This window comes from Suncus etruscus, chromosome 14 (assembly GCF_024139225.1).
Source record: "Suncus etruscus isolate mSunEtr1 chromosome 14, mSunEtr1.pri.cur, whole genome shotgun sequence".
NCBI classification, from domain to species: domain Eukaryota; kingdom Metazoa; phylum Chordata; class Mammalia; order Eulipotyphla; family Soricidae; genus Suncus; species Suncus etruscus.
This window is the reverse complement of record NC_064861.1, coordinates 90,143,981-90,204,928: the sequence shown is the minus strand read 5'-3', so window position 1 is coordinate 90,204,928 and position 60,948 is coordinate 90,143,981. Positions and strand designations below refer to the sequence as shown.

General features: G+C 52.2%; 3 protein-coding genes across 3 annotated transcripts; 2 read left to right on the top strand and 1 right to left on the bottom strand.

Annotated features, from left to right (window-relative positions):
• Positions 1-6,930: 6,930 nt before the first annotated feature.
• GNG8 (G protein subunit gamma 8) lies at positions 6,931-8,001 on the top strand. Its single transcript, XM_049787322.1, has 2 exons — positions 6,931-7,036; positions 7,861-8,001. The coding sequence occupies exons 1-2, from the start codon at positions 6,953-6,955 to the stop codon at positions 7,987-7,989; spliced, it is 213 nt and encodes a 70-aa protein (XP_049643279.1). The 5' UTR covers positions 6,931-6,952; the 3' UTR covers positions 7,990-8,001.
• Positions 8,002-16,409: 8,408 nt separating this feature from the next.
• On the top strand, positions 16,410-18,494 carry PTGIR (prostaglandin I2 receptor). The gene is given in 2 exon segments (XM_049787283.1): positions 16,410-17,168; positions 17,817-18,494. Coding segments are annotated over 2 exon segments (1,344 nt in total). The 3' UTR covers positions 18,402-18,494.
• Positions 18,495-25,338: 6,844 nt separating this feature from the next.
• Positions 25,339-31,582, bottom strand: CALM3 (calmodulin 3). The gene is made up of 6 exons (XM_049787312.1): positions 31,399-31,582; positions 28,076-28,106; positions 27,198-27,341; positions 27,005-27,111; positions 26,781-26,916; positions 25,339-26,681 (listed from the first exon to the last, which is right to left on the bottom strand). The coding sequence occupies exons 1-6, from the start codon at positions 31,399-31,401 to the stop codon at positions 26,653-26,655; spliced, it is 450 nt and encodes a 149-aa protein (XP_049643269.1). The 5' UTR covers positions 31,402-31,582; the 3' UTR covers positions 25,339-26,652.
• Between the last annotated feature and the right edge of the window lie 29,366 nt (positions 31,583-60,948).

Here is a 60,948-nt window from a genome sequence, read left to right as displayed (position 1 = left end):
TTTGTGTTATCTTTCCGGCCCTTCCTTCCTTCCTTCCTTCCTTCCTTCCTTCCTTCCTTCCTTCCTTCCTTCCTTCCTTCCTTCCTTCCTTCCTCTTTCTTTCTCTTTCTTTCATCTTTCTCTTTCTTCTTTACTTCCTTTTCTTTTTCTTTCTTTTCTACCTTTTTCTTTTTCCTCCCTCCCTCCTTCCTCTCTCCCTCCCTCCCTTCCTTCCTTTCTTTCATCTTTACTTCCTTTTCTTTTTCTTTCTCTTTCTTTCATCTTTCTCTTTCTTCTTTACTTCCTTTTCTTTTTCTTTCTTTTCTACCTTTTTCTTTTTCCTCCCTTCCTCCCTCCCCCTTCCTCCCTCCCTCTCTCCTCCCTCCTTCCTTCCTTCCTTCCTTCCTTCCTTCCTTCCTTCCTTCCTTCCTTCCTTCCTTCCTTCCTTCCTTCCTTCCTTCCTCAGATGTTACTCCTGGTTTTGTGCTCAGAATTCACTTTTGGCAGGCTCTGGAGACCATATGGAATACCAGATCAAACCTTAGTCAGCCGCATGCAAAGCAAAGGCCCTACCAGCTGTGCTATTGCTCAGCCCTCTGCCCCTCAGGAGTCATTTTTGAGTGAAGAGCCAGGAAACTCCTGAGTGCTGCTGGGTGTGACCCAAAAAACCCCCAAAATAACAAAAAAAGAAAGAAAAAAGAAAAGAGAAGAAAGGAAAGGGGATCAAGAAGAACTTCAAATAATGTGATATGCTTTCTACCCTCAAGTAACAGTGTCTAAAAGAAAAAACGGGGGGGAGCGGAGAGATAGCATGGAGGTGAGGCGTTTGCCTTTCATGCAGGAGGTCATCGGTTCGAATCCCAGCATCCCATATGGTCCCCTGTGCCTGCCAGGAGCAATTTCTGAGCCTAGAGCCAGGAATAACCCCTGAGCACTGCCAGGTGTGACCCAAAAACCACCAAAAAAAAAAAAAGGGGGGGGGAGGGAAGAAAAAAGAGAAATAGAAGAAAAGTGTTGTCTGCCATAGAGGCGGGGTGAGGTGTTGACAGGACAGGAGTGAAACTGGAAAATTGGTGGCAGAAAATGTGCACTTATGAAGGATGGGTGTTGGACATTGTATGTCTGAATCTTGATCATCAACAAAATTTTAACTATCTCACAGCTATTCAATTAAAAAAAAAAGCCTCAAAGATTTACTGTAAATAGAGATGGGTAAGAAAGTAATGGTAGGGTCGGGGCCGGGAAGGTGGCGCTAGAGATAAGGTGTCTGCCTTGTAAGCGCTACCAAGGAACGGACCGCGGTTCGATCCCCGGCATCCCATATGGTCCCCCCAAGCCAGGGGCGATTTCTGAGCACATAGCCAGGAGTAACCCCTGAGCTGTCAAACGGGTGTGGCCCAAAAACCAAAAAAAAGAAAGTAATGGTAGGGGCCGGAGAGATAGCACGGAGGTAAAGCATTTGCCTTCCATGCAGAAGGTCGATGGTTCGAATCCCGGCATCCCATATGGTCCCCCGAGCCTGCAAGGAGGATTTCTGAGCATGGAGCCAGGAGTAACTCCTGAGCGCTGCTGGGTGTGACCCAAAAAACAAAACAAAACAAACAAAAAACAACAACAACAACAAGGAAAGTGATGGTAGAGTTTTGGAGGGGTGTTTGCAGATGGACTCAGGAGTTCAGACTTGGAGGGATCCGCTTTGAGTCTTCTCCAGATATCCTGGTGACAATGTTTGGTTGGGGGCTGGAGTGACAGTCCAGAGGATATTTGCTTTGCTCACAGCACATCCAGTTTGATCTTCGGCATCCCATATGGTCCCCTGGGCACCATCAGAAGTGATAACTGAGTGCGGAGCCAGGAGTAAGCCCTGAGCACAACCTGGTGTAGGCCCAAAAGCAAGCAAAACAAGGAAACAAAACATTTGGTCAGTACTCCAATTCCTAGAATTTCTCTTGGCGTTCTTTTCACTTTTCTTGAATAACTGAGGCCTGGACTGAATCCGAATCCAGGATCTGTTTTTCTGTCCCAAAACTGGCAATGTTTTTTATCAAGGACAAGGCTGTCAATGAGACTGGAAGCTTCTGAGCCACCCTGAACCCTGGAAGCGAAGGGTGTGCGGGGTCCTGGAGGGCCAGCTGCAGGGTCACCAGGGTCAGTCATTCTACTGGCCTCCCCAACGAGGGTGAGGTGTCAGGCAGGCCAGATTCGGGCGGCCCTATCTCCGCTGGACTGAGCCGGGCTTCCTCCCTCCTCCTTCTCCTCCTCTTCTTCCTCCTCCTCCTCCTCCTCCTCCGATGGCCGCCCCGGCCAGGACGCTGATGGAAACCATCTGCTGGACGCGTCCAGGCCCCTCCCCGGCGCCGGCAGACCCCGCTAAGGGGGGAACAGGGGCGCCCTAGCGTTCCCCTTCCCCCTTCTGCAACCAGGCCCAGAGCCCTGGCACGTCCGGCGCGCCTGATGCTTTCCAGATGTGAGCCTGGCTCTCCCCCCACCTGGCCCCAGTGCTCCCCAGGGGTGCGGGGGGAAGGGGAGCCCAGGGGCCAGCCAAAGTACCATCAAACCACTACCAGGGACCTGGGCCAGTGTCCCCTCCCCTCCCGTCTTGTTTCCAGCAAAATAACCCCCCCCAAACCCAAACAGAACAAAAAAAGAAAAACCCCACTGAACCAGGATGGGCGCCTGCCCCCATCTCCACTTCTTCCCAGGGCCCTGTCGAAGCCAGCCTCAAGCCCCGCCCCGGCTACAGCCAACCACGCCCAAGACCAAGGCACGCCCATCGTAAACCACGCCCACCAATAAATTGCCACGATCCGACAGCGGCTGACCACGCCCTGAGGTAAAGTCACGCCCACATAAAGCCACGCCCATCTCGCAAAAGGCCACGCCCCTGGCACATCTGTCCAGGGCCAGGCTCCAACCCTTGTGCAAAGCGGCCTGTCCACCGGCCTGTCACTCATTTAATTTTTCTTCTTTGTTTTATTTCTTTCTTTCTTTCTTTTTTTTTTTTTTGGTTTTTAGGCCACACCCGGCGGGGCTCAGGGGTTACTCCTGGCTGTCTGCTCAGAAATAGCTCCTGGCAGGCATGGGGGACCATATGGGACACCGGGATTCGAACCAACCACCTTAGGTCCTGGATCGGCTGCTTGCAAGGCAAACACCGCTGTGCTATCTCTCCGGGCCGTTTTATTTCTTTTTGGTAGCCACATCTGGCTGTGCTTAGGGATCACGACTGGCGGGGTTCGGGGCTACAGATAGTGCTAGAAATCTTAACCCAGGTGGGGGGCATGTATGAACCTCAATTATCAACAAATTTTTAACTCACAGCTACTCAACTTAAAAAGTTAACCTCAAAGATTTACTGTAAAAAAAGATTTACTGTAAAAAAAAAGATTTACTGTAAAACAAAAGATTTACTGTAGGGACTGGAGAGATAGCATGGAGGTAAGGCGTTTGCCTTTCATGCAGGTCCGTGGTTCGAATCTCGGCATCCCATATGGTCCCCCGAGCCTGCCAGGAGCGATTTCTGAGCGTAGAGCCAGGAAGAACCCCTGAGTATCACCGGGTGTGGCCCCCAAAACAAACAAACAAAAAGATCTACTGTAAACAAAGATGGGTAAGAAAGTGATGGTAGGGATTTGGATGGGGTGTTTGCAGATGGACTCATGAGTTCAGACTTAGAGGGATCCGGTTTGAGACTCCCCCAGATATCCTGGTGACAATGCTTGGTTGGGGGCTCAGCCTGTCTCTGTCCCAGTCCCTGTGTTTCAGTCCCTTCAAAGGTGTCTGCATCTCTGCTCGTCTGTCTCTCGGGGGTCTCCCTCGCCCCATTTCTAGGCATCTCTGGGTGCCAGGTTCTTTTTATTTTATTTTATCTTATCTTATTTGGTTTTTGGGGCCACACCCGGCAGCACCCAGGGGTTACTCCTGGCTCTGTGCTCAGACATCACTCCTGGCAGGCACTCCTGGGGGACCATATGGGATGCTGGGATTCGAACCACGTTGGTCCTGGGTGGGCCGCTTGGAAGGCAAACGCCCTACCATTGTGCTATCTCTCCGACCCCGCCAGGTCATTTTTAGTTCGTTCCCTCTATTCTCCGGTGCCCTCTACCGTTCTCTGACCAGCGGGACCTCGCAAGGGTGCTGGCGAAGGGGGCGCCCGGCCCACCCCAAATTCCTCCAAGCCTGACTGCGGCTCTGCGGGTCGCGCGCGCCCTCGTGTGGCCATGAGGGCCGCACTCTGGTGCAGGCAGAAGCTGGTGGTGGCCAAAGCGGGTTTGTGCGAGATGCCAAAGGTTGGTCGTGTGTGTGGTTGCATGCCTTGAGAAACCTTGCATGCCTGTAAAATGGAATGTCATACACGAAGACCTTGTCCCCTGTGCTTGTAAAATGACAGAGATGACATTCCAGGGTCTATTTGTGTGACTCTCAAAGACGCCCCATCGAGGGGGAGATTTATTATGACTTGGTAAAACTTTTTGTTTGTTTTGTTTTTGTTTTTGGGTCACACCCGGCAGCGCTCAGGGGTTCCTCCTGGCTCTACGCTCAGAAATCGCTCCTGGCAGGCTCAGGGGACCATATGGGATGCCGGGATTTGAACCACTGTCCTTCTGCATGCAAGGCAAACACCCTATTGCCATGCTATCTCTCCAGCCCCTGACTTGGTAAGACTTGGCATAAGTTGGTGACGGGGCGCCAGCTGGTGAGGACACTGTCATCCAGGTGGCTGGGGTGTAAGGCCTGGGGGGCAGGCATGGTCTACAGTGCGAAGGCCGCAGTATAGTATAGTGACAGACAGATGTCACAGATGCATATGTTGGTCGGATGAGCCAAGACAGAATTATTGACGTCGCGGGTGAATGTGACCGTGACCTCGCACATGGGGGGCGGACATGGCGTGAGGTCCAGCTGTGTGTGAGCCAGAATACATGAGGCTTGGCCTGAGAACCATCTTGTGACATAACAGAAAGGAGACAACATGGGGACAGCACTCTGATGGGGACCTGGGAGAGGTCACCCAGGTGACCGAGGAGATGGTGGGGAATGCTTGTTGACTATCCAGCATTCACTGGACATGGTGTTCTGTGATCCTGAGAGCTTGGGAGTCTAGGGGAGGTAGCCTGAGGCAGGACATGTGACTAGGGGCATGCGTGCCTGTTCATGACAAGGTAGGAAGTTGTGTGTGTGTGTGTGTGTGTGTATGAGAGACAGAGACAGAGAAAGAGCTTGAGGTCACATGGTACTTGTTGACATTCAGAGAGGTTTTGAGGGATGGTGGTGGCAGTTTTAGAGTTCCTGACCCCCACGAGATGACTGGCCCCAGAGAGATCTGTGTACAGGTGGAGAACCCAAGGTAAAAAGTAGGGGGAGAGAGAGAGAGAGAGAGAGAGAGAGAGAGAGAGAGAGAGAGAGAGAGAGAGAGAGAGAGAGAGAGAGAGAGAGAGAGAGAGCATCGCCCAGTTAGGGTCTGCAAGTGTGCGTCCAGGGGTGGGTTTGAACTCTGGTGACACTGAGGTGATAGACGGACCAGGAAGAGGGGGCCTCGGGGTGCTGCGGTGAGGGTACATGCGTACCCGCGGAATACCTTGAGAAATGTCTTTTCCTCTAGGTGTGCATGAGAGAAAGATCCAGAGGCCCTGAGAATTGGGGCTCGGGGACAAAGCAAGACAAATGGAGCAGAGGTAGGGAGGCCCCAGGTGGTGGGGACAGGGCAGGCAGTAGCAGTGTGAGGAGGCGGGGCCTGGGCCCCTGGGGAGAGGCTGGGGCGGGGCTGGGGGGCCCCCAGATGCTGCCTGGAAGACTCAGCCACCCGCAGTCCCATCATCCTGGCCCTCAGCAGCAACAGGTAGGAGGCTCCATCTCGGCCCACCAGTGAGTCCCTCTGCCCATCCCATGCTACTTGTCTGTTACCTGTCTGTCCCTCTGTCCATCTGCTTCCTCTCTGTTCCTCTCCCTGCTACCCGTCTGTTCCTCTGTCCATCCCTGCTTTTTGTCTTTCTGTCCATCCCTGCTACCTGCCTGTCCCTCTGTCCATTCTCTACTTCCTGTCTGACTCTCTGCCCATCCCCTGCTACCTGTTTGTCCCTCGGTCTTTTCTGGCTGTCTGTCCTTCCTGCCTGACTAGCCCTCTGTCCATCCAGGCCTGCTTGTCCATCCCTCCAGGATCGAATGAATGAGTGTGTGAGGGAATGAATGACAGTGCTTCAGTTTCCCTTAATCTTGTCTCCGTCTGAGTCTCCCGCGCCCAGATGTGGGCCCCCCACCTAGCCAACTCCTCCCCAGTCTTGCTCTGTCCCTTCAGTGTCCCGGTGTCCCTCTGCACAGCTCTTTCCCTCTTTCCTGTCCCTTCTCCTCCTCCTGCTCTTCTCTCTCCCAGTCCCGGCCTTTCTTCATCCCACCCGGTCGCCTGTCTGCCTGCCTCAGTCTCTCCCTCGGTCCCTGTCTCCCCCACCGCCTCGACTCTGTCTCCTCTCCCGGCCCAGGCTGGGTGTCCCCCCACTCCCCAGCTCTCCCTCTCCCTCTCTGGCTGCTAATGAGCAGAAGAGCCTTTGAGCTGGCCAGGGCTGGGGTGGGGGCTCCCCAAGGGGGGCGGAGGGGGCAGCTGCTACCCAGGCCCTAATGAGGCCCCCTCTGCGCCCCCCGCCGCGATCTTAATTCCTCGTTCTCCCTGGAGCTGCCGCTAATTGGCCTGGGGAGGCCCCCTCCTGCTCCTGCTCTTTCCCGGGGCGGGGTGGGGTGAGGACACCTGGATCCCGAGCCAGCAGCACCTGTGGCCCTGGCCTCTGCCTCCTCCTGCAGCCTCTGGGGGGACCCCATCCGTGCACCCCTCCGCTGTGGATCCCTTCATCCCTCCGCTTCTCGCTTGTTTCCCCGGCCCTCCCGACACCTGCTTCTTCTTCCCGGCACCCGCTGCCCAGGGACCCGCTCCTGCCTGCTCCCACTGCCGCCGGCCTGCAGCCAAGCCTTCCCCGCCGCAGCCATGTCCAACAACATGGCCAAGATCGCGGAGGCGCGCAAGACGGTGGAACAGTTGAAGCTGGAGGTGAACATCGACCGCATGAAGGTGCCGGGTCCGGGAGAGGGAGGAAGCGGGGGCCGCCCCTGGGGGCCGCTTCGGGGACGAGAGTGGTTTTGGACAAGTCCCCGGGGAAGAGGACGGGACCCAGGGCTGGGCGGGGCAGAGGGAGGGACTCAGGCCAGGGGCGGAGCCAAGAAAGTGGGAGTGGCCTAATCACGGGCGGGGCCTACCATGTAAGGGGCGTGGCGAGGAGGGGCGTCCCTGTAGGCGTGGTTCTGTATTGAGGGCTGTCCTGGGGCGGGGCTTAGAGCATGGGCGTGGTTTAGGTGTGGGCATGTATGGGGCGGGACTAGAAACAGAGGATGGTTCTGAGGCGGAGCTTATATGTGGGCGTGGTTTGGGTTGACTTGGGGGCGGGGCTAGAAGCAGAGGGCGGTCCTGGAGGCGGGGTTTAGAATGCAGGCGTGGTCTAGAGTGGCTTGGGCGTGGGCATGAAACAGAGGACTGCCCTGGGGGCGTGGCTTAGATTGTGGGCGTGGCTCAGAGTGGCTTGGGTTTGTATTGGGGCGGAGCTCGAAACATAGGGCTGCCCTGGGGCGGGGCTTAGTGTGTAGGCGTGGCTTGGGCGTGTGCATTTATCGGGGCGGGGCTTGAAACAGAGGGCTGTTATGGGCGGGGCTTAGGATGAAGGGCGTGGTTTGGGCAATGCACGGGCGTGGTCTCGAACGGGCGGGGCTTGGGCTAGAATCGGGCGCGGGGCGTGGCCAGGGCGGGGCATGTGTCCGGACTGGGCTTGGGCTGGCTGCGGGGGCGTGGCCTGGTGGGCGTGTCCGGGGCGTGGCCTGGGAGTTTCTACCCGGCGCCCGCAGGTGTCGCAGGCTGCAGCCGAGCTCCTGGCCTTCTGCGAGTCGCACGCCAAGGATGACCCGCTGGTGACGCCGGTTCCGGCCGCTGAGAATCCTTTCCGTGACAAGCGTCTCTTCTGTGTCCTGCTCTGAGCCCTCCCGACAGTTGACCCACCCCACCCCGCCCCAAAGTCTGAGCCCAATAAACGTGGTCACTGCAGCGGCGTCTGTGCTTCGGGATGCCTGGGGATTGAACCCAGGTTGGGTGGCATGCAAAGCAAATGCCCTTTCTGCTGTGCTTCATAGCTCCAGCCATTCAAGTCGCTCTTTCCCCACCTTTCTTTAGCCTGGGGTCCGTAGGGGATCCCTGCCAGCTTCCCTTCATCACCCTCAAATGATTCCATTCTCCCTTTTCACCCCTTAACTACCCTCTTCTGCTGCAGGGACCAGGGGAGCACCCTCCTTAGAGACTGGACTCTGTTCATTTGTTGATTCGTGTTTTCATTCTTCCAACCCTGTGTTTTCAGTCTTCCTGGCCACCTCCTCCTCGAAGCCCCAGACTGAGCTGTGACTTATAATGGCTCAGATCCTGCCCTCCTGGGACTCACAATCCAGAGGGAGAGATAAACCCGAGTCCAGAGAGCAACCAACTAACTAGATAGAGTATGCAGGGCTTTGGGGAAAAGGAGAAGGGAGCCCAGAATGGGTACAGGATTATCTTTGCTTGGCAGGATAGTAGAGAGGACTTCCTGGAAGTGGAGACATCTGAGCGGGGCCATAGTGGCAAGGACACTTGAGGTGTGGGTAGAGAAAAGGGGAAGAAAAAAAACCAATGTTTGCACCCCATGCTTCTGTGACAATTGTCTTTGTTCTGGGAACACGGGAGTGGTAGTCATGCTCAAAGCCAGGTCTTCTGAGCACCCTCAGGACAGACACCATATAAGCTCCAGCTCTTTTTTTTTTTTTTTTTTGGTTTTTGGGTCACATCTGGCAGTGCTCAGGGGTTATTCCTGGCTCCAGGCTCAGAAATTGCTCCTGGCAGGCACAGGGGACCATATGGGGCGCCGGGATTCGAACCGATGACCTCCTGCATGAAAGGCAAACGCCTTACCTCCATGCTATCTCTCCGGCCCCATAAGCTCCAGCTCTTAAAAAAAATTTTTTTTGCCACACCTGGAAGTGCTCAGGTCCTCGCTCTGCACTCAGAAATTATTCCTGGTGGTGCTCGGAGACCATATGGGATGCAAGGATTGAACGCAGGTCAGCCCGTGTACAAAACAAAGGCCCTCATGCTGTGCTATCATTCTGGCCCCCTGTGTCTCTCTGTTTTGTACTACTGAGCCAGGAAGTCTGGTGGTCCCAGCGATGTTGCAGACTTTCTTTTCTTTTGGGGGGGGCCACACCCGGTGACGCTCAGGGGTTACTCCTGTCTATGCACTCAGAAATTGCTCCTGGCTTGGGGGACCATATGGGACGCCAGGGGAACGAACCGAGGTCTGTCCTAGGCTAGAGTGCAAAAGGCAGATACCTTACCACTAGCGCCACTGTTCCAGCCCCTGTTGCAGACTTTCTAACTTGTCTCTGGGTATTGAAGGTGGGTGGCGTTTCTTCAGGGAGCGCGTCAGAATCTTCCAGTGAGAGACGAGTTGCCTCAAAACTCCAATTCTGGTGAAAAAGAATTGTGTGACAATTCGGAAACACATCGGGAAAGGAGTTCGCCTTGCACACAAACTTGACTTGGATTTGGATTCAATCCCCAGCATTCTGTGTGGTCCCCTGAGCAGTGCCAGAGCGCAGAGCCAGGAGTAAGGCCTAAGCACTGCTGGGTCTAGCCTCAAAATAAGCAAAAAAATAAATAAAGAAAAGAAAAGAAAAATAATTGCTTCAGAGGCTTGAGAGATCTTAGCAGGAGGATTGCAAGCTTTGTTTGAGGTTCAGCCTGAGTTTGAGATTCAGCACCATTTAGTCCCCAAAGTACAATGGGTAGGATCCCTGAGCACAAGGCTGGGAGCAGTGCGGGTGTAACCCCCAAACAAAACAAAAATGAAAGAGTGTAGTGGAGGCTGGCATATCAAATAGTATATCAGGGAAGGTGTGGACACTCAGAGTTTGATCCCTGGCATCCTAGAGAGTCCCCTGAACCCCATTATGAGTAATCCCTGAGCACAGAGCCAGGAGTCATCCCTGAGCACTGCAGAGTGGTGCCCCTACCCAAGAAAAAGAACTTCTAAAAGGCTGCAGGTTTTCTTATTCAACTATTTAGACTCAAGGTTGGTTCAGAATTGGACATTCTTCCTGCCTTTTCACCCCTGCCTCTTCTTCTTGGCATCCCACCTTTGCCTGAATCCTGGAATATGGAAGAAGACTACTCTCCCGAGAGAGGGGCTGGGACTGCGCTTGGCAAGTGTTCCACTTGTTCATCACGGATTAGGGTCCCCTGGGCCCCAAAGTCTGAGCTTCCTGTGGAATCGAGGCAGAAGAGGTTGTAATTACATCGCCCTCCCGCCGCCCACCTCGGAGCTGGCTCCGGTCTGGTCTGGTTACATCATGTCTGTGGGAACCCCTGGGGAAACAGGGGACAGAGCAAGCCAAGGATAGCTGAGTCGGGGGAATGAATAAAGAAAGATGCTGGGAAGGAAATCTCCAGAAGGATTTGGACCTTTCACTGACCAGTATCCTTGCCTGGCTCTCAGAAAGCAGTTGAGATGCCAAGGAATCCAGAAATGCTGAAGGGTTGGATTTCTGGGCTCTGCTGGGATGGTTCATTGGCTGCAAGGGTTTCTTGTGGGGGGCACTATTGGGATGCCTAGCTCCCAATAGCTTTCTAGCTTCTGGCATCTGGGAGTCAAATTTTTTGTTTTGTTTTGTTTTTGGGTCACACCCAGTAGTGCTCAGGGGTTACTCCTGGCTCTATGCTCAGAAATCCCTCCTGGCAGGTTCAGGGGACCATATGGGATGCCGGGATTCGAACCATCGACCTTCTGCATGCAAGGCAAACACTTTACCTCCATGCTATCTCTCCAGCCCCCCCTTTTTTTTTGAATCAGATTTTTTTTTTGGGCCACACCCGGGGATGCTCAGGGGTTATTCCTGGCTGTCTGCTCAGAAATAGCTCCTGGCAGGCACGGGGGACCATATGGGACACCGGGATTTGAACCAACCACCTTTGGTCCTGGATCGGCTGCTTGCAAGGCAAACACCGCTGTGCTATCTCTCCGGGCCCAGAATCAGATTTTTTTAAGTTTATTTATTTATCTTGGGTTTGCCACACCTAGTGGCACTCAGGGGTTATTCCTGGCTGCACTTAGGAATCATTCCTGGCAGGCTTGGGGGACCCTGTGGGATACTGATATCAAACACGGGTTGGCAGGGGGCAAGGCAAACACCCTAACCACTATGTTATGTGGCCCCCGCAGGAGATAAATTCTTTCTTTTTACCGTGGCTCAGGGCAGAATTGCAGGAGGTTGAGCTGGTTTGGAGAAGGGAAGGAGGTGCTAGCAGAGGTTTGTCTGGGGAAGCTGCAGGGTCCTGGGGGGCAAGTGAGAACCTATATCCAGACTCAGGGCTGCGGGGGAGATGCTAGAGGGGACAGGGCTGGCGATCTTGGCCTTCAAGCAGGTAATCTTGTTAGTGGCACTGAAGGGGCCTTCTGGTTTCACTGACTGATGCTCTCAAGGTTTTATTTCTCTTTCTTACCCCATGACAGCTGAGCTGGGGGTTCCGGGGTCAGGGTCTGGTCAAAGGGCAGAGGTCAGTAATGCCAGGGAAGTGCTTGGTCTCAGCAGATTCCCCCCTTCCTTCTTCCCCCCCAAATGGGCAGGGTGGAGAGTGGAGGAGTGCCACACTGCTCAGCACAGCCTCCTCAGTGCCTCAGTACTGGGTACTCAGCACACTAAGAGGGTCTATTATTTTGTCATATATTTTTTATTGGGGGAATGGGTCGCATCTGGGTTGTTCAGGGGCTACTCCTGGTTCTGTTCTTAGGGATCACGCAGGTGACCTTTGGATGGCCACATGCAGATCTAGGGATCGAATATAGCGCCCTGTGCTGTTTCCTCAGCCCCCTAAATCTACTAGAAATATTTAGGGTTGGTGGGGCTGGAGTGATAATGCAGCAGTAGGGTGTTTGTTTGCCTTGCATGCAGCTGATCCAGGATGGATGGTGGTTTGATCCCCAGCGTCCCATATGCTCCCCCAACCAGGAGCGATTTCTGAGCCCCTAGCCAAGAGTAACCACTGAGCGCCGTTGGGTGTGGCTCAAAAAAAGGGTTATTAGGGCATTTGCCTTGGATGAGGCTGACCCAGCTTCGATCCCTGGCATCCCATATGGTCCCTTGAGCACAGTCAGGAATGATTTCTGAGCACAGAGCTGGCAGCAGTAAGTCCTGAATACCAACCACTGAGTGTAGTCCCCAAACCAAAAACAACGACAACAACAAAAACCATCCTCAGCACCCCACATTGCCATGAGCACTACCCAAAGCAGTCCCTGCACTGAGGCAGGAGTCATCCCTGAGCACCAAGTAGGAGTCATCCCTGAGCATTGCCAGGTATGCCCCCCCCCCCAGGAAGAACAGAAAAGCATTCTCGCCTCTCGTGGCTCTCAATAGTGGGTGGGCCTACAGGTGTGCAAGCTGGTGTTGTGTGTGTGTGTGTGTGTGTGTGTGTGAGAGAGAGAGAGAGTAAGTGTGCTAGTGTATTTTTGTGAGTGTATTTGTGTGTGAGTTTGTATATTTGTGTTTGTTTCTCTGAGTGTAAATTGTTGGAATATTTGTGTGTGATTTTTTCTTTTCTTTCCTTTTCTTTCTTTTTCTTTCTCTTTCTTTCTCTCTTCTTTTTCTTTCTTTCTCTCTTTCTCTCTTTCCTTCCTTCCTTCCTTCCTTCCTTCCTTCCTTCCTTCCTTCCTTCCTTCCTTCCTTCCTTCCTTCCTTCCTTCTTTCTTTCTTTCTTTCTTTCTTTCTTTCTTTCTTTCTTTCTTTCTTTCTTTCTTTCTTTCTTTCTTTCTTTCTTTCTTTCTTTTTTATATTCTGGGCCACACCCAAATAACCCTGGTGAAGCTCAGGGGTTACTCCTGGCTCTGTGCTCAAAGTCTCTCCTGGCAGGCTTGGGGGACTATATGGGATGCTGGGATTCGAACGACAGTCTGTCCTGGATTGGCAGTGTGCAAGGCAAACGCCCTACCGCTGTGCTATCACTCTGGCCCCTGTGTATGAAAATTTCTATTTGTGTTTGTGTATAATTGTGTGTTAGTGTGTGTAAGCATGCCTGCATGTGTTTCTGTCCATGTGTGTTTGTGTATTTGTGTGTGTTTATATCTGCTGTGTGTATGTTGCAGGGTGGAGCCAGGCTCTTCCCACGGCCGGCCTGGAGGCTGAAAGTTGGGGTGTCAGCAGGGAGTAGACAGTGCCTGAGGCTACTGAAGGGCAGTCGCAGAGGGGCGCATGCGTTGCGTGGGAGAGGCCTGCCTGGACCCCGTTTCCTGGCCTGCCGGAAATGGGGATGTGGAATGACTCAGCCCGCTGAGTCCTCCCCCCAGATGAGTTCTCAGGGGTGGGGGTGCCCTGCAGAGCAGCCCCTTGCCCTGGCACAGAGGCAGCACCTCGGGGTCTGTTGAGGGAACCGGAAACCTGCTGTTTTCGGGAAGCAGTGGGGATGTTGCAGGGCCGGGAAGAACCCCACAGTCAGAGGATGGGGCTGGAGTCCTGCTCACCAGCTGGGCCTGCACTGCTGGGGGGGCTGGCGAAGAACCCCCAGACAGGCTCTTTCCTCTTTCCTGCACTGACCCACCAAACATATACACACACATATCACCCCTAGGCATCTCACACCCACAATCCCTCCTGGCCGCGAAGACTTCTTCCTCCTTCTCCTTCAATCCTGGAGTCCCCCAGGCTTGGCCCAACTGGTCCTGGGGCAGCCGACTGAGGCTACACAGCATTGTTACCTCCCAGAACCTCTAGGAGGGCCCCCACACCAGCCCCAGTGACTTCTCACCCCAAGGTACCCTCATAACCGCCACATCTGGACCAGGAGGGGGCACCCCAGAAGGTGGCTGAGGTGTCTAGCCCACCTTTTCCGTGGTCCTGCCCAACTTGGGGAGGTTCAGAGGGGCCTGTCGGAGGTAGGAAAGGCAGAGTGGGCTTCTAGAAGGTTCACAACTCCTGGTGGTGGGCAGGAAGCCAATGGGAGTGACTATGACAATCAGAGCTCCTCTCGCCCCTCCTCTCCCTCCTCCCCATAAAAGTCCCCTGATGCCCCAACAGGAGAAACAGGACCCGAGTCTGCCAGACCAGGCATCTGCTTCATTAATATGAAATAACTTCCTGATCTCAGCTTCGGCTGCCTGGAAGCGGGGTGGCATTGGGGGGCCCGAGATCCACGGACCCCCAGTGCCTGGCGTTCCAGAGAAAGGCTGTGTAGGGTCTTGGGAAGCCCCTGAGCGCGGCTGGAGCTGGAGCATCCTTCCTGCGGAAGGTCACCAGCCGGAGGGGGTGATAAGAAGCTGGCAGGGGGGGCGCGTGGGAGGCACCCATCTTGCCGGAAGCTGAGCTTGCAGGCTGGCTGGGGTGATAGGAGATGTTATGGGGGTGCTGGGAGGTGCCTATTTGCATCAGGACCATCTCCTCTGCCCTGAGGCATGACACAACATCTACCAGCTTCTCTCCCTGCTACATAGAGTTTTGGGGGTGATGGGGGTTGGGGTTGGAGTCTCCCATTGACCAAAGAAAGTGAAATTCAAGGCTGGAGTGATGTTGCAGCGGTAGGGTGTTCACTTAGGATGGACCGTGGTTCGAACCCCTGGCATCCCATATGGTACCCTGAGCCAGGAGAGATTTCTGAGAGCACAGAGCCAGGAGTACACTGAATGTCACCGGGTGTGGCCCAAACACCAAAAAAAAAAAAAAATGTGAAATTCCCTGTCCAGAGCTGGGTACTGCCAGGCAAAGGGGTGAAGGTGCCCAGAGTTTGGGCATCTGTCCACTGACACCTCACTGAAAAACAGGGGGTCTCCCAGAAGGCTGCGTAAGAAGTTGGGGGGGGCTCAGTAGGAAGGGGACCGGGACCCTGATGACTGTGGGTGGCTGGAACCCACGGGCTGCCAGTGAGGGTGCTGGTGTGGGGGAAACGGAGAGAGCTGAGAATCCATCTGGCCCAGTCCCTGCCACTGCCTTGCTGTGACCAGCAGTGATTTGTGCAGGTCAGGCCACTTGGGGTCACCAGTCTTGGGGTGGGGCCTGGGAGTTAGACTAGGAGAAGCCTGGGCAGCCTCCTTCCACCGCACCCCTCCTTCTAGTGTCCCCAAGGGCTCCAGGACGCGACATTTTTTCCTCTGGCTGGGTCACCTCTTCTCTGGCCTTCTGGAAGGAGTGAATGAAGTCCAGGGAACCGAGTCCCCAGGGGCCTTGGAAAACACTAAATGCGGGAGGAATTTCCCAGTCATTTCTCATTTCTCAATCCTGGGCAATGTCTAAGCCTGAGACCTTGAGCCCAGAATAGAACCCAAGTACACCCCCCCCCACAGACTGGCCACTCACTGGGCCCCGAAGGTCTACCCCAGTCCCACTGGGCCCCCCCAAACTCAGTGATCCCCACTGGGCCACAGAGAGATGCTGGCAGGTGAATGAGGGACTTTGGGGAGGAGCAGAGGGGAGGCAGGGAGGGGCAGGAGAGGCTGGAGATGGCTTCCTGGAGCAGGGGGGTGGTGGAGAGAGCCGGTGGGAGGGAGCGAGGGGGGCCCTGGAGAAAGCTGGGGGAGGGAAGGCGGGGCAGAGAGAGGAAATGAAAAGGCTGGTGAGAAAGAGCGCAGCTGAGATGAGCTGGGAGAGAAGGATCAGGAAACTGAGCCCTGGCTGCAGCATCCGAGGAGCACTGGAGGGAGGAGAGATCAGGTGGGACAGCAGGCGGGGGGGGGGCAAAGGGGGCAGAGGGGGAACCAAGCACAAGGACAAGGCGGGAGCTAGACGGTGAGCGGGGAGGAGACGGAGGAAAAGGGAACAGGGACAGATAGAGGGAAGTGGAGACAGAGAAGGAAAGAGAGAGAGAAAGAGAGAGAGGCAGTCAGAAAGACAGACAGACAGAGAGAGAGAGAGAGAGAGAGAGAGAGAGAGAGAGAGAGAGAGAGAGAGAAACGTAAGACAGGAAAAGGGGAGGAGAGAGACAGAAAGAAAAACGGAGGAGGAGATAAAAGTAATAAGGAAAGAAAGGGAGAGAGAGAGACAGACGAGGAGAGAGACAGACGAGGAGAGAGACAGAGAGACAGAGAGGGAGATTCAAAGAAAGAGACAGAGAGACAAAAAGGAGAGAGATTCAGAGACAGAGAGACAGAAAGGGATTAATAGATAAGACAGAGACAAGAGAGAGAGAGAGACAGAGAGAAAAAGACAGAAAGGGACATAGAGAGCAGTGGCGGTGAGCACCATGGAGAGGGCAGTGCCAGGCATTTGAGTGGGCACAGGCCAGCCAGGCTATCCCTGGCCTCTCCCCACCTCTCTTCAGGGGAGCCCCTTCTACCCCTGCACCCCCTCTGTTCTCCTCCCAGCATCCAGGCCAGGTCCAGGCCCAGGGCTGGGGGATGGCAGACTCCTGCAGGAACCTCACTTACGTGAGGGACTCCGTGGGCCCGGCCACCAGCACCCTGATGTTTGTGGCGGGCGTGGTGGGCAACGGGCTGGCACTGGGCATCCTGGGCGCACGGAGGCGCTCCAGCCCGTCGGCCTTTGCCGTGCTGGTCACGGGGCTGGCGGCCACCGACCTCCTGGGCACCTGCTTCCTGAGCCCGGCCGTGTTCACCGCGTATGCCCGCAATAGCTCGCTGCTCGGGCTGGCACAGGGCGGCCCGGGACTGTGCCATGCCTTTGCCTTCGCCATGACCTTCTTCGGCCTGGCCTCCACACTGCTGCTGTGCGCCATGGCCGTCGAGCGCTGCCTGGCACTCAGCCACCCCTACGTGTACGCACAGCAGGACGCGCCACGCTGTGCCCGTCGGGCCCTGCCCGCCATCTACGCCTTCTGTGCCCTCTTCTGCTCTCTGCCCCTGATGGGGTTTGGCCAGCACCAGCAGTACTGCCCGGGCAGCTGGTGTTTTATCCGCCTGCGCTCTGCCCAGCCCGCCTTCTCGCTGACCTATGCCAGCCTGGTGGCCCTGCTGGTAGTTGCCATCTTCCTGTGCAATGCTTCGGTCATCATCAGCCTCAGCCGTATGTACCACCAGCAGCGGCGACACCAGGCCGGAGCGCTGCCGGGACCCGGGGCCCGCGACCAGGAGATGGATCATTTGATCCTGCTGGCCCTCATGACCGGGGTCATGGTCGTGTGTTCGCTGCCCCTCACGGTGAGTGTCTCCCCAGATCCCTGAGTCACTAGTCGTGGGTGGGGAGAGGGTGGGCAGGAAGGAGGAGGTAGTGCCAGTCTCTTCTCTCCCCTTAAGGGGGAAACTGAGGCTCCCACTTGGTCCTTGGCTTTGTGCCTCTCCGGTTTCCTTCTTGCGTGTGTCCATCCCAGCCCTGGCTCGTCTGCTTCGTCTTTCCACACTGCCCCATTCCTAATATTCAAATGCACCCCAAACTTCCCAAATAGCCCCTCTCTGTCTATCTAATGGCTTGCAGAGACCACTAGGCTCCCCTATCCCCTACATCCCCATTCCCAGCATCCATCTCTAAGGGCTCCTTGTAGCCAGGAGACCCACATTTGTCCTAGACCAGCGGTCAGCTGGGCCTATTATTACTCAGCACTTGATTGTGACGTCCAGAGTTGGCCAGTCTCCCCACACTCCCTAGACCTCCCACCAGCACCCCCTTTTCCTATCCTGTCTCCCCAGACTGAACCCAGCCAGCCTCTGCTGACCGGAGTATATAGAGTAAACCCCCTCAATCAGTGCCTCAGTTTCTCCCTGAGCACGTGGGGGCCATTTTCCTCGGGAGGATCCGCAGATGTTTCTTATGAGTTACTTATGGGTGACTCAGAGATGCCGCAGGCTGAGGGCCCCCCGTGTGTCTTTCCCCCCCAGTCACTCGTGCTTGCTGGCTGCTTCCGCTTCCTCTCCTCATCTATTTCCATGTCTGTTTGCCTCTCACTGTCCATCCATCCTGCCTGGGGCTGCTGGAGGCCAGTGGGAAGAGGGGTTTGAGGCTGGGCGAAAAGGGGAGCCCTTCCCCCTCTGACCCCTGCTTTGTGCCCTCAGATTCGTGGCTTCACCCAAGCCCTCGCCCCCGACAGCAGCGAGATGGGGGACCTGCTCGCCTTCCGATTCAATGCCTTCAACCCCATCCTGGACCCCTGGGTCTTCATCCTCTTCCGCAAGGCTGTCTTCCAGCGCCTCCAAATCTGGGTTTGCCGCCTGCTCCCCGTACCAACAGGGGGATTCTCACAGACAACTCTCTCCCAACCCACCTCAGGGAGAAAGGAGTCAGGCCCCCCTGCTGCACTTGGGGCCAAGGAGGAGGAGAACTGGGTGTCTTTGCCAGCTGGCGGGGAGGGCCAGGGTCCCCCTTTGCCTCCCCCAGCAATATCTAGTGTGGGAATTCCAACCAAGGTGGGGTCTGCCAGCATCTGCTCCCTCTGCTGACTATACCCCCATTACTGGTGGGACCAGGGTTCCCCCACCCCAAATTATAGTTGAGGGTTGCAGGGAGGAGTGCCACACACAGACATGCACCCCTGAACCTTCTTCGCCTGACATACCGTGACCTCCTGGATTTAATGGGAGGTCGGCTATTTCTCCTCCCGTGGCATGGTTCTGTGGGGGCTGGGTAGGGTACGAAGGGCAGCGTCTCAAAATAAGCAAGGGTCCAGCTCGCATCCATCTTACTGTCTAAATATTTAGTGTATGGGATAGTATCCAGCTGCTCCTGTGTGCTGGGTCTGCTGGTCCAATGATCTGGCTCTGTCCTCATTAGCTGCGGTGCCACCCCAACTCCCTAGGGGTTGGTCCTGCCCTTTCCCGAACCAAGACTCTCTGCTAGCCTCTAACTTCTTGCTGGACTTGGTGACCCCCAACTTCCTCCACCTGGAGATAAATGGGGGAAAGAAGAATTTGCTGCTTTGGGGGTACCGGGGTTGAGTAGGAATGCAGGAAATTGTGCATGGCCTGGGGGGGGGCACCTGGCATTGGACCAGGAGACACGGATGTGTGGACAGAAGATGGAGATATTGAAGGAAGGGGTGGCAGGTTTGGAGTGTCACAGGTCCTGGGGACTGCTCCCCTAAATATACCTTGAGTCTGTTCTTGAATAACTTGTAGCCTCCTTTGGGGAAGAGACCTCATTCCATATGTCCTTAGAGCTACCACCCACCCTAAAAGTAAGAGCATGAACTGACTCTACCAGATGTGGGGGGGCAATGCCAGGTGTCTGTCCCACTCAGTCCCCCCAATGGTGATATTCAGACTTCCACCCCTATACTCACCCAGCTGCCCCCTCCCAGTAGACTAGCCTCTTCAAATCAGAGATCCTTTTAGAAACAAGATGACTGACATGGAAGGAAGTGATGTTGGGTTGCAGGAGGGTGAACAGAAAATGTTCCCCTTGGGGCCGGAGCTATAGCACAGCGGGAAGGTCGTTTGCCTTGCATGCAGCTGATTAGGGTTCGATCCTCAGCTTTCCATAGAATCATCCCCTGAGCCTGCCAGGAGTGATTTCTGAGCACAGAGCCAGAAGTAACCTCTGTGCACCACCAGGTGTGTCTCTCAAAGATGTTCTCTTCCTCTTCCCAGCCCCAGTTCTGTCCCCCCTCTCCACTTATTGCTGCCAAATGAAGGAAGGGTACACAGATTGTAAGGGAGTAGAAGACAGAATCCTCCAACAGAAATAATAGTCCATTACCTCGGGGTACCCCTCCCACTAGGAGGTCTACCGCCCCAGTCTCAGCAAGAAATTGGGAGCTGTGGATGGAGCTGTCTCCTCTCTGCAGCCCAACTGCTGGCTCCTGGGCTGACTTTTGGCTTTGGGAAAGGGGATCCCTGACTTCCTAGAGAATGGAGACCCCCCAATCTGGTGTCAGCTGCTCCCCACAAAATCCATCTCCCTCCAGAGATGCCTCACGCCGCAGCCACAAAAGAGGCACAGCGGTGCAAGACTCAGCGGTGCAGAAGCCGTTTGCAAACCAGGCTGCTGCTTTGCTCAGCTGCAAATTGTTTGAATCTTCCCCCAGTCACGCGATTCTGAGGGCATTAAAGACTAACAAGGAGTTACTGGGATTGGTAAACACAGAAGGAAAGAGAACAGCTTCCTGCAGATGGGGGTTCCTTGTGGGTGGGGGCATAAGGACGTTTTGCAATTGGGCACGGAGCATCTTTGGGGTTCCTGAACTTGCGCCCAGTTAAAGTTCTGTTACAGGTACTTGACCACAGTAAAAATAAATTAAAAAAAAAAGCCTGTCATACATGCGAAATAAAAAGAGGAATATGTTTAAAAACTTTGAGAAGCAGTCTTGCTGAGTAATATATTAGTCAATATTTATTGGATTAATTTTGGAGGCCACACCCTGCAGCGCTCTGTGCTCAGGGGTGACCCCTGGTGGTGCTGGCATGGGGGGGGAACCATAATGCAGTGCCAGCTCTTCTGATCAGTTTGCAATAAGTGCCTTCCGTCTTGCACCCTCTTCGACCCCTCCAGCAGAGTTAACCAGAAAATTGACTTTAATAATGACAAAGCCGGGGGCCGGGCGGTGGCGCTAGAGGTAAGGTGCCTGCCTTGCCTGCGCTAGCCTTGGATGGACCGCGGTTCGATTCCCCGGCGTCCCATATGGTCCCCCAAGAAGCCAGGAGCGACTTCTGAGCGCATAGCCAGGAGTAACCCTTGAGCGTCACTGGGTGTGACCCAAAAACCAAAACAAAACAAAAAAAAAAAACAAAAACCAAAATAATGACAAAGCCAGCTCAAGCACCCTCAAGTCTGGCCTGTGCCAGCAAAGTTACCCTGGAAAGTGTTACCCAACAAAGGGACCAGGAGAAGGCGCCTGCAGTTCCGGGTGTGGTCACTAGGGTGTGCTCACTTTCTGTCATTCTCATTTTTCAGCTGTGCCCAGGGGCAGGGCAGGAGAGGGTCCCCCTTCCAGCCCCTCTTATTGGGTGCAGAATCCACCCAGCCTTTGATTGTGGTGCTTCCCAGGAATGTTCCATCAGGTTGTGGGGCTCGCACATACTCAGCCGAGCTGCTCGCCATGCATCAGCCTTTTGCAAGTTATTGGACATAAGTTGTCAGACAGCACCTGGGCTGGCCGAAATTGTTTGCAGAGCTGAGCCCCCCTTGAAAGGAATTGCATGTGCCTCTGTCCCCACAATGGCGGGAGGATTTGGAAGGTGGGAAGGGCCAGCTGGTTTTCTGCAGATTCCAAGCCCCTATGCCCTCCTCTGCTTCCCGCAGCTGGTCGCAGAGGGCTGTCCCCAACTCTGCTGGGGTTGTCTGAACATTACAGGTATATCTGATAGCTTTTACTGTTTATTTGGTTTGGCTTATTGGTTTTGGGCCCACACCTGGTGATGTTCAGGAGTTGCTCCTGGCCTTGCATTCAGGAATCACTCCTGGCTGTGCTCGGGGACCATATGGGATGCTGGGGATCAAACCCACGTTGACCACACCTTGACTGCTTGCAAAGGACAGTCCCATGCCTTCCTTCCTGGGAAGTGCACACCCTTCTGTCTTGTTAGAAGCACTCTGCCCACTTTTTTTCTCAGGATTCTAACTCAATTTGGCTTCCTAGTGGCCCTCAGTGCAGCCAGCTGGGTCCCAGACATTTGTGCGAGCATTCAGCAGGCCCTGTCTTTGCTCTCTGCTGGCTCCAGAGTGGATGGGGCCAGGAGGTGGTAGAGACTGGGGAGAAGTCTAGGAGACTCCCAGGAAGGCTACTTTATAGAGGAGAGAAAGAAAAGGAGCCAGAGTCTGTGTTCTTATGCTTTCTTCCTTCCTTTACCCACCTGGCCTCAGTCCACCCTCACCCAAGAGCTGGTGAGGTGTCCCCTAAATAATCACAAAAACACAATCAGCAGCAAAACCAAGATGAGGCTGGAGCTATAGCACTGCGGGAGGGAATTTGCCTTGCACACGGCTGACTGGGACAGTCCCGGGTTTGATCCCCAGCATCCTATATGGTCTCCTGAGACTGCCAGGAGAGATTTCTGAGCGCAGAACCAGGAATAATTTCTGAGCACCTTCAGGTGTGGCCCTGAAATCAGAAAAGCATTAAAAACCACAAAAAACACACACATAGAAAAGAGGGGCCGGCGAGGTGGCGCTAGAGGCAAGGTGTCTGCCTTGAAAGCGCTAGCCATGGAAGGACCGCGCTTCGATCCCCCGGCGTCCCATATGGTCCCCCCAAGCCAGGGGCGATTTCTGAGCGCTTAGCCAGGAGTAACCCCTGAGCGTCAAACGGGTGTGGCCCAAGAAAACCAAGAAAACACTCCTCTCCACCCCACACTTACATAGAAGCGCTGGCTCGCCTCCTGGGCTCTGGAGACACTGCCCCACCTGCTGGTCACACTGGGAATGACACTTGGAGATGGCGCCAGCGCCTCTGCAAGGATCCAGTTGCTCTAAGCCAGGGGTCCTCAAACTTTTTAAACAGGGGGCCAGTTCACTGTCCCTCAGACCATTGGAAGGTCTGACTATAGTAAAAACAAAACTTATGAACGAATTCTTATGCACACTGCATATATCTTATTTTGCAATGAAGAAACAAAACAGATACAAATACAATATGTGGCCCTTGGGCCGTCTAAGCTAAGTGAATTTTCCTCCCTGGGGTTCTTTCTCCTAGCGCCTCACTCTGCCTCTGACCTTCTCGGGCCAGACTCTGTGCTGGAAGAGCTTGAGCTCTGCTGGTGCACCTTTGCTTGGGGCTGGAGCGGACACCCCTGAGTGCTTGCCCATGCCCAGGGTGGGGGGTCCTTGGATGAATACAGGAAAGTTGGGTGAGACAGTGCAGGAGTGAGGCGGTTGCTCTGTCTGCAGCTGGCCTTGGTTCCAATCCCTGCACTGTCTATGATCCTCCCTGCACCACCAGGGGTTACTCATGAGCACTAAGCCGAAAGAAAGTCCTTGAGCACGGCAGAGTATGGTCCCAATCCTCCCATACCCAGAAAATAAAAGAAGGCAGCATAAATGGGAACATCATTTTTTGGTTTGTTTCTTTTGGGGTCACACCCAGCGCTGCTCAGGGGTTACTCCTGGCAGTACTTGGGGTGGGGCATTTAGGATATTGAGGATCTAACCTGGTCAGACACATGCAAAGCAAATGCCTTCCCTGCTGTGGTATCTCTCTAGTGCCATGCATAGGGATTTTTGGCTTGTTATTTCTGGGGAATTATGCCTAGCGTTGATCTGGGTGCAGCTCAGGGAAGCGGGATCTGGTACCTGAATCAGCAGCGGCAAGGCCAGCACCTTCCCCATTGTTACATTCTTTTTTTTTTTTTTGGGGGGGGGTGTCATACCCAACAGCGCTCAGGGGTTACTCCTGACTCTGTGCTCAGACATCACTCCCAGCAGGCACAGGGGACCATATGGGATGCCGGGATTCGAACCACTAGTTTATCCTGGATTGGTTGCGTGCAAGGTAAACACACTACCTCTGTGCTAGCTCTCTGGTCCAGGAAGCTTCATTCTTTACCCCAGGACCCAGGGGGGGACATGACCTGTCCCAGGTTGGAAGTGGCTGTGAGGGGTTCCCCAGGCTCAATGCAAAATCACTGCAGGTGTGGGTACTCAGACCACAAATTCTCTGGGGTCCCCAAACCTGCCCTCACTGCAGTGGTGGGATTGGAGTTTTCTGTAGAATGGAGAGGTTCATGGGGGCAGAGATAGCACAGCGGTAGGGCGTTTGACTTGCATGCAGCCGATTCAGGATGGACGGCGGTTTGAACCCCAGCATCCCATGATGAGCCAGGAGTAACCTGAGCACTGCCAGGTGTGAACCCCACCCCCCCAGAAAAAACCTCACACCCCACTGTGCTATCTCAGCCGGGCATACCTGAGGCCAGTCCAGTTTCTGCCTGGAGCTCTTGTGCTTGATAAACTGATCCTGGTAATGCTCGTGGTGGGGGGAGTCTAAGAGCTATCTCGAGGGCACTTTTAATATTTTTTAATTCTACATTTTTGTTTGTTTTTGGGACACACCCGGCAGCACTCAGGGGTTTACTCCTGGCTCTGTGCTCAGAAATCGCTCCTGGCAAGGCTTGGGGGACCATATGGGATGCCGGGATTCGAACCACATGGGTCAGCCACATGCAAGGCCATCGCCCTACCGCTGTATTGCTTCGGCCTTATTTTATTTTTGGTTTTGAGGCCACATCCAGTCGATACTCAGGGCTGACTCCTGGTTGTGCGCTCAGGTATCACTTGTGGTGGGGCTCGGGGGACCCTATGGGGTGTTGGGGATCCCAGCCAGGTTGGCTGCGTACAAGGCATACACCCAACTAGTCTTCAGTGCTCAGTTGTTCTAAAGGCAGACAGTTGGCTGCGTGGATTCGGTGTCAAAGGCTGGATCCAGTTCAGAATCCAGTTGTTCTGCCATTTTGAAGTTCCGATAACTCCTTGGGCTTATTTCCTATTGGGACAAGTAGCAATGGCCAGGTACAAGCTTGCTCAGAGGGCTCCGGAGTGGTAGAGTCCAGGCAGTGAAGAAAGCACCCAGACTCAAGTTGGCTGGGTACCCCCCCACCCGATGCTTCTGTCAGAGCACAGTCCGCAGCACCCCAACAGAGGTGCTTTCAAACCCTTTTTATTTAGAACATTTTTCTTTGGGGGCCTGAGCAGATGGAGGGCGCCGGTCTTGCAATTGGTTGACATGGGTTTGATCCCCGGCATCCCATGTTGGGTTCCCTGAGCCCGCCAGGAGTGGTCCCTGAGAGCAGAGCTAGGAGTAACCCTTGAGCACTGTCGAGTGTGGCTCAAATACTACTTCAAATTTTGTTGAGTCACACCTGGAAGTGCTCAAGGCTTATTTCTGGTTGCTTCATATATGGTTCTGGGGTGGTGGTGGTCAAACAGACCCCCGGCCCCGTAAGCTGTGTGCAACTGAGCCCTAGAGCCCCAATTTAGAGACAGGCATGATGGCCCTCTCCATGTCCTCCAGGCCAGATTGGGGGTGTGTGTGTGTTTCTGCTCAACTCAAAGGTGTGCAGAGCTGAGTGTTGGGGGGGTCCCTGGTGTTCTGCTGGATTCCTTCTCCCCTTGGGCCCTCAAACCACCTGACCACTTCTGTGTCCATCAGTGCCTCAAGTTCTCCGAGTCTGTGCGCCCCTCTGCACTTGTCCTGCCGTGAGAGCCCTCACACTCTCCCTCAGACAAGCTTCTGGCACCCCAAAAATCAACATCTTATTTCTCGGGTCCCGACGCTACTCCTCACTCCGTGGGTGCTCGGGAGTCCATGACGCTGCCCTCAGGCTACCTCTGCCTCTTCCGTCAGCCCTGCCCAGACACCCCCACACCAGGGTGCAGCCTTGGGTCCATCTGGGCAGGGAGGGTCAGGCCGGGCCCAACATCCAGATGAGAGGGGAGGAGTCAGCCAGGCATCACTGTATTTTATTGGAAAACATTGATATATATTTTTCTTCACAGCTTGAACTGAACACAATATCGCCCGGTTTCTTAAAAAAAGGAAAAAAAGAAAAGAAAAAGAAAAAAAAAAAAAAGAAAAACCAAGAGGAAAACACTCTGAGAATGCCCACAACCTCCCCTCCTGCCCTTCTCCCCTCGCCCCGCCCTCCCTCCCCTCCCCAGGGCAGAGAAGGGGTGCCTCGAAGCTGGGCAGGTCCAGGACCCAAACAAAAACCATTGGGGAATTGGGGGACAGGGGGTGCAATGAGCAGGGGGGATTAAGACCCCAAAGGGCGGCGACTAACTGCCCTCTTCAACGCACTTGTCCCAGGGGGGAAGCCAGAAGCAGCTGCGGACGGGATCATGCTGTCCGCTGGGGCGTGGGGGGCAGGCGGGGGTGTGGCGGGGAGCACAGACAGCAGAGGTGGGGTGGGGGTTCTTATTGCAGGGGTGTTCTCAGGAGAGCCTGGTGGGGTGCATCGTCCCTCTCCCCACCCTTCAGTGAGCCCCGCACGGGCTTGGACAGGGGTTAGGTGTGTGGGAAGCGCGCGCACACACACACACAAGCTTTGGGGGGAGCTGGCACATTACAGAACCCCCCTGGCCCCGCACCCAGCCGGGGATGCGGGCGGGTGGGCCAGCGAGCGGAGGATTAGCACCAGGTGACACACAACAGCAGGACTTGGCTCAAGGACAAGCCATAGGGCAGTGGCCACCCTGCCCAGGGGGGCCACTGAAGCGCAGCCGCAGGGGTCCGAGCGCTGCCCCCCTCGCGTGGGACGAGAATGCCGGCTTCTCACGCACCCCCAACTCGCGCCATGGCCCCTGTCCACCCCCTCAGGACTCCAGGGCCACATGCTGCGGTGGCGGCAGGCAGGCTTTGGCGCCTGCATGATGCTGGGTCCCTCCCTGGCCAGTCACGCCAGCACCCCCAAGTCAAGAGGAGAAAAGAAAGGTGACACGGGGAGAGAGGAGGGTGGGAGGAGCCCCCCGCGCCTCCCCCCCAGAGCTGGAGGTGATGGGAGACTCCTCCCGGGAGCAGGCAATGGAGTGAGGAGGAGGAGGGAGGACAGGGAGGGGTGTGTGGGGGGGTGGGCAGGGGTGGGGGGTGTGGCAGGAGACCCCGAGGCAGGAGAAAGAGCAGTCATGCAGCTTGGGACAAATCTTTTGTGGCTTTATCAGATTCTCAGTCGATCAATTGGTGTTTGCTAGAACCGGGCCGCGGGCGGGCGTGGGAGGGAGGCGAGATCCAAGATCCAAGGCCGGGCATTGCCAGCTGCCGGGCCTTCACTTCGCGGTCATCATCTGTACAAACTCTGTGGGCGACAGCGGGCCGCGGGGTGAGCGCTGAGCTGCCCCCTGCCCCAGCACCCCCCCATACAGCCCGGCCTGCCTGTTTGTCCATCCCGTCACACCTTCATAGTTAACTTGCCCATCGCCGTCGATGTCCGCCTCCCGGATCATCTCATCCACCTCCTCGTCCGTCAGCTTCTCGCCGAGGTTCGTCATGACATGACGCAGCTCAGCGGCACTGATGTACCCGTTTCCGTCCTGGGGGGTCGGGGGGGGGCATGAAAACGGGTGAGACGGCAGGGAGATGGGCCATGGGGTTCCCCAGCGCAGTCCCCGCCATGCCCACCTTGTCGAAGACACGGAAGGCCTCCCGGATCTCCTCCTCGCTGTCCGTGTCCTTCATCTTTCTGGCCATCATGGTCAGGAACTCCGGGAAGTCGATGGTGCCGTTCCCTGGAGGGGGGATACCGGGTGCGTTCAGGGCCGGGCCTGTCCTGTCCTGCCCCGCCTGCCCCCCAGACCTGTGCCTGGGGCCTCACCGTCGGCGTCCACTTCATTGATCATGTCCTGCAGCTCTGCCTCGGTGGGGTTCTGGCCCAGCGAACGCATCACAGTGCCCAGCTCCTTGGTCGTGATGGTGCCGTCGCCATCCTTGTCGAAGAGGGAGAAGGCCTCCTTGAATTCTGGGGGACACAAGGGTGTTAAAGCGAACCGAGGGACCTGGATGTGGGGGGACGGGCAGCCGCGCTGGGCTGGTGGCCGGTGCGTGGGGGTGCAGGGAAGCAGTTGGCGGGGGGTGGCTGCCAAGCCAGGAGGCCGCAGAGCGGGTGGCGACGAGTGGGCGGCTGCAGCTGGGGGACCAGGAGTGAGCGGCGGAGAAGCCGCCCTCCCACTGGGCCCGTTTTTGGCACCTGGGGTGGCCTCCCCCTGAAGCCCCGGGGACCAGATGCCTGGCAGCCTAGCCCCGTGGGGGTGGGTGGAGACGGGGTGTGTGGGCCGGGCTAGGACAGAAGTGGGGTGTCGGGGCAGGGGAGTCACGCACAGCCCCCCATTCTGGGCCCCAGGGAGACTGTCAAGAATCTCATTCCTAACTACCAGCTCCAGGCCAGAAGTTGGTGTGTCTGTGCGTGGGGGTGTTGGGGATGGGAACATCATTTGTCTTACCCCCCGAAAGATGCCCGCATTTGAACCTGGCAGCAAAGCCAGGGTCCAAGTGCCCAATCTCTGAATTTTACTTCAACTACCTGCTGGCCACTGGGGCACTGGCCAAGCCTGAGTGTGTGTGTGGGGGCTGTCCTCAGGCCGCAGGGCTGAGTAGAGTGAAGGGGAGTGTCTGTGCAGCTGACCCAAGTCTCTGGGGGTGCAGGGGAAAGGCACAGCAGAAGCCTGTGAGGAGCAGCAGCAGCACCCGACTCACCTGCGATCTGCTCCTCGGTCAGCTGGTCAGCCTGGAGGGGCAGGAGAGAGGGGGTGAGCTGGGTGCTGGGCACTGGGGGGCCGAAGCAACCTCAACATCAGTGTCTGCGCTGCCCCCACCCTTACTGCCCATCTTGGGAGCCGGAGGCTGAGAAAGGAGTAGTGGCCCCGAGGTCGGTGGAAACCTTCTAGAAGGCTCCTGGCGGCCGCCCCGGGAGCCGTCTGGGGCTTGGCTGGTTTTCTGTGTCACCTAGTTGAAGACGCTGGCCCAGGACGCAGGGGACACAGCAGCGTGCCAGAGGCTGCGGGACCCGAGTCAGCTCCCCACGACGGGGCTGCTTGCTTCTCCTGTCAACGGCTGCTGACAAACCCGGGCCAAGCAGGAAAAAAGCTGGGCCTGGCCTCTGGGCACCAGCAGTGGGTGGCAACCCCCCTTTACATGCAGGTCCTGAAGCTGCGATCTCATAGATGAGAGCTCAGAGGGGTGCTGAACCCCAACATGGAGCTCTGGGCAGCAGCGAAGGCAGCATCGGTCCTTAGCCAACGCTGCCAGAGTGGTGTCCCCCCCCCATTTACTCCAGTTGGGAGGGAAGTGCAAGGATGCCCCCAAAACTCCCAGCAACTATAATGTGTGTGATATTCTATAGGGGGTTCTGGGGCCAGCGGGGAGCCTGCCCCCCTTCTCCTCCCTGTACCCCACTGCCGCCGCCTGCGAGAACCACCCATAGCAAAATTGGGCTAACGTGCTGTGTTTTTCTGACTAGTTTTTTTTTTTTTTTTTTTTTTGGTTTTTTTGGGCCACACCCGTTTGACGCTCAGGGGTTACTCCTGGCTATGTGCTCAGAAATCGTCCCTGGCTTGGGGGGACCATATGGGACGCCGGGGGATCGAACCGTGGTCCTTCCTTGGCTAGCGCTTGCAAGGCAGACACCTTACCTCCAGCGCCACCTACCCGGCCCCCTGACTAGTTTTTTAATCGGAGTGAAGAGGAACCACCTGGGTACTTGGGGTCCAGGCCTCCACAGGCAGGATGTGGTGGCAGAACTGGGGAGCTAGAAGGTTCCCGAGCTTTCTGGAAAAGTCTGCAGGCTGCAGGGAAGGCGGGGCAATGCCGCTGGCTCCTTGATGGGAGCCTGGTGGGTCAGCGCCCTGGACCTCCTTCTTGGGGACCCCTGGACTCCCAGGGACCAAGCAGCCCAGCTTGGCTGCTGATGGGGGATATTGCCCCACCCCTGAAGATCAGAGCGAGACTTCCGCTGCCCCCTTCAAGCTCCACCCTGGCTCCCAGCCCTCCCCACCCCTGCACACAGCTTCATTCCCAGCCCAGTCCAGGGCCCAGGGGATGTGGGGAAAAGGGGTGCAGATGCCCGAGGGGGCTCAGAGCCCCTCCCTGCTCCCTCAGAACCCGGCTCTCCCCTTTCTGGGACTCATCACTGCCAGGGCGAGGGAGGGACACCCCAGCCTTTAGAAGCCTTTAGGCTTCTCAACCTGTGCCCTGGACCGGAATGAGGCTTTCACCCCAAACTGGTGCCCAGGTGACCCTCCTATATGTTTCCTTTCCCTTTCTCAGACTCCTGCAGGGAGTTGGGGGGAGATAATCCTGGGGTGGGGGGGTGCCATTTCCAGGGTTGGGGGGCAGTCCAAGGCCCGGCCCCAGTGAGACCAAAGTCCAAGGCCATATCCAGGGCCGGTCCCACCCAGCCCTTGCTGATTACAAAGGGAAAGAGAAACCCGGCCTGGCCAAAGTTCGGGTCCCACCAGTGGAGGGGTCCCTGGAGGGGGGGAAGCTGGAGAGCAGGCTGGGGGGGGGCACATGGGCCTGTGGGAGTTCGTGGGAGCCTCTGCAGCGGGAGGAAAAAAGAACTGGCAGCCAGGGCGAACCCACCCCGCCCTGGAGCTTGGGTCAGTGTTGCATGCGGTCCCCAAGGGAGGTCCTTGAGGGTGGGCCACCCCCCCACCAGCAGCAGCAGCAGCGCTGCAGCCCTCGCCCCAGCCCCCACCCCAGGCTCCAGGAAGAAGCCTCCGTCCTGACAGTCGCCAACGCCACACTGCGCCGCGCTGTCATTTGGCACGCCTTGGCAGAGCTGAGCTGCAGCGTGGGGCTGTGGGGCTGGGGTGCAGGGGTGCAGGCGGGCTCCGGCACTCTGCACCCTGTGGGCTGCGAGGGGCGCCGGCTGGAGGCTTGGGAGAGCTTGGGGGGGGGCCTGCAGGTGGGATGTGCAAACCCCCCAAGCTAGCACCCCACCCCCATTTCCTGCAGCTTCGGTGCGCCATCGGGGCCTGGGCGACTCCGCCCACCTGCCTGGGCCGTCTGGGGAAAGGGAAAAGAAGGGGGCTGGTCCCCAGCACTCCCCCTCCCCCTTCGCAGCCCACTCCCCACTCTCCTCCCCCTAGGGGGGCCGGCTTTGGGCTTTGTCCCCACTTTCCCATCCAGCGAGCTCCCCCCACTACCTCCAGCTCCAAACTGGGGACCCCCCTGGCTTGCTGCTTCTTTTTCTCCTCCAACACCCCCAAACCCCATCCTCACCTCCCACCCAAGCTCAAGTCCTTGCAAACACACCTTATCGGGGTGTCAAAATGGGGGGGACCCCCTTTCCCTCTCCCTCCCTGAGAGTTCAACAAGCTGAAATCATAGAAACGTCAGAACCTCTCTCCCAGCTTGCTGCCCCCACCCTAGGACCCCATCACCAGGCACCGCACCCCAAACCCCAGGCAGGAGGGGGGGATCCTCCTCGCCAAGTTTGCGCCTCGACCCCCTCCTCCTTTTCCTGCAATGCCGGTCTGGGGCGAACCCCCTCTTTTATATATATTTTATTTATATATATATTTACCTTCCAGGGTCTCATCTGCAAATAGGGGTCCCCCCCCAATTTCCTGGCCCCCCTCTCTCCATGCGCCCTGGGCGCACCCCACCCCACCCCACTTGGAGGGTTCTCTGGAACCCCTCATTGGGGGGTCCTGGCTGCCTCCTTGCACCCCCTTTTTCCTTGCATCCTCCCCCAGGATTTCAGGGGGGTGGGAGGGAGCCCCCCAACACCTCCTCCTCGGAGCCCCAAAGCTCTCAGGCGCGCAGGTCTCCATCCTGGGGTGCCAGTGGCCCCTTGGGGGATCGGGCTGCCCACATTTGTGGGGGTGTCGAGCTCCCCCAAACTTCGGGGGGTATATTAGGGGATCTGGGGGGGTCTCAACCTCCGGCTCTGGGTTTCGCCTAACCCTGATCCGCTGATTTTTGGGGGGCGAGGATGGGGGTCGAGGGCTCCGCCTGGAGCCCCCCAACACTCCCCGGGGAGTCCAGGCCCGTCTCGGAGCCCCCCCGGGACTCACCATGGCGAGGATCGGGGGGTCCGGAGCGCGGGGAACAAGCTTCCTCCGGCGGCGGCAGCAGCTGCAGCAGCTCGAGCTCCGCCGCGCGTCCGCGCCTCCACACTCACTGCCCGCAGCGCGCGCCGCCGCCGCCGCCGCCCGCCCCAACCGCCCCGCAACGGCCGCCGCGCGCGCCCCGCCTCGCCGGACCCGCCCCGCCCCGCCCCGCCCGGCCGCGCCAAGCGCCGCCTCACCGCACTGCGGCGCCCGAGGATCCCTCCGCGCGCGCGCCCCCGCGACTCCCCCCAGGCCAGGCGCCCAGGTTCTGGGCGGCGGCGCGCATGCGCGGCCCCGCCGCCGAACTACTTTCGGTTGCCTAGCACCCGGCCCCGCCCCGGCGGAGGAACACCTCTCGGCGGGGCCGTGATGCGTTATGTTGTAAGCCGCGCTCCTATTGGCTTCCGACCCCGGCGGAAATGAGAGCGCCGCTCCCATTGGTCCGGCCTGCTCTGCAATGCGTCAAACTGGGCCGAGCCACTTGGTGGAAGTGGGGGGGAGCCCCGAGCTCGCGGCTCATGGAGGGGACCCCCAAGGCTCGCACGAGCCGACGAGGGAAGCTCCGTGGTTGTTCAAAGGCGAGCGCGGAGTCTTCCCCGTGTCCCGAGAGTCGTATCAGCGTCGGCTGCCGATGCTTAAGGCCACCTCTCGGCTCTTCCCCCTCCAACTGGGAAGATGGTACGATCCAAAAAATTGCAGGAATCCCTGAGTTCCGCCCCTGCATTGGGCCTGGCCAGGTGGCGGGGTCTTTAAGGTTTTTGGTGGGTACCCAAATGTTCTGCACCCCAGATTTAGATGCAAATAATGCGTATGCAGGGCCACTTTCTGCTCTTCATTTCTGATCTGTGTGAAATTAGGGCACCCCCCCCCCCAAATACCCAAGACACTAATTCATTCTACATAGCCATAAAGTGGGTGCCTAGGCTATGCAGGCAAAGGAATTGTGCACCCCTGGGCTCCCCAATTATTCTCAACAATTATTTCCTAGGACACGTGCTTCTTGCATCAGACGTCAAGGTTTTGCAAGCATGGCACGGAAAATAAAAGCCTGCAAAAATCAGCCTTGACTTGGCCTGAAGCCTAAAATATTCTTCTGGTTGCAGGGGTGGTCCAGGTGGCTTCTGTGCCTTGGCCACTTCCCTATGATTGGCTGGGGAAGGAGCAGGTGAATCAGGCAGGGCCAACCATCATGTCCCGCCCAGGACAGAATGATGCCTGAGCCAATGAGGGCCTTTCCCTGGTATTTTTGCTTGTCTGTCTGTCTGTCTGTCTGTCTGTCTGTCTGTCTGTCTGTCTGTCGGGCCACACCTGGCAGCATTCAGGGTTTACTCCTAGTTCTGCCCTCAGAAATTACTCCTGGCAGACTGAGGAGACCATATGCATTGCCGGATCGAACCCAGGTTGGCCTCATGCAAGGCAAACTCCCTACCCACTGTGCTATCTCTCTGGTCCCCCTTAGGTTTTTTTGGATCTGGGGTTTCTTCCTTCTACGCACAAGACTTTAGGAAAAAATTTGAGGTGCCAAGGCTGTGAAGAACAGATCAGAAGTTGTCTCTGACCATTTTCCCACTCTGTAGCCCAAATCTTCCTATTTCCTCAACATGTCAGCTTAGGAAAAAATTTGAGGTGCCAAGGCTGTGAAGAACAGATCAGAAGTTGTCTCTGACCATTTTCCTACTCTGTAGCCTAAATCTTCCTATTTCCTCAACATGTCAGCGGGGAAATGTTATCTAGGCGAGGTACAAATAAGAACTGATAAGGGAGAATGCAAAAAGAGATGGCTTGAGAGAGTTCTGTTGGCTTTCACTTTCCTGGTGCCAGGCTCTGTGGAGACCAGCTGCACACCATCATCCCAGGAGTTTGATTACCTGAGGCATTCAAGTCCCCCTTTTTATCTCGAGCTGGTTAGTGTTGAATTTCTGTCACATGCAACCGAAGACTTCCTGGTGGAGATGAGCTGCGTGAATCTGGGTCCCTGTCAGCAGTGGACCTGAAACGGAGAAGCCCAAAGGCCCATCTGCTGAACAAATAAACAGAGCGAGAGGTAGGTCTCTCTCTCTCTCTCTCTCTCTCTCTCTCTCTCTCTCTCTCTCTCTCTCTCTCTCTCTCTCTCTCTCCTCCCTCTTCTCTCGTTTCTCTCTTTTAGTCACAGTCTCTACCAAGTAGATAATTCATTTATGAATTACTTAGGACTATAAAATCATAAAGATACTCCTAGTAATTCTTTGGAGCAATTACTCAGGCACCGTTCCAAGCACATTTAATTCTCCTCAACCTCCCTATGGATTTGTTACGTCCATTTTTCCACCTGATGAAACTATTTTCGTTCTGCTGAAATGAAAAGAGAGCAAGAGGCAGGCGTGACCAAGGTCAGAGAAGTAAAGCGTTGCTCAGTCCTGCAGTAGTCTGGATATTTTTTGAGGGGCCAGAAGGGCCACTCCTTTCAATGCTTGAGGGCATATGTATTGCCAGAGATGGAACCCTGGTCTTCTGCATTTGCATGGCTCCAGCCCTTTGAACTCTTTCCTCAGCTCCAATAGGAAGAAGTGTGTGTGTGTGTGTGTGTGTGTGTGTGTGTGTGTGTGTGTGTGTGTGTAAGTCACATCCGACAGTGCTCAGGGCTTCCTCCTGACTCTGCATTCAGGAATCACTCCTGTCAGGCTTGGGTGACCATGTTGGTTGCTGGGGGACCAAACCTGGGTCAGCCGTGTGCAAGCCAAGTGCTCTCCCCACTGTACTGTTGCTCCAGCTTTTAGGTTGTTAGGATTTGAACCCAAGCAGTTAGAAAATTCTAGTCATGAGTTATTGTTTTTTTATTTTTGGTTTTTTTTTTGGGGGAGGGGGACCATATCAGGAGTGTTCAGGGTTGATTCCTGGCTCTGCACTCAGGGATCACTCCTGGCAGGGCTCAGATATGGGGATGCTGAGGATTGAACCTGGCTCAGTTGTATCCAAGGCAAGCACCCTACCTACTGTACTATCAATCTGGACCCAATATTGTTGTCCTCTTCATGGGAAAGACCATATTTGTCTTTCACTCTCTCCCCCTTTTGTTTTCTTGATCCACACCTGGCTATGTTCCTGGCTTAATCTTGGCTTTGTGCTCAAGATCTTTCCAGTGGGCTTGGAGGACCATATAGAAAGCTGGGGATCAAACCTGGGTTGGCCATGTTCAAGACAAATGGCTTCCAACATGGTGTTATTTTTCCAACTCCTTCCACGCTCCACTGTCCCTGTTTCTGGAGAAACAAAATGTTGGCTGGCAACAGAATGCATGTCCAGGCACCTCTTCTCACCTGCCATCAAGAATAAAAACTAGGGCCAGAATGATACCATAGTGGTAGGGCATTTACCTTGCATGCGGCCAACCTGGGATGGACCCGGGTTTGATCCCCAACATCCCATATGGTCTCTTGAGCCTGCCAGGATCGATTTCTGAGCTCAGAGCCAGGAGTAACCCCTGAGCACTTCCAGGTGTGGCCCCAAAATCAAAATCAAAACCAACAAACAAAAAGAATCAAAACTATATTGACTTCTGGCCAGACAGGGTATCAGTAAAGATGCAGCATCTTGGATGGCCCAGCAAGGAAGGGACCTGCCTTCCCTGAGGCTACCAGAGCAGCAGCCATGGGTGTGAAGTTGAGGACCCCCAAGCAACACCCCAAAGCATGGAACAGACCTCAACGCTTGCCTGACGTCAGACTTTTCTTGCATCCTCTGGTGTCCAGCTGTGATTCCAGACGTCAATATGCTTCTGTAGTGCACTCCCTATTATTTGGGGTCACTTGGTTACAGCAGCCAAAGAGACTTGTCCTACATCTGCTGTGCCCCCCCCCCCATCAGCCCCCTGCAGAAACAGCCTTACTTTGATGGATGCTGGTGAACAGGGTTGGTTCCTGCTTCAGCCAATGAATACATGCTACGTCTCTGCTTCTGATTGGTTCAAAGCCTCCACCCGTGTGATCTTTTCTTTTTTTTTTCTTTTTAATATGGCACAATTTATAGTCAATAACATGCCACAGATCCTAGGCAGTCAGTTTGACATCTGCAAGCTCTGTGTGACGTCACCCCAGACAAGCGGAAGATCAATTCTGACAGCCCCAAATTTAGTGCCCACTCTTCTGGTTTCTGTCATTAGAAATTAGTGTTGCCTGGGTTAGAGCTTTATGAAAAGGGACTTGGTCGAACATGTAATCTTTGGTTTCCTTTGCTTGATATAATAACTTTGAGTAAAAGTTATATGAAATATACTTAAACGGAAATATTTTTCTTTTTAATATTCGGACCACACGCAGCGGGGCCCAGGGCTTCCTCCTGGCTCTGTGCTCAGGGATCACTCTGGGTAATGCTGAGGGGGACCCCATGGGGTGACTTATGTGGAATTCAAACTTAGTGGATCTGTATTATTAGGGGCCGCCGCAGAGTTTAGGAAATGACCAGAGTGACCAGCTCCCGGCCTCTGTCTTGGACTACAGTCCATCCAATCCTGGGGTTATTTAAAGTCATCTGCACTTTAGGAAGAAAAAAGAAAAAAGTCTCAGCCCCTGGCCCAAGTGACAGCTCAAAGGCTGAGCATATATTTTGCAAGTGGGAATATCAATCAGATATCAATTCCCGGTCCAGCCCTGAGCACCTTCAAGACTGAACAAGACAGAGCTGAAAGCAGCCCCTGAACACAACTAGGCATGGCCCATATCTAACCCACACCCCCAACTCTGAGCTCATTTATCTTCACTTTTTTTTTTTTCTGGGATGGGGTGTGGGGCATAGCCAGCAAAGCTCAGGATTCCTTCCTGGCTCTGTGCCCCCGCAGTACTGGAGGTAGGGGATGATATGGGATGCTGGGGATTGAACTCAGGCCAGCTGTGTGCAAGGCCAATGCCCTCCCCACTGGGCTAAACTCTGGCCTCAGCTCCATTGTCATCAGAGAGATTAAAATGACCAACACAGGCCCTTTTTTTTTCTTAAAAAATTTTTTTAATTGCATAACTATGAGATATATAGTTACAAAGTTGTTCATGATTGTGTTTCTGTCATACATTGTTCCAATAACCTTTCACCCGGGCACATTGCCCCCCTCTACGTCCCCATTTCTCTCCAGCTCTCCCCCTGCCTGCCTCTATACCAGACATTTTTCTTTTTCTTTGTTTTTGTTTTTGGTTCACGTCCGATAGCACTCAGGGGTTCCTCCTGGCTCTACGCTCAGAAATCGCTTCTGGCAGGCTTGGGGGACCATGTGGGATGTCGGGATTCGATCCACCGTCCTTCTGCATGCAAGGCAAATGCCCTACCTCCATGCTATCTCTCCGGCTATAACAGGCATTTTTCTTCTCTCTCTCTCTCTCTCTCTCTCTCTCTCTCTCTCTCTCTCTCTCTCTCTCTCTCTCTCTCTCTCTTTCCCCTCCCCTTTAGACATGGTTTGCAATATTGTTACTGAAGGAATATCATGCTTATCACTTTCTTTCAGCTCCCAGGTCTTGTCCAAAGTGATTATTCCCAAGTCTTAATGTCATCCAGGTCCTTTTCTGCCTTCTCTGCACTTCCCCTATTCGTTGTGACAAGCTTCCCACCTTGGACATGTCCTTCTGGTCCATGTGCCTAATGTCTTGGGGGAATTGTTACCATATTATCTTTTTTTCCCTGATATCACAGACTCACTTTTTTTGTTTGTTTGTTTTTGGGTCACACCCGGCAGCGCTCAGGCTCAGCGCTCAGCGCTCAGCGCTCACTCCTGGCCCTACAATCAGAAATCGCTCCTGGCTGGCTCGGGGGACCATATGGGATGCCGGGATTCGAACCACCATCCTTCTGCATGCAAGGCAAATGTCTTACCTCCATGCTATTTCTCCGGCCCCTCACCAACTCACTTCTGTTCATTATACCAAATTCAGCAATGTGATGTCTCTGTCAAAGGTCCCAGCATTCCTCTGACCACTTCCTTTTATGCCCTCCCTTGTCCATCCACCCACAGCTCACTTCGCTTCTCCTAATTTCTCTCCTCTCCTCCATTCATGCTCCCCACCATGGCCACGTGGTGTGTTCCCTCCTCGGAGCCTCCAGCCTCTGTTCAAGGGCAGGAGGCCTGGGCCTGAGCCTCCCCCACCCCCCAAATCTCCCCAAGTCCTTGACCCGGCTTCACTGCTCTCCCTGGAGCCCTTAGGCATCTAAGCGCACTTTCTCCAACATTCTATTTCGAGCTGGAGCCACCCCCGGGATGTCAGCCCAGGAGATCCCAGATTCTATTCTGTGCTGTTCCGGTGATCCAGCGGCTGAGAACATGAGAGGTGCTCAGCCTCCTGCGAGGGGCTTAAGAGAAACAGGACAGAGGGAGCAGGAGGGTGCTGGCCTTGCACATGCCGCACCCAGGTTGGATCCCCAGTTCCCCATGTGGTGGCTGGAGTTCTGCTAAGACTGACCCTGAGTACAGAGCCAGGAGTTAGCTCTGACACTGGGTATGGCGAATAAAATAAGAAAAGAGAAGGGGCCGGAGAGATAGTACAGTGGTAGGGCGTTTGCCTTGCAAGTGGTCAACCCAGGACCAATGATGGTTGATTTAAATCCCTGAGAGCCACTGAAAGTGACCCCCCCCAAAAAAAAGAAAAGAGGGGTCCTGAGCAATAAAACAGCAGGGAGATCATTTGCCTTGCATGTTGCTGACCTGGGTTCTATCCCCAGCATCCTATATGGTGCCCCGAGTAATTTCTGAGCACAGAGCCAAGAGTAACCCCTGAATGCCGCCGGGTGTGGCCCCAAAACAAACAAAGACAGAATGAGTTTGAAAAGAAAGAAAAAAAAATGAGATTTTCCAATGATTCCAATCTTGTGCTTAGTAGCAAGACTTGTTTTGATTTTGTCTGTCTTGGGGACTTTGTGGTCCCAGATAAAGACTCTTTGGACAATTTCTTTTTTCTTTTTTTGGGCCACACCCAGCAGCATTCAGGGTTAACTTCTGTCTCTGCACTCAGAAATCAGTCCTGGCAGGCTGACCATATGGAATGCAGGGGAACGAACCCGGGTCTGTACTGGGTCGGCTGCATGCAAGGCAAACACCCTATCGCTGTGCTATTGCTCCATCCCTTCTTTTGGAAAATTTTGTCAGTCACCCTGTAGACCCTCTGTTTTGTCTCTTTTGATCTTGTTTGCAAGTTTCCCACACTAGATCCCTGTTATCCATCTTTCTCCAAAGAATTCGAGAGAAGGAATCCTGTGTCCCTGAAGCTCCCCCTCAGGATGTCAGGTCTTAGCTTGTCCTTGCTGGGGATCTTGAGGCTCCCCTGTCATTCCTGTTTACTTCAGGAAATCCCAAGTCAGAGGAGTAAAGGGATGGCGGGTTGGTGTTCCGGCTTGGTGAACAGGAACCCCAGGTTTGGTCTCCAGCACATCAGGGTCTCCTTAGCACCACCTGGAGTGCCCCCTTTCAAAAATAAGAAGAAAAGATAAAAATCCAAGCCTGGGAAAAACCAGTTTTCACTGGCTTTCAGCAGTGACCTTTTAAATTTTTATTTATCATTTTGTTTTGTTTTGGGGACACACTCACTGGCGCACTCAGGGTTTACTTCTGGCTCTGGGCTCAGGTGTCACCCCTGGCAAACTCTGGCAACTAAATGGGGTGCTAGGTGCCACAGAGACTGGCACACATCACAAAAGCAAATACATTCAGTGTTGGCAGGGATGTGGAGAGAAAGGAACTCTCATTCACTGCTAGTGGGAATGCTGTCTAGTCCAGCCCTTATGGAAAACAATATGGAGATTCCTCTGAAAACTGGACATTGAGCTCCCATATGATCCAGTATGATAAGGTATGATATACCTTAGGAACACAAAAACACAATACAAAAATGCCCTTTGCACACCTATATTCATTGCAGCTCTATTTTCAATATCCAGAATCTGGAACAACCAAGATACCCTTCAACAGATGAAAGGCTAAAGAAACTGGTACATCTACACAATGGAATATTATGCAGCTGTCAGGAGAGAGGAAGTCATAGAATTTTCCTATATTCGGATGGGCATGGAAACTATTATGATGAGTGAAATAAGTCAGAGGGAGAGATGTAGACACAGAATAGTCTTATTCATCTGTGGGATTTAAGAAAAATAAAAGACATTATTGTAATATTGCCCAGAGACAATAGAGATGAGGGCTGGAAGGACTGGCCCATGGTATAAAACTTACCACAAAGAGTGGTGAGTGCAGTTAGAGAAATTACTATACCAATAACTATCATGACAATGGTAGTGAGTGAGAGAAATAGAATGCCTGTCTCGAAGACAGGCAGGGGTAGGGAAGGAGGGAGGCGGGGGCATTGGTGGTGGGAAGCTTGCACTTGTGAAGGGGGGGAGCATTTTTTTTACAACTAAAATCCAACTACAGACATACTTGTAATATCATGGTGCTTAAATAAAGATATTATAAAAATTAAAAATAAAAAAATGGGGGTGTCAGGAATCAAATCTAAGTTGGCTAAGAGAAAAAAAGTGCCTTTTACCTGCTGTACTCTTTCCCAGCCCTGAACGCATGAACTTTAGATTTGCTACTTTGGAATCCTTCAACCTAAAGACTGGGTTCCTGAAGTCACCCAGAACTGCCAAAAGCAGGGTGGAAATGAGCATCTTTTTATTTATTTATTTTTGGGGGCCACACTTGGAGGTGCTCAGGGATTACGCCTGGCTCTGCACTTAGGGGTTATTACTAGTGATGCTCTGGGGACCAAATGGGATGCCGGGGATCAAACCCAGGTCAGCTACATGCAAGGCAAATGCCCTCCCCACTGTGCCCAGGAAATGAGGGATCTTCTGTCTGTAGGTTCAGGATACCCTGATCAGAGTCTTCTTCACCCTAATCTTCAGCCTTTCACAGCCCCCTCTCAGCACAGAGGCCCCATTTAGCCAAGACTCTTCCGGGCATGAACCCGTTTTTGTCTCTGAGGGTTCACCTATTGAGATTTCACTGCTTGCTTCCCCTCTTTGCAGGGGCACCCCATAACCAGCTCTTGGGGTGTCTTTGCACAGTGTGACCTGGTGCATCCCACCCACTCTAGTGTTTTGCTTTGTTATTTTGGTTTTTGGATCACACTCGGAAACCCTCAGGAGTTATTCCTGGCTCTTCGCTCAGAAGTCACTCCTGGCTGGCTCAGGGGACCATACGGGATGCCAGGATTTGAACTGAGGTCTGTCCTATGTTGACTGCGTGCAAGGCAAATGCCTTACTGCTGTGCAATTGCTCTGGTCCCACACCCACACAGGTGTTCTTATGTGTTAACCTATTGTTATCTGACCTGTTCACAGACACGCTACCAGTCCCAGCTAGTGGACAGCTGTGACGGAGCTGGGCAGAGACTGGTGACCCAGTTGTAGCAGCGGGTACCCCCACAGGGCGACTGGCAGCTCGGGCAATGATAGAAATAGACAACGCAGAGGGCCCAGGCACCTGCCCATAGCCACGCTTCTGTTTCTGGTTCCAGATTCTATTTGTGACCATGTTCCTGGCACCCCATCTTTACCTGATCTCCCTACCACAAACACACATAGAGAAACGGAAGCTTCAATGCACCATAGATCCTGGGCTGTAGCAATGCTGGGCTCTGGACCCAGAACAAAATGATTCCCAAATGTGATCATGTGGGGGCTGGAGAGATAGCACAACGGGAGGGTGTTAGCCTTGCATGTGGCTGACCTGGGATGGACTCGGGTTCGATTCCTAGCATCCCATATGGTACCCCGAGCTTGCCAGGAGAAATTTCTGAATGCAGAGCCAGGAGTAACCTCTAAGTGCCACTGGGTGTGGCCCAAAAACAAACAAACAAACAAACAAACAAACAAAAACACAAAAAATACCAACCAAACAAACCCAAATGTGATAATTTGAATTACACTTAGCAGTGCTCAGGGCTTACATCTCTGGCTTTGCACTTAGGGATCACTTTGTTTTGGGGACGCCACACCCATCAGTGCTGAGAAATCCTGGCTCTGTGCTCAGAAATCACTCCTGGAGGAGCTCAGGGGGACCATGTGGGATGCACCATATGGAATGCCAGGAATAGTACCTGGGTCAGCAGCATACAAGGCAAATGCCCTACCTGCTATACTATTGCTCCAGCCTCCTCCGGAGTCACTTTTTTTTTCATTTGTTTTGGTTTTGGGGCCACATTTGGTGGACTCAGGGGTTACTCCTGGCTATCTGCTCAGAAATCACTCCTGGAAGGCACCAGGGACCACATGGGATGCTGGGATTCGAACCACCGTTGGTCCTGGGTCAGCCACTTGCAAGGCTAACGCCTTACCAATGTGCTATCTCTCCAGCCCCCTCTAGGGTCAGTCTTGATGTTTGAGGGAGCCACACACTGTGTCAGGGAATTTGGGGGTCACGTCCAGTGATGCTCAGGGTTTACTCTTGGCTCTTCCCTCAAGGATCACTCCCAGTGCTATTCAGATCCTATATGGGATGCCAGGGATTGAACCAGGTTGGCTGCATGCAAGTGCAAGGCGAGTACTCTTCCCACTTTACCATCTCTCCAGCCCCAAGGGCTTATTTTGTTGTTGTTTGTTTGGGAGTCAAGACCCAGCAGGGCTAAGGGGGCTATTCCTCGCTCTGTGCTCCGGAGTGTCTACCTAATGGTGCTCAGAGAACTTCATGTGATGCTGGGAACTGAACCAGAGTAGTATGTAAAGCAATCACCTTAAACCCAGGATTATCTTTCCCACTCAATAGTGTATTTTCTTGGGGGAGAGCGTTAGCTCTGCACTCAGTCAGTGGTGCTTGGAGATCATATGGGATGCCGGGGATCAAACATCCAAGGCAAATGTCCTCCACACTGTCCTCAGCCCAAATCTCCCCAGTAACAAGGGACCACCTGGAGCTTCTGGGTTCCCCTATATTTGTGTGTGTGTGTGTGTGTGTGTGTGTGTGTGTGAGAGAGAGAGAGAGAGAGAGAGAGAGAGAGAGAGAGAGAGAGAGAGAGGACAGTGTCCCTCTGTTGTTGTTTTCTGCATCATGCCCAATGCCCAATGATGTTCAGGGGTTACTCCTGGCTCTATTCACCGGAATCACTCCTGCAAGCTGGGAGACCATCTAGGATTCTGGGGACCAAACTCGGATTGTCTGCGTGCAAGGCAAACGCCCTCCCCGCTGTGCTATCACTCTGGCTCCAGTTCACACACACCCCAAATCTTTTATAGATAGAGCCCAAGGCACCCTGAACTGGGGGAGAGTGGAGTGCAGGGAGAGGGTGAGCGCGCCTGCTATTCCTTCATCGGTCACCAGCGGGCACTCGGGTGCGGCTCTGGTCCAGAGGCTCGGGGTACCACCATCGCAGCCCTAAGCCGGGACCCGAAGCTCCCCAGGAGCTGAAAGGAAGCTTCACGGTCCCCGTGAAAACTAGGAAATGGGTCGGGGTCCCAGGCTTTTATGGCATGCCATTGGTGGGCCAGAGGGCCACGGCTCCTCCAGAGATGGAGAGAGGGGACCAAGGCATCTTAATTTCTTGGAATAGCAGCTTGGGGATGCTGTCACCATGGCAATGCGCCATCAGCCAATCAGCGCCGCAGGCTTCTCCTCCAGCTTGACAACAATTTCTAGGCTCTCCTCTCTCTCTCTCTCTCTCTCTCTCTCTCTCTCTCTCTCTCTCTCTCTCTCTCTCTCTCTCTCCTCTCTCTCTCTCCTCTCTCCTCTCTCCCTCTCTCTCTCCCTCTCTCTCTCCCTCCTCTCTCTCTCCTTCTCTGTCTCTCTTCTCTGTCTCTCTCTCCTCTCTCCTCTCTCTTCTCTGTCTCTCCTCTCTCCTCTTTCTCTCCTCTCTCTGTCTCTTCTCTTCTCTTTCCCTCCTCCCTCTGCCTCTCTTCTCTCCCTCTCTCCCTCCTCTCTCTTCCTCTCTCTGTCCCCCCTTTCTCTTTTGTTCCAGGTAGTCGGTCCAAGGACAGATTTTCATGAACAAACCAGGGGTGACAGGCACTCAGATCTCTTCACACAAAGCAGAAGAAGATGTGAGGCCTTGGAATAAGTTTCTATTTCTTATCCGATGGGGCAGAGTCGGGGCGAGTTGATTCTGCAGATCTGAGTATCTTCCTGTAGGGAAAAAAATGAGCATTTTCAACCCCCTTCTTCCTATATGTAGAGGGTTTTTTTTTTTGGGGTCATATTCAGTGGTGCTCAGGGGTTACTCCTGGCTCTGCACTCAGGACTCACTCCTGGCGGTCCTCAGGGGACCATATGGGATGCTGGAGATTGAACTTGGTTGGCTATGCAAGGCAAATGCTCTACTCACTGTATTATCACTCTGGCCGCCTCTCCCATTTTTGTTTGGCTTTGGTGTTTGGGCCACACTGATGTACTCTTTTTTTTTCTGGCTAAGATCTGCAATTAGGGGTCACTCCTGGCCAGGTTCAGGGTACCCTGAACCCAGGTTGTCTGCATGCAGGTGTCTTATCCGCTGTGCTATCTCTCCTCATCTTCCTCTGTTTCTACAATCAAAAATACATTATCTGGAGCCAGAGCGGTGGGGCAAGCAGTAAGACGTCTGCCTTGCCCACTCTAGCCTAGGATGGACTGTGGTTTGATCCCCTGGTGTCCCATATGGTCCCCCAAGCCTGCAGCAATTTCTGAGCACATAGCCAGGAGTATCCCCTGAGCATCACCAGGTGTGGCCCAAAAACCAAAAACCAAAAAAAAAAAAAAAAAAAAAAGAAAAGAAAAAAAGGGAAATATCATTATCTATGTTAGTTATCAACCCAGGGCCTCAGCTCGATGAGGCCTGTGATTTACCACGGAGCCACAACCATAGACTTGAAAAATTATTATTTGGGGGACACAGCTGGAGAGATAGTGCAGTGGGAAGGGCACTTGCCTTGTATGATCCTGACTTGGGTTCAATCCCTGTCACACCAAGATGGTCCCCTGAACCTACCAGGAGTGTTTCCTGAGGGCAGGGCCTGGAGTACCCCTGAGTATCACAGGATGCGGCCCCCAAACAAAACAAACAACAGTCTCCTGTGCTCAGCACCATGTCACAGGCTGGGTGCCCAAGCCCTGCCTATTTCCTGTCATTTGTGTGATTTATGGTCACTGCCTGTCACCCCAGCCTGCCAGCCCTCCCCAGTCTTGCACCTAGGTTAAGAGAGAGCGAGACTGGCTGGAGACTTCCTTATATCTGCTGTTAGCTCCGCCCCCCCATTCCATTGTCTGTTTTTGTTTTATTTTGTTTTGTTTTTGGGTCACACTGGGCAGCACTCAGGGGTTACTCCTGGCTCTAAGCTCAGAAATCACTCCTGGCTCTAAGCTCAGATATCGCTCCTGACAGGCTTGGGGGACCATATGGGATGCTGGAATTCAAACCACTGTCCTTCTGCATACAAGGCAAACGCCTTACCTCCATGCTATCTCTCAGGCTCCCCATTATCTGTTTTGATTGGATGCTTCCCCATGACCTTTAAACTGATCAATGAATTCACCAGACACTGCCCCCCCCACTTCCTGCTGTATCTGTACCACTTCCTGGGTGATGGAGTACTCAGAGGCTTATAGCCTTCAGGGGGAAAAGCACTAGGTCTTGTCTTGGGGGACTTAAACCCTGACTTTGGACAGCACAGAGCCAGCAAGAGAAAGAGAAAGACCCTAAAGAGTGACAGAATCCCAGAGGGGCTCCCATCCCATGGCCACATGTTTGTGTCAGAAGCGAAAAGGGGCCAGAGAGATAGTACAGCAGGGCAGGTGCTTACCTTACACCTACCAACCTGAGTGCAATCCATGTAGGGTACCCTGAGCCCTAGTAGGAGAGATCCCTGAGCACAGAGACCAGAGTAAGCCTCAGCACTGCTGGGTGTGACCCAATGCACCTCCTAAGATATATATATATATATGATTCAGTATGGTGCTGGAGAGATAGCATGGAGGTAACGTGTTTGCATTACAAGTAGAAGCAAGGTGGTTTGAATCCTGGCATCTCATATGGTCCCCTGAGCCTACCAGGGTGACTTCTGAGCGTAGAGTCAGGAGTAACCCCTGAATGCTGCCGGGAGTGACCCAAAAACAAAAAACAAACAAAAAAAGATTCAGTGTTGGGCCATAGAGATAGCACAGCTGTAGGACATTTGCCTTGCACGTGGCCAAGCCAGGATGGACCCAGGTTTGATCCTTGGCATCCCATATGATCCCCTGAGCCTGCCAGGAGTGATTTCTGAGTGCAGAGCAAAGAGTAACCCCTGTGTACCTCCAGTTATGCGCCCCCCCCAAAAAAAAAGGATTCAGTGTGGAGTCTGGTGTAGAACAAACCAGGATTCCTGTGCTATGACCTGGGTTTTCGAATGTTCTAAGACCAGCATTTCCACTGGGTCTGCAAATGAATGGTGGGGTCCCAGGGAGGGTTTGGTCATGGCCCCACGGCCCCACCTGCCATCCTAGGTGGTGCCCATAACGCCTACAATCAGCCTGGTGGGACTGCCAGGTGATCCAGTCATAAGACTGAGCCTGAGAATTTGGGAAAGGGAACCTCCCCACAACCTCCTCCTCTTCTCCCTCTGCTCACTCACTCAGCCTTCTTGTAACATGTTAGTCACCAATTGTCCACTTGCTGTACTTCAGTCATGCTAGTTTTTCTGTATCCACCTAGTGTGGGTCTAAGCATGGGAATGGGTGCAGGAAAATTTTAGGTGTGGACCCCCAGTAGACCAGTGAAGGTGGGGTCTGCCCTTTAGGGCAGAAACATCTGAGAGGCAGGCTAGAAGAGACCCCAGTTTCAGTGCGACAACTTCCACCCAGGAACTTAACTGGTTTTTGTTGTTGTTTTTTTGGGGTGTGTGTGTTATGGGTCACATTTGGCAGTGTGTCAGGGGTTACTCTGAGCTTTATTATTTATTTAGTTAGTTAGTTTTTGGGCCACACCTGTCGGTGCTCAGGGGTTACTCCTGGCTGTCTGCTCAGAAATAGCTCCTGGCAGGCACGGGGGACCATATGGGACACCGGGATTCGAACCAACCACCTTAGGTCTTGGATCGGCTGCTTGCAAGGCAAACACCGCTGTGCTATCTCTCCGGGCCCTATTTATTTATTTATTCCTGAGCTCAGGAATAAATCCTGGTGGTGCTCTGGGGACCCTATGAAATGCTGCTGGGGACCAAAGCCGGGTTAGTAGCATGCAAAGCAAATGCCCAATTTCCTGTGCTATAAATCTGGCTCCTCTCTACTTTATATTGTTGTTGGGTCACATCTACCTGACCATACTCAGGGGTTACTCCTGGCTCTGCACTCAGGATCAGTCCTATGTTGCTCATTTTGAACCTATTTTGACCTCGATTCTAATCCCTGCACCCCATATGGTCCCCCGAGCCTGCCAGAAGTGACTTCTGAGTGCAGATTCAGGAGTAACCCCTGAGCACCGCCACCAAAAACCAAAATGTAAAAAGAATGATTGTTTTAAAAAGTGTTGTAATTCAAGTGAGAGGGGCTGGAATAATAGCACAGGGGATGAGGTGCTGGTCTTGCATGCGCCCAATCATTCCTGGCACCTCATAGGGTCCCCTGAAAACCACCAGGCATAGCTGTGAGCACAGAACTAGGAGTCGGTCCAGAGCTCCAACAAGCAAGATCTTGATTATAGCTGGGCAGGGCAGACAGCAGCAACCCCCAAAATCTGGCCCCATTCTTTGCTGTTTGCTTCATTAGGAAGTCTAGGTCTTTGGCTATGACACTTGCTATTACTCAAGAGATTTTGTGTGTTTAAAAGTTTGGTGCGGGGGCCAGAGAGATAGCATGGAGGCAGGGCATTTGCCTTGTATGCAGAAGGACGGTGGTTCGAATCCCGGCATCCCATATGGTCCCCTAAGCCTGCCAGGAGAGATTTCTGAGCGTAGAGCTAGGAGAAACCATGAGCACTACCGGGTGTGGAACCCCCCCCCCAAAAAAAAAAGTTTGGTGCGAGCCCAGACTTCTGGGAGTCCAGGACGTCTATGGTAGCTCCATGGCCAGACGGGGGCTCTTCCTTGGCCAATGCATCTTGCCCTGCCCTGCTGTGCCCCATCCTAAACCCTGCTCTTATCCCTCACTCCTCAACCTCTCCCAGTCCCCTCCCTCCCTCTTTTGGGCCCTCCAAATCCCAAATATAGACCAGGTCTCCTTGTCCCACATGTTGTGCTATTTCACCAGCCCCCAAAATATTTTTTTTGTTTGGTTGTTTCTTTGGTTTATGGGCCACACCAGAAGTTACTCCTGGCAGGGCTGGAGCAATAGCACAGCAGTAGGGCATTTGCCTTACATGTAGATGACCCGGGATGGACTCGGATTCAATCCCCAGTGTCCCATATGGTTTCCCCAAGCCTAAGAGGAGTGATTTCAGAATACAGAGCCAGGAGTAACCCCTGAGAACTGCTAGTATGACCCTAAAAATAAACAAAAAAAAAAAGTGTAGTTTGGGGCCAAGAGGTGGCGCTAGAGGTAAGGTGTCTGCCTTGCAAGCACTAGCCAAGGAAGGACCTCGGTTCGATCCCTCGGTGTCCCATATGGTCCCCCCAAGCCAGGGGCAATTTCTGAGCGCTTAGCCTGGAGTAATCCCTGAGCATCAAATGGGTGTGGCCCAAAAAAACAAAACAAAAAAAATTTTGGTTTAGTAGACATGGATACAAAATTGTCAATGTTTAAGGCTCTTTTTTTTTTTTTGTGCATGCACAGATATCTATATCTATCTCTCTATATAATTAAATCAGTGAAATACAGTGTTCAAAAGTTGGTTGGGGACTGGAACGATAGCACAGTAGGGAAGGCATTTACTATGAACACATGTACACAACTGACCTGGGTTGGATCCCTGCATCCCATATGGTCCTCTGTAACTGTCTGGAGTAATTTTTTTTTTTTTGATGGGGGGTTGGCCACGACTGGCGGTACTTAAGGTTTACTTCTGGCTTTGTACTCAGAAATCTCTCTAGGCAGGCTAAGGGGACCATATGGAATGCCGGGGATCGAACCTGGGTTCATTCTGGTCTACCACATGCAAGGCATACGCCTTACCACCGTGCTATCAATTGGGGCCCTGGGTAATTATTGAGCAAGTGTAACCATTGAGTGCTGCCGGGTGTGGCCCCCCAAAAAAGTTCTTGATGGTTGTTTCAGTTGTACAATGTTCCAACACCTATCTTTTTTTTTTTTCTTTGGCTTTTGGGTCACACCTGGCAGTGCTCAGGGGTTACTCCTGGCTCTATGCTCAGAAATTGCTCCTGGCAGGCTCAGGGGAGTATATGGGATGCCGGGATTTGAACCACCATCTTTCTGCATGCAAGGCAAATGCCTTACCTCCATGTTATCTCTCCGGCCCCCATCCAACACCCATCTTTCACCAATGCACATTTTCTGCCCCAATTTCCCCAGTTTTCCTCTTCTTCCCTACCCTTTTAGTGCAGATTCTATATTTTAATAGGGGGGTACACTCAGCAGCATTCAGGGATTACTCCTGGCTCTGCACTCAAAAATTGGCCCTGACAGGCTGGGGGACCATATGGGATGCCAGGAATTGAAGCAGATCCCTCCCGGGTCAACCACATTCAAAGTAAACACCCTTCCGTTATGCTATCTCTCTGACCCCTAGTTCATCCTTCTTTTTTTTTTTTTTTTTTGGTTTTTGGGTCACACCCAGCGATGCTCAGGGGTTACTCCTGGCTGTCTGCTCAGAAATAGCTCCTGGCAGGCACAGGGGACCATATGGGACACCGGGATTCGAACCAACCACCTTTGGTCCTGGATCGGCTGCTTGCAAGGCAAACACCGCTGTGCTATCTCTCCGGGCCCTAGTTCATCCTTCTTTTTTTTTTTTTTTTTTTTTTTTTGGTTTTTGGGCCACACCCGGCGGTGCTCAGGGGTTACTCCTGGCTGTCTGCTCAGAAATAGCTCCTGGCAGGCACGGGGGACCATATGGGACACCGGGATTCGAACCAACCACCTTTGGTCCTGGATCGGATGCTTGCAAGGCAAACGCCGCTGTGCTATCTCTCCGGGCCCTAGTTCATCCTTCTTAACACACAATTGTTCAATTTTCATTTTCACATAAATCACACCATGTCTTAGGACTGATGTCCCAACTCATTGCAGACTCAACTTTGTGTCAAGGGGTCCTTATCTGGTGAAACATTTGGATCCACTTAGCTTCTCTATTTCAGCAAAACAGGGAGGGTCTTGCCCTTTTGAGGGTACATTTTGCATTTTTGTTTTGTTTTGTTTTGGTTTGGTTTTTAGGTCACACCTGGCAGTGCTCAGGGGTTTCTCCTGGCTCTATGCTCAGAAATGGCTCCTGGCAGGCTTGGGGGAACATTTGGGATGGCGGGATTCGAACCACTGTCCTTCTGCATGCAAGGCAAATGTCTTACCTCCATGCTATCTCTCCGGCCCCCATTTTGCGGTTTTATCTTTGGGTTAACACCCTCTGCCTATGGGGACGTTGTAGAGTGGAAAAATACGTGACAGTGCTTTACTGGGGACTTGGGACCACCTTGGTCCTAGGCCCAGGGGGCTTTGGTTCTCACAAGCACTGCTGGGTATGCCTCCACCCAAAAAGGTGATTGAAGCCTCATCCCCCACCCTTTCTCCCTAGGTAACTTGACCTTACCTGCAAGACCCCGCCCATTCCTGGGAGGGTCTTGGAAAAGGTAGATAAGGCCTTTGACCCAGGGGATTGGGGCCCTTCTGCTCTCTCTGCCCCTTTTTGGCTCTCTGCCCTTTTGGTCTTTGACCAGCATGGAGGGCAAAGGGAAGATGGCTGAAAGGAGTTAAGATGCAGGGCTAGCGAAGAATGGCTGTGCTTGAAAGGTTATAAGATAGGCCACACACATGTGGTGAATAGGGCATGAATAAAGTTGATGCTTCCTGATGCCTGTCTCTGGATGAGTCTGATTCCGCCGTTCACCTAAACCTGAGACCCGCCGGTTGATGGGGGATGAAGCCACGTGGCCAGGGCCTAAGGACAAAGGCCTCCATCCTTCACCATCTAGCTCCATCATTAATTATTTAATTCAACAGATGATGATATTGCACTATATCAGTAAGTATAGAAGGGATTTCTGGTACATCAGCATGTCCTACAAGAAGGTACTTTAGTCATCAGGAGAACCTGGACAAACTTTTTTCCCTGGGATCAGTGCATCCACTGGACTTACAGTTAGCAGTCTTTATGAGACATGAGTTACAGGATCGGAGCAATAGCACGGCAGGGAAGGCGCTTAGTGCTGAACCAGGAGTAAGCTATGAGTGTAGAGTTAGAGCCCTTAGGATGGGCTTGGATGGTGGTAGACACATGGAGGGACCTTTCTCTGCCATCCCAGGCCACATGGCTCTGCAACCCCCTTCAGCAGGAAGGTCTGGGTCCGGGAAAGCGGAGGGTAGAAATCTCACTCACAGGCAGGCTTCCAGAGAGATAACATCTTTATTGGCCCTGGCCATCACCTGTGTGGCCTATATAATAAACCTATTTAAGCACATTTGCCCTGCATTCTAGCTTCTCCCTTAGCCATAGCTCTCCATCCAGGTAAATGCAAATTCCTCTCCATGCTGGCAAGGACCCTAATCCCTTGGGTCCAAGGCCTTATCTAACCTTCCCAAGACCCCTCCCAGGAAAAGATACACGTAATATCCATCCAAGATACCTCCCAGGAATGGGCGGGTCTTGTAGGTAATTACACGTAAATCTGGGGTGGAGTCACATGGAGCAATAGCACAGCAGGGAAGGCGCTGAGTGCTGAACCAGAAGTAAGCTATGAGCACTGCCAGGTGTGGCCAAACAAAACAAAAACAATACAGGTTATGACTTACACATCACGAGAATGACCTCTGTTTCAGTAGAACATCTAACCCCATCTAACCCCAGGATGTCAAACACTACCCCCAAAGCCCCATCTCCACCATCACTCTTCAAGAAGAACAAACCTGGATTCAGGACCTAGTTGGAGCCTCTTTAGGAAATATTGCTTGTTTTAGGAAATACATGCTTGTTATAAAAAAAAAAAAATCCAAGCTAGGGCAGCCGGAATAAGTCTATGGAGTCAGGTCAGGAGAGATTCCTGAGCACTGAGCCAGGAGCCAGCTGAACACCAAACAAGATTCCATTCCTAGGTGGACAAAGCAAATAGAAATAGCTCAAGGACTTGACCCCATTCCTTGCTGTTTGATCAGGTGGAAATCAAGCTCTGGCACTATTCCCTGAGGTATAAAAGCTTGGTCTGAACCCCAATTCCTCTTAGCTCAGACTGCTCACAGTCATCTCCATGGCTAGAAAGTGGCTCTTCTTTGGTAAACAGGTCCCCCCCCTGCCCTGCCTCCTCTCTCTAAAACCCCACTCACCTTGAAGTCTCCCCCTCTACCCTTTCTCCTTCTATAGGCATTCCCTAGCTCCTTCCATCCTCCGCACCCCAAACTTACACTGGCTCTCCCTCTTCGGTCTTCCCTGTCTCTCTCCTCAGCTTCCTCCTTCACACTCACCCTCAACCCCCCATTTCAGCTCTTCACCCCTTTCCCTCCTCCCACAGGTCTCTGTCTCCTGCTTCTGGGGCAAACGCAGGTCTCCAGCCAGATGCCAGGTAAGAACAGGGGTGATGGAGTTGAGGTGTGAGATGCAGGAGAACAGGCCTCCATGATTCCTTGTCACACTCTGTGCTTTAATCTGTCAGGGTAGATCAGGGGCACAGATGAAGAGAGTGTGGGGGCTTGGGAGTTGGGGGATTGCATGGGTGGAGACCCCAGAGTTAGTCTCTGTCTGTGGCTGGTGATGGGAGTGAGAATTTGGTTTGCTTGTTGGTGTGTTTTTGATCATTATGGAGGGTTTGGCGTGCTTGTTTTGTTTGTTTGTTATGGAGAATGTGGTTTGCTTGTTTTTGTTTGCTTGTTATGGAGGATCTGGTTTTCTTGTTTGTTTGCTTGTTTGTTATGGAGGGTATCCTGGGAGGCTGAGAGGCGGCAGACCCCCATGGGGTTACTCATGTCCCTGGAGGATTTGGTAACTTCTGCAGGCACCTATGAACCTGTCCATCAGCTTAGGGAGGTAATGCAGGACAGGTCAGAGCTGAATTAATAAACTCCACTTGCAGCCTTCATAGACAGCCTCAGAATATTCTTGATGGTGCAACAGATTAGTCCACTTGGGTCCAATAGAAGAAGGGTAGAGTGATTAAAAAAATTTTTTATCATTGCACCATGATATACCAAACTATTCATAATACAGTTGTTTCAGGTATTCAATGTTCCTACACCAAACCAACCACTGATGTAAACTTCCCTCCACCAGAGTCCTCAATTTCCCACCCTCCACCTTAACCTGGTCCCTGCAGGCACACAGAAATTCTAGACTTCGTATTGTTTGTTACAACAAAGGCAAGAGAAATGATCAAAACTCAGATCAATAAGGGTCCATTGGAAATAATTGTTTTATCTTTCCATGACCAAAGTCAGTGTCTAAAGATTAACTAGGCTATGGTTTGTGCTAAGTGAGCTTCGGTGCTACTGTCAGGCTCACGGAGCTTGGGAAATTCCTATGGAACTTTCTCATCAGATTTTCTGGGTTCCTACAGGGGTAAAAATTCTATAAAAAAATTTTTTTTTTTTGGTTTTTGGGCCATACCCGGCGGTGCTCAGGGGTGACTCCTGGCCGTCTGCTCAGAAATAGCTCCTGGCAGGCATGGAGGACCATATGGGACACCGGGATTCGAACCAATCACCTTTGGTCCTGGATCGGCTGCTTGCAAGGCAAACGCCTCTGTGCTATCTCTCCGGCCCCATAATTCTTTTTTCTTTTTTTGTAATTCTATAAAATTTTGAGGTGTCTTGTGGCTACAAGCTGCAGTGTGCTCTAATATTTATTGATTTGAAACAAGGTTGGGAATTTGATAAGGTTCTGTCAGAGGGTGAGGGTGTGGTGCTGGGCTACCATAGTGGATGTGGAAAGGGGAATCTGCTCCAGGGTTAAATATTTTTTTACAAGTGTGGTGCTGGGAAGGGACTCAGAGGTCTCACAAGCTCTACCACTGAACCCCTTGTCTGCTGCCTCACTTTACAAATCTTCATTTTGAGAAAGCAGACAGTCTTGAAACAGCATCCATCTAAGGAAAGTTGAATTTGCATCTTTGTTGAATTTGCTGGAGTTTGCTGACATTGTGGTAAGTTCTTGATATTTTTATTTTATTGCCTCCCTTCCTTTCCCCCTTTGCTGCTGTTTTTGTTTGTTTGTTTGTTTTTGGGTTTTGGGTTTTTGGGTCACACCTGGAGGTGCTCAGGGGTTACTCCTGGCTGTCTGCTCAGAAATAGCTCCTGGCAGGCACGGGGGACCATATGGGACACCGGGATTCGAACCAACCACCTTTGGTCCTGGATCGGCTGCTTGCAAGGCAAACGCAGCTGTGCTATCTCTCCAGGCCCCCTTTGCTGCTGTTTTAGTGCCTGGCTGCAGTGCTTGCGAATTCCAGCTCTGCTGATTTGAGGGGCGAGTGTCACATGATGGGGCTTCAGTACTCACATACTTGGCTCCCCAGCCTGCATTTCCTTCTGCTTTGGGCTTGCTCATGCCCTGGCTAGGAGACTTACTCTTAGAGGAGGCCTGAGTTATGCTTATGGTACTCACAGGGGTTGCTGTGGTGCTCCAACATGTGCCTTTGTTTGGGATCCACACCTGACAATGCTCATGTTGATTTCATGCAAGGCAAACACCCTCCTTGCTGTACTATCACTCTGGCTCCACACATACCTTTGTATTTTTGTTTTATTTGTTAAGTTTTTGGAGAGTCACACCCAGTAGTGTTCAGGGGTTACTCCTGGCTCTACATTTAGAAATTGCTCCTGGCAGGCTTGGGGGACCATATGGGATGCCAGGATTCAAACTAACGTCCTTCTGCATGCCAGGCAAACACCTTACTTCCATGCTATCTTTCTGGTCCCTATTTTATTTTATTTTATTTTTAGTTTTTGGGTCATACCCGGCGGTGCTCAGGGGTTACTCCTGGCTCTGTGCTCAGAAATAGCTACTGGCAGGCTCGGGGGATCATATGGGATGCTGGGAACCAAACCCGGGTCCATTCGAGGTCAGCCATGGGCAAGGCAAATGCCCTACTGCTGTGCTATCACTCTGGTCCTTATGCATTAATTTTTTTTAGTGTGCTCCATGTTGCTATCCTGTGAAATGTTAACCTACGGCACAATTAGCCTTTTCTCAGCAGTGTCTGGCAGAACTGTACCCTAGTGTGTGTGGGGTGTGTGGAAGCTAGGCTTGTACTACAGTAATCCTGCCAGTATTGAGCCATCATGCATGCTGCACACCAGGAGGGGGCACTGTGACATTTCCCCCTTTTGTATTTTTTAAATGTATAGCATGTAATTCAGAATGGACCTTTAAACATGAGAAGAAAGGGAGCCGAGCTATAGCACAGAGGTAGGGCATTTGCCTTGCATGCCGCTGACCCAGGATGGACTGCGATGTGATACCTGGCATCCCATATGGCTCTCCAAGCCAGGAATAATTTCTGAGCACATAGCCAGGAATAACCCCTGAAAGAGAGAGAGAGAGAGAGAGAGAGAGAGAGAGAGAGAGAGAGAGAGAGAGAGAGAGAGAGAGAGAGAGAGAGAGAGAGAGAGGAGAGAGAGAGAGAAGTAATTGATCAAACATGGAAATAAACCAGCAGCTAATATAATGAGCAAGAAACCAGTATTGGCTGTGATGACTCAACGAAGCCAATTAACTATATTGAGATTCTGTAGATTGTTCCAAATACTTGTGGCCAGGGAATTAATATCAGAAACATCCAGGTTGGCTTTACTAAGGGTTGAGATATGCTGCTGGAGTTGTTTAGTGCTAATAGCCATATCATTATGTCTCCACACACCTAAAAGATGACTTGCATCTTTCCTCAGGGTTGGAAACTATTATAGGGATAAGTATAACAAAGGTACTTATAATGGTATTTGGTAGACCTCTGGGTCTTGAGGTTCTGAACCTCACTGTCAAGCCATATAACAGTATCTTCTAGAGCAGTAAGGTTCTAATTTCTCATCAGTCATCACTTGCTCAATGAGAGCAAATTAAACATGTTTTGAAAGATCATTGATATGAGAAGCAGTATGTACTTTTTGAGCCAAAGCTGTAGTAGAAACAGCCAATGAAGCAAAAATAGTGATAAAAGCAGTAATGCCCCAAAGTAAGGCAGCCACAATTTTTTGTCTAATAAGAGCATCTACACATTTCAAAACTAACATAACAGAATTATTATTATACCAATAACCTAAGACTTTAACAGAATCATAACATAAGAAGGTTGTTTCAACACGATAAACACAGAATCAGAAGTTACAATGCTGGAATCCAAATACTTAGCAATAATACAATAAGAACATTAAATATTATAGGAAAAAACAAATGATTGAATAGAAACCTGCTGAATAAAAGTTACCAAAAGGGCATAGGGAAAATTAAAGATGCCTTAACATCAAAAGTACTTTTTTTGTTATGGAGCCACACTTCACGGCTCTTGGGTTACTCTTGGCTCTACACTCAGAAATTGCTCCTGGCAGGCTCGGGGGATCATATGAGATGCTGGGAACCAAACCTGGGTCTGTCCCCATATCAGCTGCTTGCAAAGTAAATGCCCTGCCACTGTGCTTATTGCTCTGGCCCAACACTTTAAGTATTAATATGATCATTCTCTCCAGCTGCCTTTACACGGATGGGTTCTATAGAAGCAAGTAGGTGAAACAAACTCAGAAAGAAGTTGGAAAAATTGTGATTTGGAGATAGGCTCCAAAAGGAGGGGCGATCCATCCTTGGGGAAACCATCTGCCAACAGGAAAAGTGGTTGATGGGTTGTACTTATATCAAATCTTTTCCTTTAGCCATTGTTTTATATCAATGGCCTCAGGGGAGGAGATGGAAAAATTAAAAAATTTAAATCTATTCCAACAGGCTGAACAATTTTTGCACAAGTCTTAAAGCCACAATATAGCCATCACAGTGTCCCCTCATAGGGCACACGGTAGGCTCAACAATGTTCTGCACAATCAAAAATAACATCAGGGTTAGGAACACGTTCAAGAGTCATTATAGGCGAAACCAGAGGACGCTCCACACCATCCTGACTTCAATGTAGAATATGCAGATTCCAGGATCTTTAATACAGAAACATGATATCAACAACAGAGACTGTGTGAAAAATAAAAGTGTGTTGGCACTACAGACAATGACTTGGATTGGACAAACTAGTTTGCCTGGAGCCTAGAGTTGGTCTTATGCCAGGAAACTTCAGGGGTAGGGTCTCCTTGTATTTAGGCCAATGCTTTTCCTTTCCATGTCCCTCATGTTTTGGTGGGCCTATGCAAACAATAACTGCCACCCTAATGCCATGTTTATGGTTTATGGCTGAAAGTTCAAAATTAATGTACCAGCAAGGGGATCTCTTCCGAGAATTCTGTTTATGGGCGATTGTCCTTCCACTGTTGTAGAAACAAATAATTAAAGATGGAGCTGGATGGCGATGGATAGATGGATCTTTCTCTGCCATCCCAGGCCACGTGGCTCCACAACCCCCATTCAGCCGGCGGGTCCCAGGTTAGGTGAACGGCGGAATCAGACTCATCCAGAGACAGGCATCAGGAAGCATCAGCTTTATTCATCCCTATTCACCACATGTGTGTGGCCTGTCTTATAACCTTTCAAGCATTGCTATTCTTAGCCCTGCATCTTAACTCCTTTCAGCCATCTTTCCTTTGACCTCCATGCTGGTCAAAGACCAAAAGGGCCAAAGACCCAAAAGCCAGAGAGCCCAGCAGGGCAGAAACCCCTAATCCCCTGGCTCAAAGGCTTATCTACCTCTTCCAAGACCCCTCCCAGGAATGGGTGGGGTCTTGCAGGTAAGGTCACACATAATATCTGGTTCCCAAGACCCCTCCCAGAAATGGGTGGGTCTCAGGTAGCTACACCTAAATCCAGGGTGGAGTTACATTTCCCCCTTCTGTGAAATATAAAAGAGCCTTTTGTAATTCTGACTCCACCTTTAGCCAAAGGTGTGTTAGTATTTTTATGCACCAACATAATATGAAAATTAACATACCAGCCCTTTTCAAAAACATAACATTTTTGCAAAATATACTATACACCCGTAACTTAAAATTTTCTTAATGCTTTTCTACCAAGCACTATTTCGGAACTTTCATGTTCCTATACTTTTAAACTATATTGGGGGAACTTTCTGTTCCTATTAACCTTCCCTACACACGAGTACTACAGCATAAATGCATAACATACATTTTAAAAACAGGCTAAGTACATTAAAATACACACAGTAAAACATTTTGCAATTGAAAATATTAGCTATAGAAAACAAAACACATTTGAATTATAAAGAAAATGACAATCAAGACAAAGATGCAGGTGGTTAGAAATCAGATCTTTAAATGGGCTAAACTGTTATTACTTCCTTTATTTTTTTTTAACCACTAACTAACTAAAACTTATCCCATCACCAACTATGAGTAAAATATATGACTACCCACTTAGTCCCTACACCTAAAACCATAATCCAGATGATTAATTTGTCCCACGTTGTTCTCACCACGTGGATTACTTCCAAATTTTCAGGCCTCGCAGACTGTTTGCTCGAGCTGTTGTTGACCATGTGGTCCCAGGTTCCGCAGCTGGATCCTGCTGTTTCACCTTTCTGATTTGGAGGGCGGATCCCAGGCTCGCTGCTTTTCTGTAGCAGAGTTTAGCTGAGCCGAGCCACAGGTGTTGCTGCTTCTGGGCTAATTAGGAGCTTTTTTTCCACTTCTCTGCAGCAGGACGGGCACTCTTGGCAACGCAACTTGTTTGTAGCTTTTTTCCCCCCCACAGGGCATGTGTGGATGTTGAGTTCAAACTAAAAGTCCAGTGCGAAATTTCCAAAGTCGAAATCCAAATTTAAGCCGAAGGTTGTTCTCAGAAAATCAGTCCACTTTAAATAGTCTTTTTTCTCCTCCTTTCCAATCTAGGCTTTTAATCAGTCTTTGAGGAGGCCGAGGCTTTTGTTTATTGTAATAAAGTTTCAGTCCTGGGCCTGGGCCTGGGATGGAGGTGATACAAGCTTCCATCACCTTTGTTTCAATGGCCTTTGAGCCCCCAGATGGGGTGTCGGCCATCTTTGAAAATTGAGGCACGTGGCCCAGGGTTTTGGGCTCAGTGCATCCAAAAAGAGCCAAAATGAAACCGAAAAGCAGAAATTTCACCATTATTGCTGTTTTCTTGGGTCCAGGTTTCAGGTCAGAGTTCAGAGCGCCAGTTGTAGAATCAAATAATAATAATGGGGCTGGATGGCGATGGATGGAGATGGATGCCATCCCAGGCCACGTGGCTCCGCAACCCCCATTCAGCCAGCGGGTCCCAGGTTAGGTGAACGGCGGAATCAGACTCATCCAGAGACAGGCATTAGGAAGCATCAACTTTATTCATGCCCTGACCACCACAGGTGTGTGGCCTATCTCATAACCTTTCAAGCATTCAGCCATTCTTAGCTAGCCCTGCGTCTTAACTCCTTTCAGCCATCTTCCCTTTGACCTCCATGCTGGCCAAAGACAAAAAGAGGCAAAGACCCAAAAGCCAGAGAGCCCAGCAGGGCAGAAACCCCGAATCCCCTGGCTCAAAGGCTTATCTACCTCTTCCAAGACCCCTCCCAGGTCTTGCAGGTAAGGTCACACATAATATCTGGTTCCCAAGACCCCTCCCAGAAATGGGTGGGTCTCAGGTAGCTACACCTAAATCCAGGGTGGAGTTACACACTGTAACTTTACCTTGTCCTCTTTCTTTGCACCTTTGTTCTCATAATTAAAAATAAAAAAATTTAAAAAAAGAGTCATTATAATTGTTATAACCAAAAGTAAGAATTTGGGATTCCCAAAATGTACTTGGCCTCTTTTTATCCTTCATATCTTTATAAGTAAGAAAAACATGCTGGGTTGTGGGCAGACATTCTAAGGGGGAGGGGTAAAGCAAATTGGAATATCATTAGACAAGCTTGTAAAATTTATTCTTTCAGAAAATTTGTGGGTAAGGTTAATGGTCCCAATATTTCTCACCCATAGTGCATCATTGGTGGATACAATCTTTATCAGTCCAGGTGAGGGGATAAAATAAAGGTGGGTTGAGCAAATAGGCCCAATATATAGTTGAAACATAACTCCCCCCATAGATGTTGTTAGGAGAGCAAGAATAGTTTGTGGTGGGGCCGGAGAGATAGCATGGAGGTAAGGCATTTACTTTGCTTGCAGAAGGATGGTGGTTCAAATCCTGGAATCCCATATGGTCCCCCGAGCCTGCCAGGAGCCATTTCTGAGCGTAGAGCCAGAAGTAAGACCCAAAAACCAAAAAAAAAAAAAAATAGAATAGTCTCTGGAGTGGGTGGTTGATTGGCATTAAGTGCCAACTGCCATGCTTCTTGAGTCAGCATCTGAATGTGATCCAGTTATCATACCCAGAATTGTAGGATATGTAGGTGCAGAAAGTTGGATGGACAGTTGCTGTATCCAGTGATGAAGTTGGCAGAGGTCACAGACTCATTTCTTCATGTTGTTGCTTTATCTTTGCCGGTCGAATGAGTCTATCAGGGATCCAAATGGTGGAAATCAGCATCCTGTGGGAACACACAAGTATAGCTTCTCTCTGATGCTATAAGTACATCAGGACCACGCCATTGAGATGTCAATATGTCCTTTCACATTACCAGGGGCTCTCCTCCATGGCATGATTCCTATGCAGGTCCATGGTGTAAAGCCCTTATCATCAGCATTCAGAAAATTTATGACAAACAGAGCATTATTGAGCAATTGGTGAGAAGTAAAATCGTGATAGCCTGAGGTGCTTAACTGTTCAATTTTATTTTTAAGGTTTGATGTACTCTCTCCAAAATAGCCTGACCCTGAGGGTTATAAGGAATTCCAGTAGAATTAGAAATACTCATAGTTGTGTAGAATTGCACAAAAGCCTTAGAAATATTAGCAGGACCATTGTCTGTTTCTATTTTTTTGTGGCATACTCAATAAAAAAAAAACAAGACATAAGTTGCTGTATGACATCTTTTACTGCTTCCCCTCTCCTGGCAGTAGCCAGAATAACATGAGAATAAGTGTCAACAGTAAAATGCACATTGGACAAGAAGCCCAAGTTGGGAATATGAGTAATATCCATTTGACATAAGAATTTATAGCTTAGAATTTATACCCATCAGTAAAGACGGGTGGGAGGTAGGACAATTTTTACAATCTCTTACTATTTGTCTGACTTGTTCTTTACTAATGCAAAATATACTCTTAAGGGTTGAAGCATGTTGATGATGCCATGGATGATTCTTTCGTGATAATTCAACCAGATTCATGATCAATTCATTGGTATAGAAATTAAGTAGTCTGTTGCCTTTAGCAAGAGACACTGAAAGGTCATAATGACCTCTAGTATGTCCAATAAGATATTTTCCTGTATATTATGGATTAATTCCTGTAGTTGAAGTAATAGTGTGAACACCAAAGACTCAGAAGATATTACTGCT

Excerpts from the sequence above, each read along its gene's own strand:
- GNG8 (XM_049787322.1), top strand. The coding sequence starts at position 6,953 with ATGTCCAACAACATGGCCAAGATCGCGGAGGCGCGCAAGACGGTGGAA. Across the intron at positions 7,037-7,860 it reads TGAACATCGACCGCATGAAG|GTGTCGCAGGCTGCAGCCGA; the intron begins GTGCCGGGTCCG and ends CGGCGCCCGCAG.
- CALM3 (XM_049787312.1), bottom strand. Across the intron at positions 27,342-28,075 it reads GACCGAGGAGCAGATCGCAG|AATTCAAGGAGGCCTTCTCC; the intron begins GTGAGTCGGGTG and ends TGTGTCCCCCAG. Across the intron at positions 27,112-27,197 it reads CAATGAAGTGGACGCCGACG|GGAACGGCACCATCGACTTC; the intron begins GTGAGGCCCCAG and ends TCCCCCCTCCAG.